General features: G+C 36.5%; 1 protein-coding gene and 1 non-coding gene across 2 annotated transcripts; both read right to left on the reverse strand.

Moving 5' to 3' along the window:
• Positions 1-40,622: 40,622 nt before the first annotated feature.
• Positions 40,623-40,817, reverse strand: LOC129251117 (U2 spliceosomal RNA). The gene has a single exon (XR_008582924.1). It is a non-coding gene; the product is annotated as a U2 spliceosomal RNA (small nuclear RNA).
• A 9,478-nt stretch (positions 40,818-50,295) lies between these two features.
• LOC129250392 (uncharacterized) lies at positions 50,296-59,849 on the reverse strand. Its single transcript, XM_054890022.1, has 3 exons — positions 59,484-59,849; positions 59,267-59,407; positions 50,296-50,369 (listed from the first exon to the last, which is right to left on the reverse strand). Exons 1-3 carry the CDS (start codon positions 59,812-59,814, stop codon positions 50,296-50,298), a joined length of 546 nt encoding a protein of 181 aa, XP_054745997.1. The 5' UTR covers positions 59,815-59,849.
• Between the last annotated feature and the right edge of the window lie 12,240 nt (positions 59,850-72,089).

The following is a 72,089-nucleotide window of genomic DNA, read 5'->3' on the forward strand; positions in this document are numbered from 1 at the left end:
TTTTTGTTTTGTGTCATCCTTTTCAATGTTTTAAAAAGGTCCCGGGTGCGATTAGTTGCAACAGCTGCTTCAGCTTCTCGACAGAGATTTTCTGTATACTTACGCTTATCACTCCGTGCACTGCATTTTACCTCACGATCAATTTGACTATAGGACTTTTTTCGCGCCGCCTTAGATCTTAAATCTCTTAATCTCATCGCATCAGTACTCTCCTCCTTTTCACACATTCTATTTCAATTATCGTCCTAATTTTCTCTCCACCAAAAATCATTTAACGTGATTCAGCACGAAGTAGGTATGCCGGGCTCTCTTGCGAAGCTTTCTTTCACAACACTGCGACTATTTTCGGAATCTACAAAAAAAAATTGTCATTAACCCATTTATTTTAATTTGTTTTACATTCACGCTTAAGCTGGTTTCTACCGACTCGGCGCTATAATTAAATTCTTTCACTGTATTATTCGATTTTTCTGGACAATTATCAGTCACATGATTAGTGCGTTGACTTTTTTCTTCTGCGGTTCTGGGCATTTAATCGAATAGTGCCCCATTATTAAACAATTGTAGCACTTCACACTTTGGTTTGATTTTATGTATGTATTTCGCGGAACGGACGTAGAGTTTGTTTGTGGCATTGTTTTTGGCTTATATTGTGGAACACGCATCAGTTCGTTAAAACTATTATAATTGTTCATATCACATGGCAAGTTACTGTAATGTGAGAGTAATCGTTAGATTTTTTTTTTCAAATCATCATCATTAATACATACTGTTCACGATGTGAATAACAATATCGTTTTAGAAATATTTCTTTTCATACCGTGAGCTGTTCAATTGTGATATTTTTAAATGCAAGTCAGCAATGCTTTGCAAGCATGGAAAATCACTGATCAACCGATTTGAAAACTCGAACCATGAAGTGTATACTACTTGCAGTGAATCGATCAACTTTTTAGCTGTTACTTACTCTTTTGCTGCGCCGCACCTAGAAAAACCCTATGATAAATGCAGTGTGCATTTTGTACGATTTCGAGACGTTGTATGAAATGAATTGCGTTTAATGAAACTGGGGTAGACTGAATATGTGGCATTTGGTTTTTAATGGAACCAACCCCAATTGTCTGCATTGGCACTGGCGCCTGAAATTCGTGACCCCAGCGATTGCATCGTGTGCAAGTTTGTCGGTACAGGCACCGTCTACTGGCAAGCAGACAAATTGGGGTACGAAATCACTTCATATTACAAAATAATTTTCTTGTTGCCTATTTCTAAATCGTCTTTTCTAATTTCGCTACGCTTTGTGACAACACTAAACTAGTATTTAAATAACGTTCTTCATTACGTACGTAATGCCCAATAAATACCCAATTCATGTTTCTACCGGTGTGGCAATATTGGCGAATTTTATAAAAAATGCACATTTTCTCACGTTCTCACGAGAAAAAGAGCTTCACATCTAGTCATCTATGGTTCTGACAGCAAAGAAGCAACATAAGCAGTGACTGCGCTGGTAATTTTATATTTATATAATTTAATAATAATATAATTATAATTATATAATAAAATGATTGGAAAAAAAATATTTTATGATTCCAAATGCGTTTGGTAATATGCAGTGGGATATTTTGATAATTTTCAGGGTTTGCGGAGGGATAATTTATTTACTGAAAGGAAAAAGAAAACTCTTTTCTTTAATTAAAAACAGGTTTGAAGACATTAAGGGACTTCCGAATTGCATTGATCTCTTTGATAACCCTTTTACTTGTGATGTTAGCAACTACATATGATTTTAAAATTCAAGTAGAATTACTAATCCAGGAAGCGAAAAACATTTTTATAATGGAAGTAATATTGAATAATTTAGTTCTGGAGGAATTTAGATAACAGTTTGTATCATCAACTCAAAAAATTTTCTTTTTTTACTTCCACGTATTTTGGCGAACAAATTTTTTATGATTAAAAATTTATTTGTTCCAAGCAAAGAATAAATTAAATACAAGCCGTTTAGAATATATACTCTTAGCCAGAAATTTCCCAAAAGTATAAATAGTAATATTGAATAAACTACGTTTTGAAGCATATGGTTTCTTTGTCGTCAATTTAATTTCTTTTAAAGTAAACAAGGATTAATTGCAAAATAAATGGTACGAAGTAATTCAATTGCTTAAATTTTTATTGAACTTTGTTACAAATTCTTTACTTCTTATATTATTATACTCGTACATCTATAATATTCTATTTTATATTTTTAAACGTATGAATTTCATAGTGGAGTAGTACAGTATTCATTTTTCGTTGTTAACACATTTGGTCTTTAAATTATGCTCTGTTCTAAACGTTTTATAAACGCATTTTTATTTTCAGCGCTTGGAAGTCCTGCATTTTTACACATTTGTTTAAGTACGTTTGAGGAACGAAGGATTTCCATTTCTACGTTTTGTTTTGGTTAACAATATGTACCGAGTCGAAGACGGAGATAAATATTTACGCTGAACAAGAGAAAAATTGTAAACGATGTTTCTTGCAATCTTCTTGGAGCACTACACACAATTTTATAATAGCAACGTTTTAGTGGGTTCTCATCAGCTTTTTCGTGCTGAAAGAAATATTTACGATGAACGAGAGAAACGAAGTGAACGATGTTTCTCGAATTTTGCATATAGCAACGAGCACAATTTTAACTATCGATGATCGCAATACTAAAACCTAAATGCAAAGGAGTCTCGATTTTCGATGAGTCAACGGAGTCTCACTCTTTTAAAATGCGGGTTTGATGAATGAATTTCAATTTTTCTTTTTCACTTTAGTTTCAATTAACAGTAAGTATATACCTACATATAGCGTTTTTCAATAGGTGCGCTTCAACTTTTTTCCGATAGGGAGGGCGAACGACGCTATATTTTTTATTTTTCGCTTATCATTTGTAAACTTCATTCATCATGGAACGCTACACACTTGAGCAACGATTGCAAATCGTGCAAATTTTTTATGAAAATAATCGTTCTGTTGCTGCTACTTCAAGAGCAGATTTTCCAGAAAATCATCTTCAGTGATGAAGCTCACTTTTGGCTCAATGGCTTTGTCAACAAGCAAAATATGCGTTACTGAGCAGAAAGCTATCCACACGTGATTCATGAGGCACCGTTGCATCCCGAAAAAATCACTGTTTGGTGCGGTTTACATGCCGGCGGCGTAATTGGCCCATATTTTTTCGTTGACGAGAACGATCGCCACGTTACTGTGAATGGAAATTGATACCGCGACATGATAAACGAATATTTTTGGCCGCAATTGAATGGTATGGACGGGGCCACAAGCCACACAGCACACGCTACAATTGATTTGTGGAAGAGTAAGTTCGATGAGCGCATTATTTCCAGAAATGGACCGGTCGAATGGCAGCCGCGCTCGTGTGATTTGACGCCTCTAGACTATTTTCTTTGGGGTTATGTGAAGTCATTGGTCTACAGTAACAAGCCGGCGACGATTTGTGAGCTCAGAGCCAATATTGAACGCGAAATTGCTGGAATTTCGGCTGACTTATGCAAAAGAGTGGTCGAAAATTGGGTTCAACGATTGGACTTCGTAAAACGTGTACGCGGTGGTCATGCAAAAGAAATCGAATTTCATACTTAAATGTATAAATTATGATTAAAGCACTATGTGCTTATTAAAGAAACGAAAACTGTCCTTAAAGCACTATGTGCTTATTAAAAAGAAACCCGGAGGTTTTTGTTTGTAGCGCGATGCGCTCTTCTTTATTTCGAGTCAAAAACGGAACTGAACTTAACTTATAAATTAAAATCTAACTTGTCCCTATTCTTGGCACAATTATTTTTCTGGCAAATACTTTATTGTTGTTGTTGGTGGAATTCCAATGTTGTTGTTGTAGTTTGCATAGGTAGCTGAATATGGAGTGGTTGTTGTAGTCTGCACTTGCCAGTAAGTATGAATATGATCCCTACCGCTGCAGTTGTGCGAATTTAATTGTAGTTTGCATAGGTAGCTGAATATGGAGTTGTTGTTGTAGTCTGCACTTGTCGGTAAGTATGAATATGATCCCTACCGCTGCAGTTGCGCGAATTTAATTCGTGGGACCATGAAAAGTTTAGCTTTCCCACGCTAATGCAAAGTAGCTAAGTCTGCACATGGTATTCATATGTCACTCATGGGAGTCATGTGTTAACTGCCCCCCTCGTAAATTTAGGCCGTCCTCGGCCGCTTTTATGATCTTTGCTGCTATCTCATCTCTTTCTATCTTATCCTTTTTCACTTTGGTTGCTTTGTATTTTTTGATTACAAATATTATGGCAACAATGATGACTATGATAATTAGTATTGATCCTCCCTGAATTAAACGAGTTTGAATGTCGTCATGTAATTTTTCAATGTATCCAAGATTCTTCAAATTGATTCTGTGTAGGTACGGTAAGCTTAAAATCTCCAAATCTTCCGTCAAATTCACAAACTGGGTTGAAGGAACTCCCGGGTAGAGTGTTGCTATTGCCTTTTCGTTGACAAAAGTCGTACCGTTTACGTGAATTGTTTTATCAAAAGTTATTAAAAAGGTGCCAGATATCGTGACTGATGAATTGTCTGCTTCTTGAACTTCAACAGTTTGGTCATTTATTATAATTACCCCATTGTCTACCTCGGCAACTGGTTCGAGTTTGTTGAATGTAGTTTTACATGTAGCTTTGTGATTGTTAAACAGTTGTTGCACACACGTCGCATCTAATTTTACTCTACAAAATTTAGCTGTTAGTGCCGTCGTGCAATTTGTGACAGGAATGGTTGAGTCTCCACAGTCCGAAACTTTATTAGTTTCTAAAAATATTGTCCTTTGGTTGTGTGCCACTGGAAACACCCTAACTAAACTGCATAATTTTTTTTATTCTTGGAAACTTAATTATAAAGTAAATTAATTCATTATTTTGAAAAATTTTCAACCTAGAATTACTTATAATATCACTTATACTAACATTTGCAGCGATCTCAGTGATTAATATTTTTGAAATTTCTTTTGTGTCAAGAATAATAGGACTTACTATATTTACTTTCCCTAAAACTATAGAATAAATTATATCCTCTAATACAGTTATAACTGCCCTGTTTCTTGCCGTCAATAATCCGAATAAATTCCCTTTTTCTAGGATTATTTGATTCCGAAATGAATTCACTGGGTTTTCAACCGTTGGAATTACTTCCGATAAATATTCTTCGCCATGCATCGTGACGGATGTAGAATCTTCGGAATGTTCTATAGCATTTAAGTGTTGCCGGGACAACGCATCGGCAACAATATTGTCTTTCCCGGGTTTATAAAAAAAATTTGGAGAAAATTCTTCGACAAACGCTCTCCAACGCTTAATTTTTGTATTTGGATTTTTGTCCGATACAGCAAAGGTTAAGGGCTGATGGTCTGTAAAAATATTCAAATGCCTTACTCCATACAAATAATTTCGGAGTTTTTGAAGGGCCCATACAATTGCTAACAGTTCCCTTTCATTGATTGCGTAATTTTCTTCACTGGATGATAATGTCCTGGAAATCATAGTGATTGGTCTACCTCCCTGTGATAAGACTGCTCCAACAGCATGTGCTGACGCATCTGTCGTTAGATCAAAAGGTTTACTATAATTTGGATAAAGAAGAAGCACGTCCTCCGAGGACAAAATCTTCTTTACTTTTTCAAAAGACAACAATGCGTCTTTCGTGATGGGTTTTACTATATTCGTGAGGGGTTTTACTATAGAAGCATAGTCCTTAACAAATCTTCTATAGTAGCCTGATAATCCTAAAAATGATCGTAGACCACGAAGCGTACTAGGAATTTGATAATTGATTATATCATTGACTTTATCAGGACATGTTTTTATGCCTTCTTTTAAAACAATGAAGCCTAAAAATTCAACTTCTTCTCTTACAAATTAGAATTTTTCTGCTGAAACCCGCATATTTGCTTCATAAAGTCTCATAAGGACTCTTTCTATGTATTTATAGTGTTGCTCCTTGCTGCTAGAAAAAATAATCACATCGTCAATGTAGACGTGACAGCATTTTCCTATTTCTGCTCTTAAAATATCATCAATCGCCCTTTGAAAAATTCCTGGAGCATTTTTTAATCCAAAGGGAAGCCTGCAAAACTCGTACTTCCCGTTGTTCACTGAAAATGCGGTTTTTTCCCTATCCTTTTCTGCAAGCTTGATCTGGTGAAAACCAGATTTCAAGTCAAGAGTTGTAAAAAAAACTGATTTCCCCATATTTGCCAAAATGACAGAAGTGTCCGGAATGGGATATTTATCAGAAATTGTTTTCCCATTCAATTTCCTAAAATCAACTACCATGCGCATTTTCTGTTGTCCATTGTCGTCGAATCCCTTTTTATCGACGACCCAAATAGGGTTATTATAGGGTGATCGAGAGGGACGAATGATTCCATCTCGGAGTAAATTTGAAATTTCTTCATTTATAAATTTTGAAGCTGCCATTGGATATGGATACGACTTGGAATACACCGGTTGGCTATCCACAGTTCTTATTGTGCCAACTACGTTCGTATTAAACGGCAATGCTTCATTCGGGTTCGCAAAAGCCTTTGAGTGTCTTTTTAAAATAAGTGAAATCATATCACTATCATCTGACTTAACTGTAGGATTTCCACTTAATATTACACTATTCACATCCTTACAGTTGTAATATCTTATTTCTTCCTGACCACTTTCGTAATGTAAAATTCCTGCTTTTAGATCCAATTTTGCCTCAATTTCTTTCATAAAATCAAATCCTATTATACCGTCAAATGTTTTTAAATCAGGAAGGGGGTAAAAAACCGAGTTCCTTCCGAAAATATTCACTACACATTTCTCATTTATTTCGGCGGTGCCATGAATTGACTCTACCCTAAACGGTTTATCAATTTTTTTAATCCCTTTTAAATTTTCATCATATTTTATGTAATTCTTCCCCGCTCCTGTATCAATTAAAAACTTTATTGGTCGCCCTGCCAGCTCCCTGCTTACATATGGCAGGAGCGACTTCCTCCTAAAAAATTTATTTCCTCAAAAAACTCGCTTTGTATTTTATTTTCAGAATAATTTCCTTCATCGAGATTCTGGTTTAGATGATTTATCCTCTGAATTTTAGGTAAAAGCGATTGCCTATCGCTTTCACGCTGTCTTTTGTGTGCTTCCCCTCGTAAATTCTGCTGGTTATTACTGGGCAATGGTCTCTGAAACGGTTGACGAGTTCTGGAGGAGTCCTGCGGTGACCTCCAATTTGGGTTGTACCTAGTCCTCTGTCCGAAGTTCGAAATGGAAGGGTCGACCTCCATTGGGGTTGGCCTATTTTGATTTTGCCTTTTAGGTTGCGTATAATGTGGGGAGTATTGCGGCACATATGACCTTCCGTTGTTATGTCCTGACTGAATTTCACCCCTGTTATTGAAAGAATTCGCGAATGAATACCGGGCATGATTTGCCTCCAACTCCTGTGCTAGTGCTAAGGCGCTGGGCATGTCTGCGGGCTGCGATAAAAACATTATATCGCTCATAGGCCTACGCAAACCTGATATAAACACCCTCAGAGCGTCTTGCCTATATTTTTGGCATAGTGACCTAATGAGCTCATTGTTACCCTCGTGTGACATTATTGTTTTATTTATTATCAGCGTTAACTTCTTTTCTACCTCATCATAAAAATCAGCAATAGAAAATTTTCCCTGGCGTAGAGTCGACATTTCCTGTTCAATTAAATAAACTGGCCTTTTGTCCGCATATGTGAAGTCCAGACGTGCTAAAATTGCCTTAAAATTAAGAACGGTATTGAATGACGACAACACTTGATCAGCAGAACCGACAATTTTGTTTCTAATTATCGCTACAGCTTGGTAGTGCTTGGAGCTACCGTCGAAACTTTCAAACAGTTTATGAGCTGCAAATGCTGCTTGCCTCCAGCTAACATACCGCGTCCTGTCGCCATTAAATTCAGGCAGCGACTTTACGATTTCTAGGGACTCTTCACATCGCACAGTTTGATCTATTATTACTGGTTGATATTCTTCAACCCTAGTCGGGGTTTCTAGGATCCTAAGCCTATCGGTTAGTTGTCCTATCGTTGCTTCAAACGAAGCTCTAGTCCTTTCTGTAGCAGCTGAAACTGCGGCTGTCACTATTATTCTCAACTGATCCTCGTTCATTTTAATATTTATCACTGAGCACTTGACAGGGAAATTTATTTTAGAAACGCTCTTAACTTAAAATAATTCTCACAAAAATTTTTAGGGAATCCTTGCTTATGCAAGTTTTAATTTCACAACAATTTCTAAATTATTTTAATTTCACAACAATTTCTAAATTATTTTCGCAATAATTTTTACGGAATCCTTTCTTATCAAAATTTTAATTTCACAACAATTTCGAAATTATTTTCACAATAATTTTTACGGAATCCTTTCTTATCAAAATTTTAATTTCACAACAATTTCTAAATTATTTTCGCAATAATTTTTATGGAATCCTTTCTTATCAAAATTTTAATTTCACAACAATTTCTAAATTATTTTCGCAATAATTTTTACGGAATCCTTTCTTATCAAAATTTTAATTTCACAACAATTTCGAAATTATTTTCACAATAATTTTTACGGAATCCTTTCTTATCAAAATTTTAATTTCACAACAATTTCGAAATTATTTTCACAATAATCTTTACGGAATCCTTTCTTATCAAAATTTTAATTTCACAACAATTTCGAAATTATTTTCAGAATAATTTTTACGGATTCCTTTCTTATCAAAATTTTAATTCACAAATACTCGTTAAATTAATACAAAAATTCTTAACAATAAATATTTACTAATTTTCACTTGATCTGACAAATTTAACTTACATTACAATCATTTCTGCAGCCGTGCAGGTTTCTTTCGTTTCCAAAAAGAGTTGATTGTGTCCTTCGTTGTTAGATTCAGTTGTTCTGCCAGTTGGGTTCAGTTGTCCTGCCAGTTGGGCTCAGTAGTTCTGCCAGTTGGGCGCCAATTATGGTTAAAGCACTATGTGCTTATTAAAAAAACGAAAACTGTCCTTAAAGCACTATGTGCTTATTAAAAAGAAACCCGGAGGTTTTTGTTTGTAGCGCGATGCGCTCTTCTTTATTTCGAGTCAAAAACGGAACTGAACTTAACTTATAAATTAAAATCTAACTTGTCCGTATTCTTGGCACAATTATTTTTCTGGCAAATACTTTATTGTTGTTGTTGGTGGAATTCCAATGTTGTTGTTGTAGATTGCATAGGTAGCTGAATATGGAGTGGTTGTTGTAGTCTGCACTTGCCAGTAAGTATGAATATGATCCCTACCGCTGCAGTTGTGCGAATTTTATTGTAGTTTGCATAGGTAGCTGAATATGGAGTTGTTGTTGTAGTCTGCACTTGTCGGTAAGTATGAATATGATCCCTACCGCTGCAGTTGCGCGAATTTAATTCGTGGGACCATGAAAAGTTTAGCTTTCCCACGCTAATGCAAAGTAGCTAAGTCTGCACATGGTATTCATATGTCACTCATGGGAGTCATGTGTTAACTTATATGTTCAAACTCGATAATAAAAAAAAATTAGTTAAAAAAGTCAAACCGTTTGTGTTCTATTTAAAAAAAAAGTTGAAGCGCTCTTACTGAAAAACGCTTTATTTTCGGTTCGTGACTATCATTCGGAGTACGTAGCCTCGAATCTCCAAGCATGAAACACCAAAATGAAGAAACAAGTTTTTTTCTAATAGCGGTCGCAATGGCAAACCTCCGATTGTATTTCTGCCATGGAAAAGCTCTTTCTAAAAAAATATCTGCTGTTAGGAGTCACCTTAAAACTGTAGGCCTCTCAATTTGTGGAATAACATCAAGACGTTCGCTACTAACAGAAGGAGGAGCTCAGCCAAACACCTAACAGAAATGTACGAGCCGATTATTTATTTTTATATATTTTCATTTAAATTTCAATTTCACTTCTTCTGTCCGCAACCAGCGTTGGAATTCTACTGCCTTCTTTCGAGTCTGATGTTGCACATTGCTCGTAACATGCGCCGCTAAAAAGCGAAACGTTCGTGCAACACCCAAGAAACAACAAAGCACTGTTTCTCGCCCAGCACCTTCTCAAATTTCTCTGATTCTCTAACTATGCTTCTATGCTTCCTGTTGTACTTTGTTTTCATCTGGAAAGTGCGTACAAAGATATGAGTTACTTTACTTTCTAAAGTACTTAAAATTTTGAGTTCGCAAGAAAGTTTCTGGAGAAATTTTAAGATTTAGCTGCGAATAATTATTACTATTATTAATTTTGAATGTAAAATTTGATTTATTACTCTTTTTAATACAGAGAAGTCTCAAAAAAAGGAACGTATACGATTGTGGAGGTACTCGTCCATATACACAGTTTTCGCCATAAAAATACAGAATTGCTTAAAATGAACAGCAGTGGAGCATGGTTCGTATGTAATCCTTCTTCCTGTCATTGATTGGCGCCATAACCACTTACACGATTTTGGCCGATTTTAATAAAGCGCGCCAGTCGTTTCGAAGCCAAGTCCTTCTCCACCTGACCTTCCCAACGCAAAGTCGGATTTCCTCTTCCTCTGCACCCAGCCATCGAAGCTTCTGGATCTTTATTCGCTGCACTGATGTATATGTCGTCGTAAACCTAATACTGCTCAGTGCTCTATCGCCTACGATACTCATCATCGCTAACGTGCAAAGGTCCAAAAATCTTGCAGAGTCTTTCTCTACAATACTCCAAGGGACGCCTCATCAGATGTTGTCATCATCAAATCTTCTGCGCTATACGGTAGGACGGGCATAATGAGAGCCTCATAAAGTGTTAGTTTTGTTCTTCGAGAGATGACTCTACTACTCAATTGCCTACTTAGACCAAAGTAGCACTCGTTTGCAAGAGAGATTCTATGTTGCATGACATTGTCATAGGTGTTTATGATAAACGAAGTCTCTTACAACCTCGAAGTCGTAACTGTCAAGAGTGACGTGGCTGCCAATACGCGAGTGTGCCGACTGTTTGTTTGATGACAGGAGGTCTTTCGTTTTGTCCTCGTTCACCACCGTTTTGCTTCTTTATTCAGTTTCCAAAAGGCAGAACTAGCAGCGCGGTTGTTAAGACCGATGATGTCAATATCATGGGTATACAGCAACAATTGTACGCTATTATAAAAATGAGTGCATGAGCTATTAAGTTCTACCACTCGCACGATCTTTTCCAGCATCAGGTTAAAGAAGTCACACGATAAAGAGTCACCTTGTCACAATAGAGAATCACCAAAAATGGGAACACATAAATGTAAAGTTAATACAATTCGAAAATTCTTCGAGAAAAATTCTTAGGAACGAAGTAAAATGATAGTCCAATCATAAAAAATGCAGGCGAAATGTAAAAGTATATATTAATATTTTGTTGAAAATCCTTGTTGCTTTATTACTGCTGTACATCGCCTTTGCATTGGCATTTTTAAATTTCTACAATGTTCAACAGGAATTAGATTCCCATGCTGCCTTAGCTTTTTCAAATAACTAATCAAAATATTCTATTGGATTTATAGCGGCACTCAAAGATGCCCAATACAGAATAGTGGTCAAGGTGTCTTGGAAAAACTTGTTTACCTCACGAGAAGTGTGCTTCGAATCAATTGCCTTGTTGAAATTTCCAAATCACCAGTAAAGTGAGACGAGCTGGGCATCGAATGCTGCACGTTCTGGCCACCGCACGTATTTCTTACCATCTGAAAAAATTCTATTTATTTTCATTTCATCGCTGAATGAAATACATATAAAGCCACTGATTTTGAGACCAGAGAATCGCAACTTTTCGTTATTAGCTTTTCTTCTTTTTCATCGTTTATTTAGGATTTGATCCTGTTTACAATAACAGTTATGGGTTATTTTATATTTTATTATGTATGCATATATATTTCATTGTTTTGTATGTTTAGTTTTGCGTATCAGCAGATCCCGACTTCCAACACTCATGCCTGTGTCTTGGCGGTCTGTAGCGATTAACTTTGCCGTTTATTGCTATTCTTTGGACGTGATCTCTCCATGCTTTTCTTCGAGTTCGGACCCATTTCGTTATTTCGCTATGTTGCAAATTTTTCTTATTTCTTCTTCAACTGTTGCCATGACTTTTTGCGTTGGAGCCGTGTAGGCCTTGTCTGCGCAGCATACGTGAGAATTGCCTTTTCCAGGTGAACAAAAGTTTCTCGATTGATATCAGCAGCAGTCTTTCTGGGATCCTCATTTGCCAATCTAACGATCATCCTATCAATAGTAGTATTTCGCGCTTTCTACTTTCTGGCAACTTTTCTGCTGTTTTATACTCAGAAAAATATTTCAAAGCATTACAAACCATCGTTTTTGAAATGTTTAATTATACACTTTTAGGTTTCTTTAAATTTTTCTATTTAGAAAATCCATATTTTATTCAATGTAACAAAATGTGGATGAAAAAAATTGCTGTGGGCCTTGATTCATTTTGATTTCCTACACATGCCAAAATTTGTGCTGAGCCAATATAAAGGGTGTTTTTTTTTAGAGGTTAGGTTTTCAAGTTGGCACTACTTTTTTCGTAGATGGTCTTTTTGACAGCTGTCACTTGATTTATGCTCAGTTTGGTTTGCCATTTCATAATGAATAGACTTACACCTGAACACCGTTTGCAAATCGTGCAAATTTATTACGAAAATAATGGTTCGGTTCGCGCGACGCACCGAAGAAAATTTTGTTCAGCGATGAAGCTCACTTTTGGTTGAATGGGTATGTCAATAAGCAAAATTGTCGCATTTGGAGTGAACATAATCCACAAGCCATTGCTGAGACGCCGTTACATCCTCAAAAAGTCACTGTTTGGTGTGCTCTATGGGCAGAGGGAATCATTGGTCCATATTTCTTTAAAAATGAAGCCGGCCATAATGTAGCGTTACAGTCAATGGAGAGCGCTATAGAGCCATGATTAATGACTTTTTCGTGCCTGAATTGGACGATGTTGATGTGGACGACCTTTGGTTCCAACAAGACGGCGCTATATGCCATACAGCCAACGCAACAATCGATTTATTGAAGGAAACTTTTGGTGAGCGCATTATCTCGCGCCGTGGACCTGTGGCGTGGCCTCCAAGATCGTGCGATATAACACCGCTGGACTATTTCTTGTGGGGCTATGTGAAGTCGCTTGTCTACGCAGATAAGCCCGAGACGATTGACGTCTTGGAAGAGAATATTCGGCGCGTTATTGCTGACATACGGACCCAATTGCTGCAAAAAGTGGTCGAAAATTGGGCCTCTCGGCTGGAATTTATTCGAGCCAGCCGCGGCGGCCACTTGCGCGAAATCATTTTTAAAACATAATGACAAACCCTTATCTTTATAATAAAGCTAAATTCTTGGCCATAACATTAAATTATATACGTTTTATTTCATCTTAAAAACCTAACCTCTAAAAAAAACACCCCTTACTTAGAGAGAATTCACTACAATCAGCCCGCTATCGAGCTGGGCGGGATGATCATTATAATTTAATAGAACTAATAACACTGTGGTACAAAAAAAAAAGTTGCAAAAAAACTTTGGATCGGACATGATGAGGGTTGTAGCTTATGAAAAACTGAAAATAATGGTATAGTTGAAATTTCCAATACACCCCCAAAATCTCATTTTATGGCCATAAAACCGTTTTTCAGTAGGTTGATATGAACAATCACTCCTAACTTCGCCAATTTCCATCCGATTTCGAATTTGCTTTTTTAGTTCGAAAGAACAAAAACAAGCCTTTTTGACAGTGTGTTAACATTTTTTCTGAAATGACAACTGACGAGACTGTAGACGGAAGTATTTGGAATTTTTTTATTTTTTCTCTATTTTTTCGACTTTGACATAATTTTTACGATATTATCCGATATTGAGGATTTTTTTTAGTACACTACTGTTATAGTAAATTTAATTTTGCGTCAAATGAGCTATATTTGACTGTAATTGAATTAAAATTAGTAGAGTTGTGCGAGTTTTAAGATTTTTTGTTTTTTTTTTACTAATTTGGAATGTTGGTATAGCTTACGCTAAATGGGAATAAGGACGTGTTTTGATGCGTTATTATAGATACGTAATATTTATTGGAGTATATATGAATACATAAGAGTACACTGTACTGCATACAACAGAACTGGTTAGAACTTACGAAAATATCTGACATATTATAGCACATTTTTTTCAATAGAAATATGGAAAAGCTCCCAAGTGTGCCAAAGTTCACACTGTACATTGGTTAACAAAAGAAGTTTGTTATTATAATTTAACCTTATTAAAACGTCAAAGTTTTATTGTTTGTTTCATTGAAATTCAAAAGATATAAATCAAAACGTTGCCAGAAAAGTCAAATTTCTCAATATTCTCCGATGATATGGCATCATCAGCCTTATCATAAACCTGATGATTGTTATTTTTGTAAAACGGACGTAAACGGTCATCATTATAAAACTCGAAAGCACATAAAGTATGCTGATGTTGCAACTGTTAAGAACCCCGTAGTCTTGGACGATATGATTGACTCAACTGCAGGTCATGAACTGAAGGAAGTTCAACTCATTGCTGATGATGATCAAACTGATAACAATAAACCTGATGATGAAGAGTACTTTCCGTCTGGTTCTAAGTTTTCAGAACGAGACATTGTATCAAATTCAGATTTTCAGGATCTTTCTCGTGATTTACATACTTCTATCGGGAAGACAATCTGAAACGCTCGCTTCTCGATTTAAACAATGGAATTTAGTTGATGACGACTTCAGATGAATGATGATGATCGAATTTCTTACAGAGAAGTATTCAAAACTGATGAAGAAATGACAAATGTACCGTACCATACTAAACTCCAAAGGGCCGTTTCCAATGCATTTTTAAGTTTGGGACCAGTGCCGTTGTGTACTGCACCGTACCATACCGTACAGTGCTGCACTGCACAATACTCCAATAAATATTATGCGTTTATAATGACACTTGTTATTATTTTCATGCTTCGAAACGCATACCAAATCTCGTAGTAAAAAAAGAAAAAATCTTAAAACCCACACAACTCTATTAATTTTAATTCAATTACAGTCAAATATAGCTCATTCAACGCAAAATTAAATTTACTATAACAGTAGTGTACTAAAAAAAATCCTCAATATCGGATAATATCGTAAAAATTATGTAAAAGTCGAAAAAATAGAGAAAAAATAAAAAAATTCCAAATACTTCCGTCTACAGTCTCGTCAGTTGTCATTTCAGAAAAAATGTTAACACACTGTCAAAAAGGCTTGTTTTTGTTCTTTCGAACTAAAAAAGCAAATTCGAAATCGGATGGAAATTGGCGAAGTTAGGAGTGATTGTTCATATCAACCTACTGAAAAACGGTTTTATGGCCATAAAATGAGATTTTGGGGGTGTATTGGAAATTTCAACTATACCATTATTTTCAGTTTTTCATAAGCTACAACCCTCACCATGTCCGATCCAAAGTTTTTTTGCAACTTTTTTTTTTGTACCACAGTGTAATATAATAATATCCTCATTCGACTACGGCTGCTTACTTACATATTTATTAGGGTGTCCGTTATTTACCAATTTGTTTATAGTTTTTGTGTTTGTTTTTAGTTTTCCGTCTAAGAAAAATTATCAGATCAAAATCAGCTCTTAATATTCAGAATAAACCTTGCCCCAAACACATTATATTTCCCATTTACATAACATGGGATTTTGCTGCAAAAAAGATCTCGTACAATTTTTCGATAAATTGACTCCTTTAAAAGTTAATCGAAGTTAAAGTTGAACTGTGTGTAAATTTCAGACTTTTTCACTTTTGTAGCAAAATTATTATTGTTGTAGTAAACTTCTCACGTTTATATAAAAATATAATCACTGGACCAGAGCCAAGTAAAAATTATTCAAACATTTTTCCATTTACAGTATCTAATCAACTAATATTTCTGAAAAAATTCATCAATTTTTGTCCATTGCTATGAAATGTCTTTTTCAATTATTTTTACAAGCATTACTGCCAACATATGGTTTGGTTTTTTCTTGCACATTAGGGTGTCCGCCATTTACCGATTTGATTATTTTTCTTGCGACGCTCCCAAAGTCAGTGGCCTTCTATTGACAAAAACAACTATAAATCTATACAAAGAAATAAATTGAAAAAAGTCTTAAAAGAAAAAATTCCAGAAATAAATTCGAAAATTGATGAATACTTGAATACTATGCTTCCTCGTGATGATTATCGAGAATTATTAGAGCTAAGTAAAATATTTTTAGGCACAATGAATGCCAAAGAAATCAAATTTTATAAACCGGGGGCATTCCATCACCCTCGATGGATGTCCAAAGCACTTGATTGCTTAAAAATGTATATTTTCGAGACAGTTTCAAGTTAAGCGCAGCAGATGAACAAAGTTTTCAGGACATAGCATTGTTCGTCGTTTTTATGTATGTTCCATTTTGGTACTCTGCACCGCTAGCTGCAGCTGCACCGAATCAAGACCTTGATTTCATCAAATCTGTTTACCAATATAGAACGATCGATAGAAATCTGTCCGATGCAGTTTTCAGAAAATTTCGGAATCATCTATGGTACTTAAGTCCTGAAACAGGGGCTCTAGCATTTTCGATAAAAGTTTATCTTATAGTTTAAAGCAAAAAATGGTAGAAGCATTAAAATTGAGCGATGACGATCAGTTTGATGCTCCTAAACGCTTCATATTTAATTCCGATGATTTCAAATGGTTCATAAATATAGACATTGATTACTTTATAAACGAAATTTCTTTAAAATTTTTTGAAAGATTTGATATTAATACCAGCTTTCTTCAATTAGACAGCAGTAAGTGGTTAGAAGATCCTGGATATTTGAGAGGTTTAGAAATTGTAAGAAATTTAAGAGTAGTCAATGACAATGCGGAAAGAGCTGTAAAATTGTCGGAAGAATATGTTAACGTTTTAGCAAGAAGTGAAAATGACAAACACTATGTAATCCAGATTGTAAGCGAGTACAAAAAAAATTTAACTAAAACATGTTTACTAAAATAAATCGTGCATTCTTAGGTGGTATAAATTTGATTCGACTTATGGATTTTTTCATCTTTCATCTTCATACCATAGAAATTTATCATTTTTTTACATAAACGTGAGAATTTTGCTATAACAGTAATAACTTTGCTGCAAAAGTGAAAAAGACTGAAATTTACACACAGTTCAACTTTAACTTCGATTAACTTTTAAAGGAGTCAATTTATCGAAAAATTATAGGAGATCTTTTTTAAGTAGAGAGTTAAAATTGCCATCAGAATATGTGTTTTTCATAGCTGTAAATTAGCATACTAGAGAAAAAAAAAGTTTATTCCAAAAAGTAGCAAAATCCCATGTTTGGGGTAAGGTTTATTCTGAATGTTAAGAGCTGATTTTGATCTGATACTTTTTCTTAGACGGAAAACTAAAAGTATAGGGGGCGTCGCAAGAAAAATAATCAAATTGGTAAATAACGGACACCCTAATATAGCGTTTTTCAATAGGTGCGCTTCAACTTTTTTCCGATAGGGAGGGCGAACGACGCAATATTTTTTATTTTTCGCTTGTGATTTGTAAACTTCATTAGTATACATTTCATCACGGAACGCTACACACTTGAGCAACGCTTGCAAATCATTGAATTTTATTATAAAAATGCGTGTTCTGTTAAGAAAGTTTAAAGTCGAAAAATCATCTTCAGTGATGAAGCTCACTTTTGGCTCAATGGGTTTGTCAACAAGCAAAATATGCGTTACTGGGCAGAAAGCTATCCACACGTGATTCATGAGGCACCGTTGCATCCCGAAAAAATCACTGTTTGGTGCGGTTTACATGCCGGCGGCGTAATTGGCCCATATTTTTTCGTTGGCGAGAACGACCGCCACGTTACTGTGAATGGAAATCGATACCGCGATATGATAAATGATTATTTTTGGCCGTAATTGAATGGTATGGACTTAGACGACATGTGGTTTCAACAGGACGGGGCCACAAGTCACACAGCACACGCTACAATTGATTTGTTGAAGAGTAAGTTCGATGAGCCCATTATTTCCAGAAATGGACCGGTCGAATGGCAGCCGCGCTCGTGTGATTTGACGCCTCTAGACTATTTTCTTTGGGGTTATGTGAAGTCATTGGTCTACAGTAACAAGCCGGCGACGATTTGTGAGCTCAGAGCCAATATTGAACGCGAAATTGCTGGAATTTCGGCCGACTTATGCAAAAGAGTGGTCGAAAATTGGGTTCAACGATTGGACTTCGTAAAACGTGTACGCGGTGGTCATGCAAAAGAAATCGAATTTCATACTTAAATGTATATGTTCAAACTCGATAATAAAAAAAAAATTAGTTAAAAAAGTCAAACCGTTTGTGTTTTATTCAAAAATAAAGTTGAAGCGCTCTTACTGAAAAACGCTTTATGTATAGTAAACGTTTTATATGCTTCGTTTAAATTTCATAGCTTTTACCAATAATCGCATTATTTTCGATTGCATCTCTAAGACACTGTTTGAGAAATACTTGTTTCGGAGGAATGCTAGAATACAAGATTGAGTCCCCCTAAATGCCATTACGTCAGTACAGAAAATAAAAAAACAAAAAGAAGAAGATGAATAAGCGAAAGTTTGCGGAAAGCCAAAAATTTAGAGTAACTCGTGAACACATACCTTTTCATTGTATCATACAATACATATACATTGCTTATGCCAAACCCTCACCAGCAAATACAGGGAAGCTGAAAGCTGCACCAGTAAAAATTACCTCAATCATTGCGAAGCCGCACAATATATTATATAATATTTTAAGGCAGACATTAGAGAAACAAAATGTTGGCATAGCATTACAGTGCGAACCCCGCAAAGCGAAGTCGGGAAAATTGGGAACACGATGTCAGTGGAAAAGCTGCAATCTCCCGCATACCGAAAAATGATCTCCAAGTCAAGCCTTACAAGATCCAAAAGACGCATGATCTCACACCAAAGCAGCAACAAGTCAGACTTGAAAGAGTGAATGAAGGCCAAGCGAAGAAGGCCAAAGGCGATAAATTTCCGAACGTTGTGTTTTCTGACGAGAATTTTTTTCAAATTCAGCAATTCGTAAATATTCGAAACGATAGGGTTTATTTTACCGACCGTTCATACGAGAATTTGAGTAATCCATTGACCACCAGGAGGCACCACCCGATACGGGAAATAGTTTAGGCCGCTGTAACGGCGCCCATCTGCGGCTTCCATCGAGCCTGGCGTCAAGGTAAATGCGAAATATTATCGGGAGAGTATTCTCTTTGGGCCATTTTCGAGAGCAAGTTCCGAACTAAAAGATTCACCAGTCTCGCATCGCTGAAAAAAGTCATTGTGAGCGACTGGGAGAAAATACCTGCAAGTCGCATTCGGGCAGCTTGCGATTCGTTTCGGGACCATATCAAGGCAATAGTCAAGATTGATTATTAATTTTGTATTATTTTCACACATGTTTACTTTGAATTGAATAAAAGTAATTTTCCAAACTATTTTTTTCTAAACTATGGCCTTTTCAATTGGTTACACTTCGAGTGCCAGACCCTGTATATCTACAACTGCTACATACCGACAAGTACACCCATAGGCGAATTTGAGGTGATCGTTCAGAAAATCGTTTTGGATGCTAATACCAGACAGTATTTTATCATCGCAGGCGATTTTAACACCAGAGCCGTAAAGTAGGGTTCACAGCGAACTTGTCCAAAGAGTATGGTGATCCTGGAAGCTCTGACATGTCTACAAGTGGCTTTGCTTAATACCGGAGAAGAATACACCTCCAATAGAAATGGTTTCGGGTCAATCATAGGCATTACATTTGTCAGCCCAAATGTATTCATGCTCTCCAGATGGCAGCTGAGCAAATGTTACACTCACGGCAATCGTTTGTGACATCTACTTCGCACAAAATAATAACGTCAGAAACGCCGTGGATGGTAAATTAGCACCTTGGACGTTGACCTATTCAATCAAATGATACGACCAACCGTTTACACAAGATCTGAGAATGCAATGGCATCCAAGCTAATGTTTGACCCTCGAGCAGCTTGCAGAGAACGTTAAATATAGAGAAGTCTCACGAGCTACGAATGGTGTGAATTGTCAAAAATGAAGTCTAACCGCGGCCGTGGTTTAACAGAGCTGAACTCTAACCGCGGCCGGGGTTTAACAGAGCTGATTGCAGTGAATTCTCTCTTCCTACATTGGCTCTGCACACAGAGAACGTTCTCTGTATATCATAACGTTCTCTGCTTTTGCTTCTGTAGAAAATCAAATTGACGATTAGCCGACGGCATTTTGCAAAGAATTTGCTTGTTCATTTCTACATATGTTCCCTTGATGAATGAAAATTTATTCAACTAAATGATTATTGATGAATAATTTGAATATTTATTATATGCGCCAACATTTCAAATCAAAGTAACTTTAATATTTTGATTTAATTTAAAAAAATGCACTATAAAACGACCTCTCACATCTTGGTATGTGCATTTTAGTAAATTGAAAACTATACAAATTTGATGAAAATTTTTACATACAAGTGCTTTGGTATTTTGACATATGTATGTAAATATATGTATATCAATATATACATACATATGTATATGTATTATGTTAGCTATGTTTGTGCAAAAGTTCAATTGGATCTTCAATTCTTATAGTGTTACATATGTGTGTATATATCATATTTACATTTGAATATGCATTCATTTGTTCCTTTGCAAACGAAATTTTTTTCAATTTAGATTTATTACATGGAATAATATATGTATGCATTTTATAGATAGTATAAAACTTTGAAATTTAAAATAAATAAAAGAAAACTTCAAAGAAACGTATGTATTTGCATATACATATATATTTGTTATTTTTGGACAAAAAGAAATTGGGCATTGTTATACATACATACATTTGTTTGAAATAAAATTGACCGACAGCATTTTGCAAGGCATTTGAGGCATTACGTTTTTATTTCTGTTCTGTAATTTTTCATCCACATCCTATTGCAGGAGGTATACAAGCATGGTTTGTATACAAGTTTTGATATTCAAAATAAATAAAAGAATAATTTTAACAAACCCAAGATATCCTCCATATTTACATATTTTATAGGATAAAAAAGCATATTCGTATGTTACCGTAAGTATGTATATTTGGATTAGTAACAAAATCTGTTTAAACTGTTTCTTACTACAAACATATGTATGTACATGTATGCATACACATGTAAGAAACAATTAAGCAAAAGTTCAATGTACTGAAGCAACCATGACCTACCTCACGTATTGGCATATTGATGCCCTATTGTATGTATGTCCGTACATACATATACATACATTCTCGACTCCCAGCAAAACTATGCTTATTAGTATATACATACATATGTATGTACATTAGGGTGTCCCAAAAAAATTAAAGTGTTTTTTTTTAACGCACACCCTCTTATTTTGTTCGAATGGTCTCAAAACATCTAAAAATAAAGTTTCGTCTATTTAGAATCACGGCAACCCGTGCCGAGTTGCGCGGAAACCTAACGGTACTTGTAACGTACGGCGCGCGCGAACTGTCGGATTGATTGCGTGTAATTACTTGTTTGTTTTATTAGTAATCGCGGGTTTTTCGTGTAGTCAACATGTCGGTGGAGTTACGAAGTTCCAAAAAGGAGATATTTTTAATAGGGGACGTAAAACATCAAATTACCGGTTCTAAACTTCCCTCTAACGGGCAAGTACTGGCAGTTTTGTTCTATAATATTCGTGAAGTGAACTTGAGTGTCAATGAAAGTGCAAATCTCACAATTCGTGAGTGTATTATTTATTGGGAAAAGGCACGTATACCGACCAGATCAATATCTCACTGTGTTAAGAAACTAGTTAACTTATACCAAGTTTGGAGAGAATTGCAAAAAAATGCGAAAAAAACTCAAGAAGTGTTTGAACAGCGTCGACAGGAGTTTGTTTCAAACTTAAACAATTTGTTTGACATCGCACATGCCAATGCTCTTCAATCGATTAAAATAAATGAAGATAAGATCTTCTTGCAGCGCCAAAGAGAACCAGGTCGGCTCGGTCACTTAGCCGGAGTGGACAAAAAACTAACAAAAAAAGAGGAAAGGACGCGCCTTAGAATCATCAAGGAGGAAAAGCGACGTGCTAAAAATTTTTCATCCTTAGCACCATCAACATTATCTTGCGAACCACCACTAGAAAAGTCATCTTCTGACTCTGAAATAATAGAATTAGAAGAAAATAGGCCCAGCGCAAGAGAAGCCTCCTCTCAGCCCGATAAAACTTCTATGCGGAAAAATATTATAACTCCCAAGTTAGTTGCCGCATTAGACAGGTGTCAATTAAGTGTGAGGGATTCTGTCTTTATAATTGAAGCTACTATTGAGGCTCTGGGTCACAATACGGATGAATTCCCTATAAGCAAGTCCTCCATCCATAGAGTTCGTACGGAAATGCGAAAAGAACGGGCTGAAGCTATAAAAATTGATTTTCAAAACAAGGTCCCGGACACGGTAACTGTCCACTGGGACGGAAAACTGTTGCCAGCTCTAGATTCACGTAAAAGTAAAGAAGAACGCCTACCGGTAGTTATTACGTACGATTATAAAGAACAAATTATTGCTGTTCCTAAATTGGATAGCTCGACAGGAAGAGGGCAGGCAGACGCAGTTTGGGATGCTATTACGAACTGGAACCTTGAAGACAAAGCGCAGATTCTCTGTTGTGATACCACTGCTTCTAACATAGGCCGCATAAATGGAGCATGTGTGCTTCTCGAACAAAAACTGGGTAGAGAAGTGCTTATTTTTCTTCCCGTCATCACGTTTACGAATTAGTACTTAAAGGCGTGTTTGAAGCGAAAATCAGTCAAATAACTACAAGCCCAGACATCCCATTATTCAAGAAATTCCGAGAAAACTGGAAAAATATCGATCCTGAGAAAAAACAAAGCTGTACAGAAAAGCTATCTTGTTTTAATGTTTCGGAAATTGACAAGCTGCTAGAATTCTACAAAACTGAATTAACCAAAGAAATCGTTAGAGATGACTATCGCGAATTAATTCAGCTTTCAATTATATTTCTTGGCGGAGATTCAGAAAAGAAATATAAGATTCGGCCTCCAGGTGCTATGCACCAGGCTCGATGGATGGCGAGAGCCATTTATTCAATTAAAATATCGTTACTTAGCTCTCAATTCAGAATTTCAAACAAGGATAAGGCAGCTCTGTTGGACGTATGTCTGTTCATCGTGACATCCTACGTAAAACCCTGGCTCCAATGTATTTTAGCAGTAAAGGCGCCGTATCAGGATTTGTGTTTTTTGAAGGCCATGAAAAATTACGAAACAATAGACAAAAGCATTTCAAAAACAGCTTTGCAGAAGTTTTGCCAGCATTTGTGGTATTTGACAGATGAAGTATCTATTCTGGCTTTATTTGATGATGATGTCGATCTAGAAACTAAAGTAAGAATGATTGCTAACTTAACTAGAGAAAACCCAACAGCCCACAATAAAGGCTACATTGCATCCAAAGAAGAACTCTGTGGCCCACTTTTTGGTACGTTAATTAAGGTTTGATTTTGTTCTATGACTAAGTTTGCTAATAGGTATAATTGATAACTGATCTATCTGTTTTAATTTCAGAGAGAAACATTGATGACTTCGTCTCTGTCAAAAGCAAGTTCCTGTTTAATCGACTCCAGATTGACGACAGTTTTCTGAACAAGTGCCCCTCTTCGTGGTCAAATGATGATTCGTTTCTACAGGCTAAAAAGAAGCTGCTAGGACTGAAAGCAGTTAATGATACGGCAGAAAGAGCGGTTAAGTTAATGCAAGACTTCCATGGTTTGATCACTGTTCAAGAGGAGCAAAAGCAATTTTTATTACGTTGCGTACAAGAACACCGACAGGTATATCCCGACTGTAAAAAGCAAACTTTGAAAAGAAAATTCGATGTTTTATAATAAAAAGAAAATAAATACGAAATATGTGTTTTATATTTATTTATTTAATTAATCTAAAAATTCAATTAATTCTTTCTCTATTGTGAGCCTATAGCTTTCATACTAACTTTTAAACTCAAAGTTTAACATCAAGTCGGCACGGGTTAATGACATCCGATCTCAATAATATTTTATATTTAAGTTTTTAGAGTCAAATGGAAAAAAAATAAAGGGTGTGCGTATTGAAATTCCGAAAAAAAAAATTCCCCCTTGTAACCTGGGACACCCTAATGTACATACAACAGCACACACAAAGCACTGGCTTTATGCCTCTGCACGCGTATGTTTCCAAAGCTAAAATTATAAGCCGAGCGACTGCAAGAACAAAATACATTCATAGGCGCAGTCGCAGCGGTCAGATTTTTTTAGTCGCAACGACGCTGAAAAATCCAAAATATTCTATAACACTAAGTTCGAGCTCATATGCCCATATGCCAATTTTCTCGCCAATTCGAAAATAGTCAATATTGTAATATTTCGCGTTGAATTATTTGCCAATATTTGGTAAATCTTCAATTTTTGTGAAGTCGAGTGGCCGCGGCTCCGTACATATGTATGCATCAATATATGTATGTAAATATGTGTTCTAAATTCTCGACAGCAATAGCAAATCGAAATATTCTGTCGCAAGTGCTCGCAGCCTCATATGTATGTATGGCTATGGCAGTTTATATGCATGTATTTATGTACTATATATGAGTGTTTTGCTTTTGCACGTCCATAGGAACAATTTTTCATATGCAGATATTTATTTTATTGAGCTGAACGAATATGTGTATTGATATTCTAATGAAATCCTGTCGAATTGTATTATTGGTATATGTTTCTTTAAGATCCACTTACCAAATAAATATTATTACCTTAAGAAAATGAAATACTAGTTTTTTTAATTTTAATTTTTTATTTTTATTCACAGAAATTTATGTATATGTATATATATTACAATGGTCTAAATAATAGGTAATTACATTTCCTGAAATGAAAAAAAAAAATATAATTATTTTTATTCACAAGTAATTTAAGTATTCTTATATGTATATGTATATATATTACAATGCTATAAATAATAGGTATTTACATTTCCTGAAATGAAAAAAAAAATATAAAATTTTGAAAGCACGAATTACGAAATTGTTCTCATACTATAACAATTTCTCACACGACTTCGATATTGACATCGATTAAGTCATTGCGATTTACCTGATTTTTAAAACACTACTCTCAATCCATCATGATTAAGAAAAAATTGTAGTGCTTTAAAAATCTAGGCTCGGGTGCTAGCTGAAAGAGAAGAAAAAATAAAAAAGAAACCTGTAAAATAGACTAAAAAATAGAAAAAACCTGAAACGGGAAAATACCTGTAAAATATATAAATAAAAAAAACCTAAAATATAGAAAAGTGGAAAACCCTGAAATAAAAGAATAGGTATCATCATATGCAAAAGATAGCTAATATATTATTAATTACCTGTGTGAACGGCGAATCTCTTTTCGTGGGGCCCTGGCTTACAACCTACTTATAACCTACAGCTTTTTTAATTTATTTTGTAGTTTTCTTTCTTTGACTTTATTAACCTCATTTCGCAAGAGCCACTTTGCATTCTTGAATAAAAGGACAGTTAAGAGAAAATCTAATAGCTTCTCGCGATGATCTCTCACTCGCCAGATCCTACAAACCAGTCGGGAAACACTTTTTGTGTTTTTTCTTTTAGAGCGGACAACATTAAACACCTAAGACCTGCAATGTGGGCATATTTTGCGAAGAGCTGACGGTACCACACCATTTGGAGTCGACACACTTCGAAAACCCTGTCTTCAGGATTGATAAGCCTTAAATCGCTGTCATCCGTGAAGTTTTTTGATCTTATCAGGGCTTCTGAATGCAACTTCAGCTCCCCTTTTGTTTTCGTCATGGCGTTCGTGCACTTTTCACATTTTAACTTGCACAGCATTTTCTGGTAAATACCATAGCCTGTGAAGTAACGCTGCACTTGTTCCTCAGCTTCATTACTTTCTTCAGCAAAATGTATGTCTTCCACATCAATCTCTTCTAAAACGAGATCCTCATTTCGCTGGTCTCCTACCTCTGTCTCAAGATGACGATCCTCGGGGCCTATATACCAATCTAAATTTAAATCGTCATCATCTGTACAATTAGAACCTTTCTTCTCAAATCTCTGGCGTAAAATTTTCATTGAGATCAGTCGCGCAACTATGTATTGAATTTCGTGAGCTGAGGGATGGGTATTCATACCCTGACTAGCTCGTATGCGATAGAAAAAGTTTTCTAACGCATCTTGATTCATTTTCCCGGTGAAAATAAATTTGAGGGAGCTGTGCTCAATGAAAAGTTCCTCGCATAACATTTGCATCGCTGAAATCGTTATGCGGAAACCTTCGATGCACTGCACGCGTGCGTTTTCCGGCAACTGGAATGACCGCAAAAAATCTAGATGTTCATTCAATCTATCAATTTTTTTGCTGTCACCCCGCCTAATCGGACATTTTGAAGGATTTTTCGACTGGAATCTTTTTGCATCCAATTCATCGAACAGATCATTCATTTTTTTAACGAACATCTGTGTGGGCTTAGCGCATTTTATCACGTACTCGTCACTGCCTAATAAATTTTAGGACAAGGCCATGTCGATACCAGAGGCTACCGAATTGCTCAGGACCTGAGTCGCGCGTGAAACGCTCATTTTATCCATAAAATTGGGATATATATGGGCCTCCGTTAGTTTCGGACAAATTTTAAAATGGGGATTCATTTGATCTATATCAAACAATTTTTCAATCACCTTGAAGCTTGTCACTCCATCTGATGTTAAGATGTCATATTTCATCAAGGTATTTCGGACGGACTTTATCAAGTGACAGTAATCGAACATGCAAAAAATTTTTGTGCCTTCGTGCACGTAAAAGGGGCTATCCTCATAAATCCCCAAAGATTTAAAGATACTACTGTTGGAGGGCCCTTGATCGCAAACTATACCTTTCAAATTTAACCCCATTTTTTTTAGTTGTGCGACATTTTTGTCCAAAATGGACATCAATGTCTCCGTACGTATACCACCACTGGAGATATAATACGAAAACACGTATTTCCATTTGGAGCACAATCCCTTAACCATAAAAAATAAACATTTATTCCAAATTTTGTTTTCGCGTTGACCTTCCCCATGGTCTACAAACCCATCGATAACATCTCTAGCTTTATTATAGCTCAAGTCCGACTTGATGATAATTTCATCGAATAATAGAACGCTTATGCGTTCGGTGTCGGACATATTTGAAACAATTTTTTCTAAATTATCACAGACATTGGCATCGAACCCCGAAACAACATATTTGATGGGGCGCCAACGCGAAAGGGATGATTTATGGGGCAAAGCAAAACCTAGATCGTCACGCATAAACGTATATGCTTTGGAGGACATATAATTGATGTTTTGGGCCAATGTCTTTTCCTCCTCGCTATAACGATTTTTTTGGCCACTGACGATCATTCTTGCGAAAGTTACAGCATCACTGCTTGAAGTTTCTTCCGCAAGAACTGCACGAGTACACAAATATTTATATTTTTGCAGTAGCTTCTCATTTTCTGCTTCTAACTCTTGAATTCTTTTTTTTAATTTTATTTCATTGCTCCGATAATAACGAGCAGCCTGAGCAAATCGTTCGCTACTGCTTGTGATTTCTAAGTCCTCACAGATGTTTTTGTTTTTGGGTACCTGCCTTGTTTCCTCTAGCATAGAATATTTTTCGAATTCTTCTAACGTGAGATCATTTGCTACACCTACACCTACTGTACGATTTACGTACACTTTAGTAACGGGCGGGCAAACCCAATCAGAGCCAGTACTAGGTGAGCGACTTCTAGTAACTGGCTCTAATCTTAAAGATGGAACAGCCCCATCTAAAACTTTATAACGAGTTACTTGCTCTGGACTAAAGTGGCGCTTACAAACATATAGCTTGTCAGAATCTGCTGGTTGCACGTTGCAAGACAGGGCCCAACTAATTCGAGCCTCTCCTCGTCGAGGAAATTCATACAACGTATGACCCTTTTCCACCACGCATCCTACCACGCAACAGCTCCGTTGCTTTTTTGGAATTGTACAGCTGTATGTAGGGTCATCGTCGTGCCCTATTAAGAAAATTTATTTTATAATATAATATAAACGTATAATAATTCAAAGAAGGTTATAGGCATGTTTTTATGATGGAACTCCCTTCCCACAGCCCCAGGCCGCGCCACCACTCTCATTCATCACTAATAATCGAATATTGCTGAATGTACTTTAAATCTCTTCCTATTAGTCCCTACTCCTACTACTACTATTTTTACCTTACTTTCCTTTTAATACTTTATCTTTACTACTATTTTAATTTTAATTTTGATTTTACTGTTTATCTTTTTATGTAAACTATTCTTAAGGTCAATCATTGTAAAAATAACCTATGGTTGTATGTTTTGACTTAGTAATAATAAATAATAATAAATAAATAATATTTGCTTAAATTTAATCTAAAAACTCTTAGTTTTCCCTATTTCCCACTATTTATAGCACACTCTAGACTTCACAATCCGCATAAGCTGTTCAAATGCAAAGTTCAAAAACGGTTTGAGATAGAAAATCAATAAAAATAATTTTGCTTGATATTTTTCTGATTGGTTGTTTTGATTTTATTCAATAAGGCATAGTAACGGATGCCGGGTATTGTAATATTATGGTTATTAATAAAAAATTATTTTCTATGAAATATATGCACATACACATTCAAAAATAATTTAAATTTCTTAACTTCCTCCACTTTCCTGCCTCAAAACTCTAATGCTACCAGTTAGCAAACCTCACCCTCAATAAAACCTATCCACCCTAATATTATATCAAATGTATGCAATAAAACCTATCCACCCTAATATTATATCAAATGAATGCAATACATCAGTAGGTATGTGTGTTTGATATTATTGTAGGTTCGCTTTAGCGAAATATAAAAACACACATACCTACTTATGTATTGCGCAAAAACTTACCTAAACGAAGGGTGGGGATGGCACCCTTTTTCAAACATTGTCCCCCCACAACACATGCCTCAAAGTGTTTTACACATACAAATGAGTTGTGGGGTGGAAGATGTTCCGTCCTGGCAATATGCAAATTCTGCCTCCATTTGTCTGCTAATATGGGGTCCTGTGGGAAAGAAAATAATTTCACTTCACTGTTTTTTAAATAACACCCGCGCACACGACACGTTCTGCTCATTTTTAAATCGAAAAAGTTTAAAAAAATTCGGAAAATCGAAAGCGTTTGAAAATTGCGCGACGTCAATCAAAAGTTTTTCTCAAACTAAAGTTCATTAGACTCTTTTGGTTTGACATGGAAATTTTGGCGCAAATTACGCAAAATCAATTCAAATTCAAAAATGAATTTTCATGCAAATAAAGAGACAAAAAGCACCTGTAACCTAACTTTGGCACAAAACGGAAAGTTTCCAAAAAACAAGCTCTTAATTCTCAAAAGCTGTTAAATTTCTGCAGTTGAGCATATTTCTGTTAACGTTCTGTGAAAAATGTCGCTCAGATGTCGCTGTTGTGTACCACGCGCGCAAAACGAGTACCCCTGAAAAGTGCTGCCATTTAAGTCATTGAGACTTCTCTATATTTAACGTTCTCTGCAGCTTGTGATACGTCAATAGGTATTCAAATTTGAGGAAAGTACAAAGGCAAATACACCCAACTGTTACTCTTGTTCTACTGCTGCTACCGTATTGAAGTGCTTTGCTATATGTGTATTTATTGAATAGCCCCAATAAACGTAGAGATTTCTTTGTTTCGGCTTTATTATTTTTTGCACTGTTTATACAATTAAAATTTTAAATTTCTTGTATAATTATATATATATATATAATTTGTGAGATTTCGGTGTTGAATTTTTGTTTTCATCTTCGTTTTTAACACACTTTTATTAGGTCGGGTTGTATGTATGTATGTATGTAACGGAATCTTTGAGCTTAATTTTCACTGACTTCTAAAAATCTGATCGACTTGAAATTTTGCATACCTATCAAGGACCGATGACAATGCAATAATTTGACAAAAGTTTTCCATTATCCTTATTAGGATTGCCAGGATTAATATTTTTTTTTTTTTACTGTGGGCAAAAGGTAAGGTGAGTTTTGTTGTAAAATGAAAAATCTTTATTTATTCTTGTAAATCAGTTTCTCAGGCTCCCTCCACGAAATAAGTTCTTCATCCCGATTACTTCTTTATCACGGCCAACAACTCATAGCTTTAGACTCACAGTCGATAAGAAAGGAATTAAATATAACACGAATATATCGAATCATTTATTCACTGACTGCAATGATAACAATAATTTTCATTCATAATAAAAAAAAATAGTTTAAAGAAACTAAAAAATAAGCTTTTTTTCTAATCGAACTAAAATGTAGAAAATAAAAAATAGTTTAAAAAAAATTAAAAAACCCGCTTTTATTGCTAATCGAACTAAAAAGTAGAAAATAAATTTTAATGACAAAGAGGCCTAAAATGAAGTAATAGCAAATCGAACGATCAGTCATAGTCAACTACCTCAGAACAAAATTATAACAAAAATTAAGATACAAATATTATAGAATAATTAACACACTTTTATTAGCTCGGGTTGTATGTATGTAACGGAATCTTTGAGCTTAATTTTCACTGGCTTCTAAGAATCTGATCGACTCGGAACACACAACATAGATGACTAGATGGGAAACTCTTTTTCTCGTAAGAGCGCTGAAAAATGTGCATTTTTTATAACATTTGCCACACCGGTAGAAACATGAATTGGAGATTTTTTTAAACAAAAATTGGGAATTTTTAGTTTCCACACCACCATTGAGGTTAGTATTTAGTGTGCGGTTGTGTAATAGTATATTACTCGTAAACACCTACATATACTAAAACTAAAAAAATAGTTAAAAAAAAACTAAAAAACACGTTTTTTTGCTAATCGAACTAAAAAGTAGAAAATAAAAAATAGTTTAAAAAAACTAAAAAACACGCTTTTATTGCTAATCGAACTAAAAAGTAGAAAATAAATTTTAATGACAAAGGGACCTATAATGAAGTAATAGCAAATCGAACGATCAGTCATAGTCAACTACCTCAGAACAGAATTATAACAAAAATTAAGATACAAATAGAGTAATTCAAATAAGAGTTAAAAGCGTGGGATGCTTGATATAGTAAATATTACAATCATTCTATTGGCAACTACCTATGTACAGAAGTTATGAAAGTGAAGCAAAATGCGTTAACCTTGGCTATCTCCGATTGTAGTTTTAATAATATAGATCGACTACGGGTTCTGTAACAACAACAGCGCTGTAGTGTTCCTGGGTATCAGTGGAGGTGGATTGAGATTGCTTTGGTCATCGTCCTCTTTAGCGTACTGCACGAGCATCCTGGTCCTCCTCTGTCTAGTCGCGGGGCGGGCTGGGATCAAGGCTACGTCAAATTAGTCACCTGTAACAACGAAAGATCCATAAAAAACCACCTTGTATGGCTATGGAAAAGGTAGGTGAGGTATATCCAGGCTCAAATCTTGATGCTGTAGACTTCGAAAACATCCCGTATCAGCCAAGAGCTCGTGACTGGGTCTCCAGCTTGAAAGATAGGGAAAGTTGGAAAACCAGAGGCGATTTCTAAGCAAGTGATGGTGAGAATCAGCACTGAATCCTTGGATACGCTAGAAAAGGCAGAAGGGGTAATCAATTGCTGCTTTACTAAAGTCAATCTGCGCTTTTATCGCATAGATGTGCCCGCTGTCACACAGGGACCGTCTACTATATATGTATGCTAATTCCTTCAAAAAGGCATGTTGGAGGATTACTACTCCTCTGATACGGAGAGCCTGGCAGGGGTCAAAGATCTCTAAGAAGAGCTCGACGAGCTCGACTCCGGTGAGGACGAAATCGATATTACGATGGTGGATATGGAGACGGCAAAGCCTGATGGGCACTAAATGTTTGCAGATTAATTTCCATAATTCTGATGGATCCGCTTATGGAGATGATGTTATTCTCATCCATGAGTCCTGGGTTCGTGCTAATAGGGTTTGCGGATTGAGTACGCCAGGCTATAAGTTGTTGGTATTTAGTTCTGACGGCGTTCCTGTATTTTAGTAAAAGCTACGATGTATACATTTATTTCATCGAATCTTAGTGATAGCGATCTGGTGGTAGCTAGTCTTTAGCTCAACAATTCAAGTTATTGGTCGGCGTGTACATATCTCTCTCATGATCATTTTGATTTACAGCGACAAATTTTGAGGCAAACGATACAAGAAACTAGTAAATTTAAAGTTGGGCTGATTGTGGGATGCAATGCCAACGCTCACCGCTCCGTGTGGGGAAGTAGCGATATATATGGAAGGAATGAATTACTTGCAGAATTGATCCTGTGCACTAGGTTACTCATTTTTATTAAAGGGGAGAAATTGACTTTTGTCACTAGAGAAAGGAAAGAGGTTCTAGATATCACATTTGCCTCAGATGTTTTTTCTACGTATATAGATTGCTGGAGCGGTAATAACGAGAATTCGTTCTCAGATCATAGGGATATTGAGTTTGGTATTTTATTTCCAATTTTTCGATTTCGTAGGAATATTAGGAAGACCAATTGGGTCTTGTACTGTATTGGGTATAGTATTGTATAGTAGTATACTAATAGCTCCAACAAGGCGCTTAGTGTGGCCTTCCTTGGTGGTCGCATGAACTAAATACGCTTAAAAAAGTATGTAACAGATGTTTAACCGGGATAAAGCCACTGGTCTGATAAACGATTGGGTATATCTTAAAGATGGCCGCAGAATCTATAGGAGTGCTTTTAAAAGAGCAAAACGTAGTTCGGGGCGAAATTTTTGTAGTTCAGTTGATGGGTGCACGGAAGTCTCCAGACTAAGGAAGGTATTGTCCTCGAGACGCATGTCCCAGGTATTGTAAAAGGACCGGACGGTCTAGATCTCCTTTTAGATACTCACTTTCCAGGCGGTTCAGGCATCCATAATGGATATGCCACCCAGGGATTTTATCATAACGAACACTATAATAGAAACCTTTACGAAATCATCTCTGAAACCAAGATTCGATGGGCGGTTAATAGTTTCAGACCTTATAAATTACCTGGTACTCACGGTATCGCTCCAGTAGAGCTTCAACGAATGCCTCATCCGGCGATACCGTGGTCGTTTTTAAAAATTGCTGAATATACGACAGATTCCCGATAAGGGGAGAGAAACCAATGTGGTATTTATTCCTAAAGTACTGAAGATTTCGCAAATCCTTCCGAAGGAGTTCAGACCAACCACCTTGTTCCTTTTGAAAGCTCTGGAACGTTTGATCGATTATCACATAAGAGGTTGTTTGAACTCCTCGGCATATCAACATGCTTACACTAAGCGTATGTCAACAGATACTGCCCTGCACTCACTTGTGGGTACTATTGAGAAATCTTTTCCGGTTAAAGAATATACTCTAGCAGCCTTCCTATACATTGAATGCGCATCTAATAATAACTCTCCAGAAAAAATACTCTCGGCCCTTTGTAAGGTTGGAGCTGATATGTCCATTAGACAACTACAACGTAACCTGATAGTTAGTTGGAAAATATTTTCCAATTTAGGTGCTTCTTGCAGCGCTCGCACATTTTGTAGAGGAACTCCTCAAGGAGGCGTCCTTTCTCTTATTCTGTGGAACCTAACCGTCGACGATGTTTTGATACTCGAAAGTCAGGACTGTAAACTAATTGCTTATGCAGAAAACATAGTTATTGCCACATGTGGCAAATATCTTTCAACTCTAAGCCATCTAATGCAGACCGCTCTTAATAAGCTGTCTAGATGGTAGCGGTTTGAATGTGAATCTTCAGAAAACGTGCTGTTTTCAAGGAAACACAAAACTCCACAATTTGTGAAGCTAACATTAAATGGTGTAAAGCGAGAAATAGGAGATAGCGCCAAATATTTAGGTGCAATTCCCGACAAGAAAATAAATTGGAACATAAATGTAGAGGAAAGAGTACCGAAACCTACTTTAGCTCTATTCTCACACAAAAAGGCAATAGGACGCAGGTAGAGTCTTTCTCCGAAGAACACTCACTGGCTGTATATGATCATTATCAGGCCTTTAAGGGATTAAAGTCTGGCCTGAGAAGTTGACTGGTCTCCCATCGGGCGCGTCCGAGATGGTGGATAGGGAAGACCCGACATCACACGAGTGGGCTTCTCTGATGGGGTTAGTTCAACAATCGTGTGATGACTGAAAGTTGGAATAGAATCAGGGTGCCATCCGCGAACTAAACTGGCTATGGAGGAGTCCCAAATAAAAACCATCCCTGGTAATGGACAACATAGAGCATAATACTCCAAGTGGGATCCGCAAAAGTGGCAATTCACCCGCTTCGGCGGTAGAGGCATGGATTCTGGAGGCCCCAACCATTATCCAAGTCTCCCAGCTTCTCTTCTTCAGAGTCTGAAAATCGTTTCCCTGTTTCGAAGGGCCTGAGTTGTGAGGTTTCTTCGGTGGCGGCACGAGCCCCCAAAGAAGCCGGGAAATCGAAGAGCGCAGCAGGGAGGGAGAGAAGAAAGCAGCGAGCTAGGCTCATGCGGGAGAAACCCTCATGTGGCTCTGCCGGCCCTTCTGCGTCAGTAGAGGATGGGGAGCTGGACCTTCGCAAAAGCACATCAAAGGGGGCGGCCAAGCTATCCTATAGCGAGAAGGGTGCTAGCCTACTACCTGTAATTCACTCGCTTCGTGGTCTACAACGAAGAAAGTGTACCCCTCAGGAAGGTCATCTGCTGGATTCTGGATCCAGACCTGTCTACGGTGGATGTCTTGTCCTGCCTACGTGCCTAGAATCCGTCCGTCAGCACGAGACTTTGGTGAGTCCTTTCGCACACCAAGAGTAGCAACCGGGAAGGATAGGAAGGGGCTGTTCTTGTCGCGCGAGCGGATAAGGCCAGTGCTGATGTCATGGACACACGGTTCTGGAACCGTCTGATTTTCTTCTTTGGGACGGTCAGTTTCCACGTCTTTCCCAAATGATTGGCTCGGACGGTTCCTGTAGCTACAGCCCCTTGACGGTGATACAGATGAACTTGCAGCACTCCAAAGCCGCTACTGCACTACTAAGTAGAAGGCTTACCCAGATGCACACATTACCCCACACAACAACAGTGCAAGAGCCCTGGGTCTTTAGGGGCCGCCTGTGTGACTTAAACTCCTTGAAAGGGGCCACGTTATTTTATGACAGGTGTTCGAGTAGACCTAGGACCGGTCTTATAGTATCATCCCATCTCACTGGTACCGGCTGAGGTCTCTTATAGAGGTAGAGGAGGATGTTCAAAGTTTGTGATTGCATCTGCTTATTTTCCTTACGATGCTTTACAAGGGCCACCACCTGGGAAGGCCACTAGTCTCGTGAGGTTCTGTGAGTGGCGCAATATGGGCCTTATCCTATGATGCGATGCTAATGCCCAGCATACAATCTGGGGCAGCAGCAAGTGCAAAGGAATTTTTGAGGCTATTTGAATTTTTCGCGTCCTCTAGCATAGACATATACAATAAGTTCACACAGCTTACGTTTGTAACTGCTAGAATGTAGAAGGTGATTGATCTCACCCTATCAAACTCAAAACTAGGGTGGTCAATCAAGATCTGGAGAGTCCTTGCCGAAGATTCGTGAGTCGAGAAAACTTCTAAACCGGGCCCTCAAGACTAACTTTGCTGAGGACTGGGAGCGGTACCGTGATATTCAGAAGAACTACTCGAGCCTTATTCGGGAATCGAAAAGAGCCTCATATAGGGAATTCTACAGCGGTATTGAATCTCAGACTGATACGCCGAAATTGGCTACGATTTTGAAAAGGGACCCAACTGCAAAGCTTAGGTAACTTAGGAAATCTGATGGCTCCTTCACGGAGCGGCAAAGTGAGACACTCAGCCGGCTGATGGAATCTCACTTTCCTGGTTATCAGCTAAGCGTCAGTCGGTAACAGCCCTTATTGATAGAGAGGGGTTGTGAGAGCTGCTACACCTTCTCGGCATGACTGGTACGTTACCAGATCTGTAGTGAATGAGGCCGCCATTCGATTTGCCATCAAATCTTTTGGCGGCTAAGTCACCCGGACAGGATGGCGTATATCCAGCCATGCTGAAGGAAGGCGCAGAGTCCGTGAAAGTAGCCCTGAAGAAAATCTTCTCTGTATGCGTGGCACTGGCCTATATGCCACGCTCTTGGAAGATGGTGAGGATTGCCTTCATCCCAAAGGTTGGAAAAGACGACTACTCCAGCCTCAAAAGTTTTAGACCCATCAGCATGACTTCCTTCATGCTGTCTCCATTTCATCATACCTATCAAACTGGAAAATCCTGCGAGTCGGCACTGCAAACCTTGTTGCTAGGGTAGCGCTGGCCATCGACAGGAGGGACTACCAGGACTGGTATTGTCCTCTTCACCAAAAGGAGGAAGCTTGATGGACTCGTTCTGCCTAAGCTAAAAGAGGTCACAATCCAGGTATCCAAAGAAATCAAATATCTTGGAGTAATCCTCAATAGTAAACTTCTATGGAAGTCACACGTTGAAACAAAGACATCCAAAGCACTAACAGTTTTCTGGCAGGGCAAATGTGTCTTTGGGAAAACGTGGGATCTTTCTCCTAGCAAGGTCTTATGGATCTAAACGGCTATGATAAGACTTATTATCCCCTATGTATCAGTGGTCGTGATAAGTAGAAGGCATGGTCTTCGATCCAACTACTTTCTCCATGCCACTTGACTCCATACCATTAAGAGTCGGACTTGAAAAGAGATACAGTGTAGTGCTGCCAGAGGCTCAGTTGTGGTAAAACTTTTCGTATTTTCACGGATGGCTCGATGACCGAGCACGGCTCTGGCTCTGGGTTCTACGTGGAAATCAGCTGAACAAAACTGCACTTTTCTCTTAGAATGCATGCATCTGTGTTTGAAGCACAGGTGTATGCAGTTCAAGAAGCGCTGAACTTTGTTGTGTAGAACAGATGGAGAGGCAGATCTATATGTGTCTGCAGCGACAGCCAAGCTGCGCTCATGGCCTTAGACAGCCCCCCAACCACTCCAAGGGTAGTCGAGTCCTGTAAATCCAGGCTGAACTACCGACATAGTAGCCTGATGCTAACATTGGTCACGGGACACGTTGGTATCGTGGGTAACGGGTCCTCTGGCTCCTTATCTAAGATGGGCTCTGAGGCCAACTTCTTTGGCCCAGAGCCCGTTTTGCCACTCCCTTCTGCGGCCATCAAGGCCACGGTTAGCAAATGAGTTACTACAACCTACAAGCGAGCTTGGCAGGCTGAGAGGGGCTGCAGATGGACTAAACTGATGTTACCTGTCATGTCCGATCAACTGTCGCAAACCCTCCTGTCATTAACCAGAAGGGAGTGCAGGCAGCTGGTTGGACTGATGACGGGCCCCTTTCTGTGGGCAAAGCGCATGGAAAGGGTGGGCATCTCAGAGAGTGTACTCTGTCCAGCTTGTGAAGTGCAGGATGAGACGCGGACTACTTTCTGTGCATCTGCCCCGCCTTCGCTCGAATCAGGGTTCAGGTCTTTGGCACTAATGTGTTAAGAAGCGAGGAGGCTAGACCTTGGCACCACAAGATCTACTCAGATTTTTTCGGAGATCGGGTAGATTTAAAGAAAATAAAAAAGGGAATCCAAGTGTAGTACAATGGACTCTATGAATGTCTGAGTGCTGCACTTGCTAGTTGTCCCGACAAAAAAAAAAACAAAAATTGTCTGATTGATGGCTCTCGATAAGATAACGATTAGAAACAGGCTTGAGAGGGTTCAACGTATGGCACTTATATGAATCAGCGGCGCTCTTAGAACTATACCCTCTGAATACACTTTGCTTCTTACCTCCCCTAGAAGTAGTTAGTAAACAGAATGCAGGTAACACTGCTGCTCAGCTTGTCGCAACAAATCAATGGCGCAATTGGGCCCAAGCAACCTTGTTGACTATTGTTTGAATGAACCATACCTTAAAAAATTATTTAGTACTAGAATTCTAACAAGATGTGAGTGGATTTACAATATATATATATATATATATACATACGAGTATAATTAGGAAAAACTTTTTTCTTCATTTTCCTGTTTCACGGAGATTCGAATCAACGTACTCCGAATCCCGAATGGCGGTCTCGCGCAAAAGAAAAAATTTAAAAGGAACTTTTACAATAAAAATGTTGTTAACAAATGTTTGTTGCGAAATGTATGAAAACCTTTTAAATGATATTTACTACCACCTTCTCAATTAAGTGCTTAATCAGTTAATAGGTATAAAGTGATTTATTAATGTCTGGTCAGCGAATATACGAGTATGTCACTGAACTTCTGATAAACTTTATCTTTAATTAACTGCTGGGTAGCAGATAATCAAAACTAAAACTGGCAGCCTATAGCAGGAAAAACACTAAATACAATTTTCTAATCGTTTTACAAGTTTATAAAGATATTTCGATTCAGTAATGCAGGTACTCCTATATATGGTAAGTCGGGAGAGTAATCAGACACAATTAAGTCCATTGTACTGCACTCTGGTTCCCTTCTTAATTTTCTTTGAATCTACTCGTCATCCCAAGAAATCTGAGTAGATCTTGTGGTGGCAAGGAGCCAAGGTGGTCACTTCTTAACACATCTGTGCCTCAAGCCTGATTCGAGCGAAGGCAGGGTAAACGCACAGAAAGTGGTCCGCCGTCTCATCCTCCTCTCCACATACTGGGCAGAGTGCGCTGTCTGACCACGGTCCTGGTCCACTCGAAGTTGGCCCGAGACGTGCGCATCACCATTATGGTGCCGTCCTTTGTCTCATAGCCCTTCGCGTTGGCTTCAAGACCGGAGGCAATAACTTTGCAGTATGTGATTTCTGCATCCACAGGTCGTGGGTCAGAACCCTTCCCGCAATAGGATGGCTTGGCCGCACCCTCGGATGTGCTTGGGCGAAGGTCCAGCTCGCCATCCCTCACTGACGACAATTTCGCCGGGCAGACAGCTGGGTTGGACTTTTTGTCGAGGCGCCGATCAGGACGTAGCTTAGCAGAACCTTTTCCCACCACATTGACTGGCGCTAAGACCGCGCTCGTAACTTGAGGGTTCGTGGATCGGCCATTAACGGCAGCTGCAGAGCAGGGACATGTACATCTTTCAGCCACAGGCCTTCTCCGCTTACCTCGAGAGCGAGACAGTTTAGGAGCGCCCGTGCCACCGAGGACTCGGTAGCTTCCGTTGGTGTCACTTTCGCCGATTGAGGTCTTTTGGAAGACACAGACATTAATCTCAATATTACGAAACCGTTTACTGACTTTTCACAAACATCCAAGTTCTCTTCCTTTTGTTTGTTGCGTTTGTTAGTTTTGTGGTGTTAAGGGGCCTGGCGTTAGACTTACAAAATCGCGAAAAATAAAGTACCTTTTTTATTTTTATTTAGAATTATTGTATTTCAAAGTATTTGTAAAAAGTTTAGCTCAAGGATTTATCTTTCGAATAAGATTTCGTTCGTTCCGCTTGCACACGCCTTCCCAAAAAGAAGTGGTAGGGGAGGAATAAGCGTAAGTGATCGAAAAGCCAAAACATTGCACAAGCATGGAGACTTGTTCATTTTCTGCAATCCTTGTTAAGTTTAGTAGGTTGAATGAAGGTCTGACGCCGAAAACGTCTGATAGCTCGGTCGCTCCAAGTTGCCAGTCAAAACTCATAAATTTTTGAATGGCACCATTGAATAAGTAATAACATAGTTAAAATCTCGAACGAAAATTATTTTGCCAGTACTGGTACCACATTTCCACTCAAATATATTGTTCAGCTACTTTTTGTAAAGTAAGAAGAGAAAGAAAAGAACAGGATAGACAAATCATCTTGTCGAGTTATAAAGGCGACCAAGGGTGGCTTCGCTCGCTCATGCCCCGAAAAGAATTGACATCAGATCACAGAAAAATTGTTTTCTGCATGCATAAAGATATAAAAGGAGGAGTAAAGCAACAGTGCTAAAGGTAATACAAGGATTCCAAAATTATCAAGAGAACAATAGAAAAAAAATACCAGTCTACGGTTAGACGGGATAGAAGTGAAACCTTCCGTAAGACAAACTGAGAGAGAATAAGACGAAAGCAGCATTAGGAGCGGGATAATTATAGGTTCATTATAATATTGCTCTAAAGTTCATATTTTATTTTCTTCATTTTATTTTATTCATCCTCAATGTTTTCAATTTCAACAAATGATACGAGTGGCTTATGATAGATAAAATATGATACAAATGCTTTGGTTTCGATGTTGTCAAAAAAAATACCCAAACGGACCGAAGAAACAGACTTACAAATTTCTTCCATTTTCGTCTACTTGTATTCATATAAAAATTTATGTCTCTTCCCACCAAAGCTAAATGTATATTAGTATATTTCTTCTTGTATTTATTCAAGGTCGAAATCTCGGCGGTACTGCAATACCGCGCCAACCCGTGGCAGAGGTGGAGAGCAAGCCCCTAAAACACTCCGCCCATTTCCAAAAATCAGTTTAATATTTGTTGTCCTCCGATGGAGGATCTATCAGATGTTAAGCTGATAAGAACAGATATCACACTACCTAGTCAATAGATTTTAAATAATAAACCTAATAAATCTTTTGAGAATTACACGCTCACAAAAATTATTTATATCAACATATAATATAACGCTTCGTAACTAAATAACTTTTAGGCCAGCAACGACAGCATGGAGCAGTAGCCGAGCCACTAGCAATGTGAGCTTCCGATCCAAAATCCTTGGTTCGAATCACAAGAAAAAATAAAATTTATTTTTATTTAGTTCGTCGCTACGTTTATATCAACATATAATATAACGCTTCGTAGCCAAGTTGGTCGCTTTTTTCGTTTCACTTTTCCTCAAATCACTCCCAACGATTCTAAAGAAGTTTTCACTTCAAAAATTCTTTTGCAAGTGCTCCGGATGTAGCTACTGTATTGCAAACATCTCTAAACCCCATTGTTTTATCGGTTACAGTGCGAAGGTCAATAAAAAAAAATGGATGTAAGGCATGTATTGCTAGAAAAAGAGATCGTTCCCATATATATAATTGACACGTACACCCTTTTTGGGTGTTGGCCGAGCTCCTCCTCCCATTTGTGGCGTGCGTCTTGATGTTGGTGCAAATGGAGGGACCTACAGTTTCAAACCGACTCCGAACGGTGGATATTTTTATGAGGAGCTTTTTTATGGCAGAAATACACTCGGAGGTTTGCCATTACCTGCCGAGGGGCGACCGATATTAGAAAAATGTTTTTCTTAATTTTGGTGTTTCACAGAGATTCGAATCTACGTTCTCTCTGTGAATTCCGAATGGTAGTCACGCACCAACCCATTCGGCTACTGCGGCTGACAGTGATACTAATAGAAATAAAAAGCTCGAACTTGCCGGAACTTAATAACTCAAAGAATTTGACTTCTGGAGCAAGGCAAAGCTCGGACAAACACCCAAAAAGGGTGTACGCGCCAATTATATATATATATATAATCCTCCCCTCGGGGAGACTATAACCCCTAGAGGGCGCGTCCCCAGGTGGTGGATAGGGGAATGCTTCCCAGATATGGGTGGTAGGAGGGAAATGAAATACCTCTTGCGGACCAACAGTCAACAGCGTCTGTCCTCATATTGGGCTGCTGTAAACAACCTGATCTGCAAGTGGAGCGGTTTAAAAAGTAAGAAAGAGAACTTTAAACCCTTTAGAAGGCAATGAAAACCACTGAAGTATGCTTTCCTTGAAAATCATGAATACAAGTCTTAATATTATAAGGGCCTTCAGTCTCTGGCACAAAGAGGGTGCTAAGAATCCTCGGAGGTAACACCAACGATGAACATAAATTAAAATTAGGTACGTGAAATGTGCGAAGCCTATATGAAGCAAGAAAGCTGGCGAATACTATTCAAGAAATGAAGAGGTAGAAAATTGACATTTTGGGCATATCTGAGTAGTGGTAGGCAAACTATGATGAATTTAAATCGAATGACACAACCGTTTATTATTCTGGAAACCAAAATAAAAACCATAGAAATGGAGTAGGAATGATTGTTCGCAAAGATATTGCTAAATGTTTAATTGGATGGATTCCACAACTGATAAAACGCTCTTATTAAAAATCAGTGCCAAACCGCCTAATATTAACATAATTTAGGCCTAGGCTCCCACAGCTGATAAGAGCGAAGAAGAAATTGAAGAATTTCATGCAGAAAACGAAGAATTGTTGAAATATACTCAATCTCATGAAATCAATATCATACAAGAAGATTTTCATGCTAAAGTAAGTCAAAGAAAAGAAGATGGAATTGTGTGAAATTTTGGACTGGGAGAAAGGAATGAAAGAGGTGACATGCTGATACAGTTCTGCCAGAAGCATCGGATGAAAATTACAATTACATGCTTCTGTCTCCCACCTAGAAGAGTTTACACTTGGAAATGTCCTATGAATAATAGCCAAAACATTATAAGAAATCAAATAGATTACATTATTTTAAACAAACGCTTTGCTTCAACTATATGCAGAGTTTCTACATTTCCAGGAGCAGACGTCAGAGAACGTTTATGTATAGAGAAGTCTCAATGACAGGAACGTATGGAATTTCGAGGGGTACTCATTTTGCGCGCGGAGCTCACCACAGACATATTTTCCACCACAAGTTAACAGAAATATACTGAACTGGTCAAATTAAACAGCAGCAAATACATACATATGCTAAGTTCAATAGAGACAAAACTATCCAAAAATATATACATACTAGCTTTAACCCGCGGCCCCGCTCGCGTAGGAGTAGTTTCGAGGGATTTAGGATATGTATATAAAAGAATTACAAACAATAATTTCATAGAAAATAATTTTTTATTAATGTTGACAAATGATATTTAAAGTTTGTAATTATTGGAATTGATACTATTTAGTACAACTCTGCTTGTGAACCAAAGTTGCGCACTCATTCTTCTTCGTATTCCTTTTATTTCTATTTTTCATTTGCATTTGTAAGAATAACGTTAAGTCAAGGAAAAAAGGGTGTAAAACTGCGAATAAACCATTCATTGCCATATGCGTTTAAATCAAACCCTTTCAACCCAGCGCCGAGTCGTAGCCGCGACAATTAATAACCATAACATTACTATACCCGGCATCCGTTGCTATGCCTCGTTGAATAAAATCCAAACAACCAATCAGAAAAATATCAAGCAAATTTATTTTTATTAATTTTCTATCCCAAACCGTTTTTGAACTTTGCGTTTGGGTCATAGTTGAACAGCTTATGCGGATTATGAAGTGTACAGTGTTCTATAAATAGTGGGAAATAGGAAAAACTAAGATTTAACCCGCGGCCCCGCTCGCGTAGGAGTAGTTTTGAGGGATTTAGGATATGTATGTAGGATATGTATAAGAATTACAAACAATAATTTCATAGAAAATAATTTTTTATTAATAACCATAATATTACAATACCCGGCATCCGTTGCTATGCCTCGTTGAATAAAATCAAAACAACCAATCAGAAAATTATCAAGCAAAACTATTTTTATCAATTTTCTATCTCAAACCGTTTTTGAACTTTGCATTTGGGTCATAGTTGAACAGCTTATGCCGATTATGAAGTCTAGAGTGTGCTATAAATAGTGGGAAATAGGAATAACTTAGATTTTTTAGATTAAATTTAAGCAAATATTCGATTATTAGTGACGAATGAGAGTGGTGGCGCGGCCTGGAGGCTGTGGATAGGTAGTTCCATCATAAAAACAATCCTCTAACCTTCATTGGGTGAAAATATGAATGTATAAAAATTTTTACGTCATTTGGTGTTGTCGTTTCGTAGTGATGCGCGGACAACGTACAGACATTCACCTTTATAGTATAGATATTATGTCTGTCTGTTATAACTTTGTTCAACTCCCTTCAACCAAATCAAAATCCTCTATAGAAAACTCTTCATTACCAGGCACACAGGAAGATGGCATATGCAAATGTAAATATGTGAATTTATATACATACATATATGTGCATATATATATGATGTGTATACATATGTTGACTTGCCACAGCAAAACAAATTTCGGTAAAACTTCTGAAGAAATCCAGCGCGCATTAATAGGCACAGCGCACATGCATAGACACAGCATTGTATGGACAGTTACCTTCAAATACTCTGATTTCAGAATAAGTTTGTAATCTTGCAGATGTATTCCTAAGTTTTGTGCTCTTTTTATCAATTGAAGAACTACATACGTAAATTAATATACTAATTAGCTATTTGCCTACTATCAGTTAACATAAAATAATTGTTTCGAAATGTTAGTCCTAGTATTGAAATGTCCAACACAGAACTTTTTTATAAGCCTCTTATGTAGTTTTCTGCAACTTACTGTATGCTCATGCACGCACTTCACCCACAGCAGCTGCGGTTGTCGAGCATTTAGAAAGACATATTTACATACATACCTATATTATATTGATGCATACTTAACAAAAATTCAAGGTTTACCAAATATTGGCAAATAATTCAACGCGAAATATTCCAATATTGACTATTTTCGTACTTTGCTCGTAGAAATATGAGCTCGAATTTATCAATGAATTTTTTGATGATGAGTTTTTGTTGAAACTGTTCTAAGTTCTTCCCTAGCCACGTTTGAATCTGGTAGTAGACACGATTGATATGTTGACGGGCTGCTACACTTGTTGGTGGAAGTGTTGACAATTGTACAGGTTTATTTAATTTGGTTAATTTGATGAATTGCGTGTAGCGGAAATAATCAAGGTTGTCCTCAGATTTTGGGCAGTTTTCTTGTTGAAATACTTCCACCAGTTTCTCCAAATTGGTAATTTTCTCCAATGCTCTAGTAACAGTTTTTTTTCCTTTTTTAAATAGCGCAGAAGTCATGTTAAAGCCACTAAATGCGTGTAAAAATAAAATGTGTTTTTTAATACGAGGATATTGGTCAAAACTTTTGGAAGAGTATATTTGTGTCTTAACATTGCCTTTGCCAACTTTTTTAAAATAAATTTCCTGTTGATGTGATTGAGTACGTCCAATTAAACTAACGAGCAAATCAATATCTTCTCCTATTATGACGACAGTGTTTTGTTGGTCTGATAAGGCAATAGCTGTGTTGATGATGAGAACATCAGCATTATCTGTGACTTGTTTTGATGTGATATTAACAGTTTTTCATTTTTCAGCAAGCATGTCGATCATTTTTTTTTAATCGACTTATTTAATAAAAATTTTGCTTGGCTGATTGGCACAATCATTGTTTCGTCAAAACAAACTTCATATGATTTTGAAAGTGCTGCAGTTCTTCTTTGTTGTTCCATTGCTTTAATATTTTTACTATAGTCCGAATATCCGTCAAATACAACAACGATTTTCGAGCCATAATGTGTTTGTAAATACTTAATGTATTTATCTAAAATAATGGAGAAAGTATCGTCTTCGCTCCACACGACGCGATGCAGAAGAAATCCACCATCGACAACGTATGTTACATTTTTTTCATCAAGATCGATATCGACAGGTATCATATTGTCATATAATGTCGCTTTTGTGGTTTTTCTCATGCCATTACTATCAAATAAAGATGTCGGATACGGGCTTAGTTCATATTGAAGAAGCGATCAAATCATACTCGTAAAGTATACGTTCCTTTATTAGTTCTCCAAAGGAATCGTTTCGTTCTTCTGCTTTCTTAATTACGTTGTCTTTGAATGCAAGACTACTTACATTACTTATTGTCCGTCTATACTTATGTCTTTTTTTCCTTTCTGCTGCTTCATTAGCCTCATGGCTACACAATAAGCACAAATTTTTAAAATCAAACGGTTCATTTCTGTTTTTACGAGGTGCACTTGACGTTGAAGGTTCCCCCACTTCTGTGCGCCGTTTCGATGCAGCAATAACATTTTTGCTAGTGTACACTTTTCGACACTCGGAATGCTCATTTACAGAACTTAAAGTATTTAAATAGTTTATATGTCCATCATTCCTTTCAATACTTGCAGTTCTTAAAGTTTGTAAACCACGTACGACATTCACAGAAACACCTTCTGAAAGTGACTTATCACATACAAAACAGAAATCAGCAATAGCTCTTAAAACCGTACGTCCGTCGTTGTGAAAATACAATTTCAAACTAACGAATAATCTAGACTATACTAAACACAATAATAGCTGCTTTCAACCTCATAACCTATAGCTGCTTTATTTATTTAACCTCTTTTGTGCCCTTCCCCTCCTTCATCTTCCTGATGGTTAACACTTGAGCGGGAATATTATTCCATTTATTGTTCTATATATATATATACGAGGTGTGTTCAAAAAGTATTGCGAATTTTGCGTTTTTTTCAAAAATTATTTATTTATTCATTAATATCTATTTGTCGCTTCAAAGTAATCCCCAGATATTATGCACTTGTGTCAACGATTTTTATAATCTTCGAAGCACTTCAAAAAATCATTTTTTTTATTTTGTTCAGCTCCTCCTTCGATGCCATCTTTATCTCGTCAATCGTAGCGTCCTTTTATGGTTTGCCATATGGGCCTCTTCAGTTTCGGATGTGGCATCATTAGTTTGTTGTTTGGAAACAAAGAGAAGGCGAAAGTGAACACAAGTGCGAAAGTGAAACAAAAAAGTGTGTCGCCGAAATTTATTTACTTTAATAAGTTTTTTGCTGGTAATTAATTGTTCGGTTGAAATTAAAGGTGAGGCACACGCTAAGCGGGCTGCAGCCACAAATATAACCATAACAAGGCCACTCGATTGAGCTTTAAGAACGAAAGAAACTGCTGATAATTGCGGCAGAAGAACAACACTACAGGGCGGCAACTTCTTTCTCCAAAGGCTCCAACGTAAGTTTTGGCGTATAACTAATCTTATCTACGAAGGCCAAATCTGCTGTGCACACGTATATTTGACAAGTGCAACCAACCTGACGAGGAAACGAGAGGTGGGAGAGAACTAAATCTTGTTCCGGCAGCTTGAGAACTCGGTGCTGTGGACATAAGCTCCCAACGAGAAACAGCATTCACAAAAGAAAAATAGCAATAAAATTAAGAATCAAAAGCAACTTAGCAGCCTGGAAGTATGCAAGGAACACCACCACTTAATACTAATAGCAGAAATGTCCCCCGGCAATCCAAGAGAATGCTGATAGAAATCGCACCGGATGCAGAAAAGAGGTCGGTTTGAAACTTGGATGTAGTGGAGTTAATGCGGCTTATGAAAGATTTGCTAGAAGAAAATTTACAAAATTTAGCCACGAAAAACAATCTACTAATAGTATCCGCAAATGTTGAAGAAAACAAAGCGTTGGTTTCTGAAGTCAACTTGCTAAAGCCAAAATGAAAAGCGAGAAGACTGAAGTAAAGCGATTAATTCTTGATAACAATAGAAAGAACCTCGTATTCAAAGGAATATAAAAACAAACGTTTCCGGAAAAAACCGCAAAACAGATCTGCGAAGAAACACTGGGCGTGGAAGCAAACACAATTCGAGGCGTTAAACTTCTATATGAACGAGGCAATAAGAGGGCAGTTAAGTTGGAATTCTCAACAAAAGCAGCGGTTGGAGCAATCTTTAGGAATATCAAAAAGCTGGCTGGCGGGCTCTGCTATTTCCGTTGAGAACGACCTACGCGTAGACAAGCGAGAGGTAAAACAGAGACTACTTTAATTTAAAAGAGAAATTCGTAACATGGATGCAACGCGTAAAATTCAAGTATTGGGGAACAGGATGAAAATAGAAAATAAATGGCTTAAATGGGATAAACACAAAATATTGGTGAGTGGCGAAGAGAATGCAACAAAAGTATTGAATAATATCTATGGTATTAAATTTGACGATATAAACCTTAGATTTAATAATTTAGTATTGAAACTGAAAGAACATAAAATAAACTCAAAAAACTAAGAAATTGTGCAACACAAAATTTAAATAATCAAACCAGAATTACTTGTGAAAACAAACACAAATGTAAAGGCCTAATTAATGAAAAATATACCAAAAAAAGTGAAGAGCTCAAGACTAATCTATAGGTATATACTCTCTTATAACGTACATGGTTTAGAAAACAAATCATTGCAACCTGAATTTGTTCAATATGTCAAGTCCTTTGTATTTTCATATTACTCGAAACACACATAAGTGCAGATAAAACTCAAAAGTTTTGATACATTTTGGAAACCTTCGAGTCGCATTAGTCTTTTTGGAAGAGGTATAGGAGGAGTAGTTAGCGGCCGCCGTAGCCGAATGGGTTGGTGCGTGACTACCATTCGGAATTCACAGAGAGAACGTTGGTTCGCATCTTGGTGAAAACACCAAAGTTAAGAAAAAAAGTTTCTAATAGCTGTCGCCCCTCGGCAGGCAATGGCAAACCTCCGAGTGTATTTCTGCCATAAAAAAGCTCCTCATAAAAATATCCACCGTTCGGAGTCGGCTTAAAACTGTAGGTCCCTCCATTTGTGGAAAACATCAAGACGCACACCACAAATAGGAGAAGGAGCTCAGCCAAACACCCAAAAAGGGTGTACGCGCCAATTATAAATATATTATATATATTATATATAGAAGGAGTAGTATGCGGTGTAAAATCAGACTTAAAAACGCTTAAATATCAATGGTTTTTTAAAACCCTGTTTGGTGTAGATGTATTAGTAATTAAAAACGAAGCTGAGGAATTTACACTGATTCCCACATATATAAGATGAGCTGCGTGGCGGAAAGAAATAAATAATATTATTACACTTTTTCTAGAAGATGATATTATTAATCCCATTTTAATTGGTGATATGAATGCGCGAATTGGGGAACAACAACAACAACAACTCCAAGACTTGGTAGGGGGCGATACATGGTTCGAAATAAGAAATTCAAAGGATAAGGTAGAGAATGGTAGAGGTAAGATCTTGCTTGATTTTTGTAATGATTTCTGATTAATTGTTTTAAATGGTAGAACAAAAGGGGATCTCGGAGGAAATTTCACATTCATCAGTCGAGTGGATTACTGTATAGTCAACAAAGATGTATTACAAAGATCAATTTTAGACTTTGAAGTTGATTTTAAAAGTTGGTCGGACCATTTGCCAATTAAATTGAAGTTGGGTGAAAGAGCCTGCAAAATGTCAATATGTTGCTTATTGCCAAAGTTGAATTGGAATGTCCAAAAAATGGAGAAGTATCAAGAAAACTAAAATAAGAATATAGGAATTATAAGTAGAGTAAAAGATATTAATATTCAAGATCTCCAAGAAGCAATAGAACAGTCATCGATAAGGTACCAAAGGAAATCAAAAAGGTTAGGCAAGAATGAGTGGTTTAACAAAGAATGTGCAGTGCAAGCATCTCTTCATTTCAAAGTTTAAGTGCCCTTAGATATAAATTGTGATACTTAAAAGCAAATAAATATTTTAAAAAAGTATGTAAAAGGAATAGAGAAGAGTGGTATAAAAGGCTTATAAAATATATTAACAACATTAAAAATAGCGCTAGCTGGTGGAAATTTGTTAAGAAAATAAAGGATGAAGCTTTGAAAATAAGTTCCGCCATATCAACACATAAATTTAAGGTTTATTTTGAAAACCTGCTGAGCCCTACTGCTAATGACAAGAAAATTGTTTATGCTCATAACTCCCACGCTGACGATCTGCTTGGGGCACTTTTTTCACCAGACAAAGTTAGACCTGTGCTAAACAAAGTTAAATTAAACAAAGCTCCAGGGATTGATAGAATTCTTTACGAGTTCTTAAAAAATGTTCCCCATACTTTCATTGCGGCTGTGGCAAGCGCTTACACAAATCTTTACGAAAAATGCAAAGTAGACGAGGCTTTTAGAACAGGCGTAGTTTTTCCTGTCTTCAAAAAAGGGGATGAATTGCATTGCTAAATTTATGATGGGCATAATTAACGAAAGAATAACTTCTTGGACTGAAAGGAAAAGTATCTTAAACCAGTATCAAGCCGGCTTCAGAAAGAATTACTCCACAGTCGACAATATATTAAATTTAGCCGCTATTGTCCATTTAAAATTCGAAGAAAAGAAGAAAGTTTACGCTATTTTGTCGATTTTAAAGCGGCTTTTGATAGAGTATCAAGAAACGCCTTGATATATAAACTCCGCCATATTGGTCTTGCAACGAAACTAGTGAGGTTCATAGAGAATATATACAGCGATACAAAGACAGTTGTATGGAATGGCTCAAAAATTTCAGATACATTCTAAACAAACTCAAGCGTCAAACAGGGATGCCTATTGTCGCCAATACTATTTGCTCTTTACATAAACGACTTACATGAAAGTTTAGAAGGAGGATTAAGCATAGAAGGGAAAAATATTAGACTTCTAATGTATGCGGATGATATCACTTTGTTAGCGGATCACCCAGGCAAACTACAAGTGATGATTAATAACCTTGAAAGTTACTGCAACCTGTGGAATTTTAAAGTAAACCGCTCAAAGTTTCAAATAATGGTGCTCAGAAAAGGTGGGAAACTTAGTAAAGAGGAGAAATGGTATTATAGTATTATAAGAAAGAAATACAGACTATGTCTCGATATATAGGGTGGGCCATATAGCGTTTGCTTTTTGAACCACCTATTTTTTTGAGAATGGTAACACAAATGACATATCAAATGTGTTCATAACTTACTTAAAGATTTGACATTTACGAAATGGGACGCTATACGCTTGAACAATGGGCAGAAAATCGTTTGACCGAAGATGAGCATTTTTACCGAAAAATCACCTTTTCTGATGAAGCTCATTTTCACATCGGTGGCTACGTCAATAAGCAAAATTGTCGGATTTGGGGCTCAGAAAATCCACAAGTTATTGTAGAGAAGCAAATGCATCCACAACGAATCACTGTTTGGTGCGGTTTTTGGTCTGGCGGCATCATCGGGCCATTTTTTTTCGAAAATGATCGAGGAGCCGCGGTTAGTGGAGAGCGTTACCGTGACATGCTCAACGAGTTTTTGTTTCCAAAAATTGAAGAGGATGACATGGACGACATTTGGTTTCAACAGGACGGTGCAACTTGTCCCACTGCCAAAGTTACACTCGAACTTTTGGTTACCGTTTTTGAAAACCGAATAATCAGCCGAAATTCCGATATCAATTGGCCGCCTCGGAGCTGTGATTTAAGCCCGTTGGACTATTTTTTGTGGGGAGCCGGAGGACAAACGCTATGCGAACCAGAGACGATTGATGCTTTAAAACACAAAATCGAAGTTTCCATTCATGAAATTGGAGCCCAAACACTCGAAAATGTGCTTAAAAATTGGGTTGATCGAATGGCCTACTGTAAAGCCAGTCGTGGCAGTCATTTGAACGATATTATTTTTTATTCATAAATGACAATGTTCAATCTTCAAAATAAAAAAAAATTTTGAAAAAATATTGATTAGTTTTTTTTTTATAGCAGATTCAAAAAGCAAATTTTACATAGGCCCACCCTATACTTACTTAGGAGTGGAAATAACTCCTCAAATGAATTTTAAAAAACATGTTGAAAACAGAACAGCTGCAGCGAAGAATGGTATTAACGCTTCGGGGACTTGATATATTGCAAAAGTATTTTGTAAAGCAAATTCTGAAGCTACCATCACATATGCCTACATCCATACTTTTTTTGGAAACCGACATGCAAGAAAATCATTTGTTCACTTTCGAACTGTTCCTTAAGTATATGCACAGAATCGGCTGCCACATTATCTGTCCAAAATTGTTGTAAAGAAAGAAGTCTTCTGGCTTAGAGATCTAAAGAACTTGTTTAGTAAAAACGATGTCATTTAGCGTACAGATAACATACAATCAGAAAGCTGGATAGAAAATGCAAAATTGCTTTTAACAAACCACAACCAGGCTAGGATGAATATGTTCATACAAAAAGCTTTAAGTATACTACTAGTAGGATATATTTATAAGGAATTACATTGGTCAAAAGGTCTGGTTTATTTAAAAAATATGATATAGAATCAAGCATGTGGATAATGAAGGCTAGAAGTGACATGGTAATTTTAAATAAAAACAGATTTGACACAGAAAATAAAACTTGGTCAATGTGTAATTTAGGCGAGCTTGAAAACATAGTACTTTTCCTGGCGCGCTGCCCAATATTAAGAGCATACAGAAAAGTCTTTTTCGGAAAATTTACCTTAAATGATTCACAGCTGATTGAGATTCTCAATGGGGAAAATGGTCATTGCGATAAACTTTTGCGTTTCAATAAATATGCCCCTAGATACAGAGATTACTTAATAAAAGAGTTTAACTGGTTTTAAAAACCGTAAACCGTATAATTTTTTTGTACGAAAAATAAATCGACAGACGGCTCATGCCATTGGTGTTAAGTTATTGCAAGTGTTTATTTTTTTTTTCTTAACTTCAAATTTTGTATATTTGCAGGACTGACTTAGGTCAACATTTATTACTCTTCCAAATAGAATCATGCGAAACAATGCAGCGAATATAGACTTATAAGTCTCACTAGCCATTCTCTAAAAATACTTCTGAAAGTGATTCATAATAGAATATATCAAACTTGTGAGGAAGTAATGGAAGTCATGTGCTAGTCATTTGATAATGTGCAGCATGAAAAGCTCTTCAACATTTTGAGGTCATTAAATCTTGAAGGCAAGGATATACAAGTACTGCAAAAATTATATTCGAATCAATCATTATACATTTTTATTGACGGCGAAAAACTAATGATGTACCCATTTTTAAAGGTGTATGACAAGGATATATTCTTTCTCCACTTCTATGTAACATCTATTCAGAAGAAATTTTCCAAAAGGCCTTAGAAAATACTGAGGACGGTATTAAAGTTAATAGCGTACTTATGAACAACATAAGATACGCCAATGACACAACTTTAATATCGGACAGCATGGATAGACTCCAACGATTAGTCGATACTGTGATAAAACAAAAGTAAACAAATCGTTTAAATATCAGTGTCTTACATTGAGAAGTAATAACATGGCGATTGAACGAATTAATAAATTTAAGCACATTAGCCGATTCAATCGAAATTAAATACCGCATAGAAATGGCTAGAGCTGCTTTTTATAAATACAGCTGTGTTTTAAGAAACCATTATTTTAATGTAAATCTGAAAATACGCTTTGTGACATGTTTTGTTTTGTCAGTTTTGTTGTATGGCATGGAAACTTGGACGATGAAAGTTTCTGATATGAATCGCATTGAAGCATTCGAGATGTGGATACTAAGAAGACTACTGAAAATTCTGTGGACCGGCCGTGTCTCCGACTCTGAAGTACTTCGAAGAGTAAATAGCGATATAGAGCTTCTACGGTGCAATAAATGCAGAAAACCAGCCTACCTAGGTCATATATGCCGAAATTATAAGTATAATCTCCTGCAACTTATACTTCAGTGGATCGGAGTCCAAAATATCGGTCATCTTTTGGAGTTAGCCCGAAACAGAGAGATACGTATGAATTTATATATTTTTTGTAAGCATATTTTTAATCATTATTGTATTCATTTTATTTTTATGCATTGAATTTCATACATTATATTTTATGCATGATCGGTTACATTCGGTAACGACTCGCATATACGAGGGGTGCATTTTATATTTCGGGATTTAACAACCCTGGTGTTGCAATCTGGCAACTGACAACTGTATCGCAAAGTTTGACATTTTTGGCTTTTACGTACTCAGATCGTTTTGAAATACCAGCGCTATTTGTGTTGTTTACAGTAACTTAAAAGATTCATCTCGGTCCAAAAATGGAATTAAATCGTGAACATGTTGGTGCGATTATTTTTTACAACTTTCGACGTGGATTAACTCAGCAACATTGCATGGATTAACTTAATAAACATTCCAGTGTTTATCGATGGTATGATGAATTCAATCGTGGTCGTAGTTCTCCCCAAGACGAATTTCGTGAAGGTCGTCCAAAATCAGTTGTTGTTCCGAAAACCATTGATGCTGTGCGCGAACTGATATTGCAAGATCGTCATGTGACCTATCGTAAGATTGAGACAATCTTAGGCATTAGTGGGACTAGCATACATTCAATATTGCATAAACATTTGACTGTCAAAAAAATTTGTTCGCGGTGGATCCCACACAATTTGTCAATCGCTCAAAAAAAGGCTCAAGTCGATTGGTCGAAGGAACTGCTCAAATGAATCATGGATTTACGCGTATGAGCCCGAAAGTAAACAGCAGTCAACTGTATGGGGGTTTCAAGATGAGCCAAATCCAACAAAAGTGGACATGTCGCAACCGTACCACTAAAACAACGCAGAACAGTAAATTCTGAGTGGTACACAACCATTTGTTTGCCAGTTGTCTTCCAAGAAATTAGGAAAACCAATCGCCAAAGACGGATCACTCTTCACCAGGACAATGCGAGCTCTCACACATCGGCTCAAACAACTGCATTTTTGAGCACCCAAAATATCGAATTAATGGGTCATCCGCCATATAGTCCTGACTTGGCACCGAATGACTTCTTTTTATTCCCGTACGTAAAAAACAAACTGAGAGGTCAACGTTTTTCGACACCTGAAGAAGCGGTTGCGGCATTCAGAATGCATGTTTTGGAGGTACCTCATTCAGAGTGGCAAAAGTGCTTCGACAATTGGTTCGAACGCATGCAAAAGTGTATAGATCTTCATGGAGAATATTTTGATAAAATAAACTGATTTTCGATGATTAAAATTTGTTTTTGCTCTCTAATCCCGAAATATAAAAGGCACCCCTCGTATTGGAAACCTATATATATAAAAATTCAGCCGTTTTTCGCGTTGTAATGAACTTTACGGAGAATGGCTCAACCGATTTTAACCAAACTCTGCCACATTGAAGAGACACATGTGGAGAAGGTTTGTAACTATGTTTTGTTAAAATCTCCTTTACTTCTTCGTCAACACACAGTATACACGAGGCAGCGTTCTTTTTACGCGTGTGGTTGTTATTGGAAACGGTTGCATGGAGCGTACATTTTACTCACATATGTACAAGTTAACGCAGCAGTATTTATGCCTAAATTTTCATTCCATTACATACATTTCAATGGAATGCAAACATACATATACATTAGGGTGTCCCAGGCTACAAGGGAGAATTTTTTTTCGGAATTTCATTACGCATACCCTTTATTTTTTTCCATTTGACTCTAAAACCGTAAATATAAAATATTATTGAGATCGGATGTCATTAACCCGTGCCGACTTGATGTCAAACTTTAAGTTTAAAAGTTAGTATGAAAGCTATAGGCTCACAATAGAGAAAAGTTTAATTGAATTTTTAGATTAATTAAATAAAAAAAATAAAAAAAATATTTCGTATTTATTTTCTTTTTATTATAAAAGGGACATCAATCATCAAATTTTGTTTTAAAAATTTGTTTTTTACAGTCGGGATATACCTGTCTGTGTTCTTGTACGGAACGTAATAAAAATTGTTTTTGCTCCTCTTGAACAGTGATCAAACCATGGAAGTCTTGCATTAACTTAACCGCTCTTTCTGCCGTATCATTAACTGATTTCAGTCCTAGCAGCTTATTTTTAGCCTGTAGAAACGAACCATCATTTGACAACGAAGAGGGGCACTTGTTCAGAAAACTGTCGTCAATCTGGAGTCGATTAAACAGGAACTTGCTTTTGACTAAGACGAAGTCATCAATGTTTTTCTCTGAAATTAAAACAGATAGATCAGTTATCAATTATACCTATCAGCAAACTTAGTAAAAGAACAAAATCAAGGCTTAATTAACGTACCAAAAAGTGGGCCACAGAGGTCTTCTTTGGATGTAACGTTTATTGTGAGCTGTTGGGTTTTCTCTAGTTAAGTTAGCAATCATTTTTACTTTAGTTTCTAGATTGACATAAAGCCAGAATAGATACTTCATCTGTGAAATACCAAAAATGCTGGCAAAACTTCTGCAAAGCTGCTTTTGAAAAGCTTTTGCCTATTGTTTCGTAATTTTTCATGGCCTTCAAAAAACACAAATCCTGATACGGCGCCTTTACTGCTAAAATACATTGGAGCCAGGGTTTTACGTAGGATGTCACGATGAACAGACATACGTCCAACGGAGCTGCCTTATCCTTGTTTGAAATCTGAATTGAGAGCTAAGTAACGATATTTTTAACGAATAAATGGCTCTCGCCATCCATCGAGCCTGGTGCATAGCACCTGGTGCCGAATCTTAAATTTCTTCTCTGAATCTCCGCCAAGAAATATAATTGAAAGCTCAATTAATTCGCGATACTCATCTCTAACGATTTCTTTGGTTAATTCAGTTTTGTAGAATTCTAGCAGTTTGTCAATTTTCGAAACATTAAAACAAGATAGCTTTTCTGTACAGCTTTGTTTTTTCTCGGGATCGATATTTTTCCAGTTTTCTCGGAATTTCTTGAATAATGGGATGTCTGGGCTTGTAGTTACTTGACTGATTTTCGCTTCAAACACACCTTTAAGTACTAATTCGTAAACGTGATGACGGGAAGAAAAATAAGCACTTCTCTACCCAGTTTTTGTTCGAGAAGCACACATGCTCCATTTATGCGGCCTGTGTTAGAAGCAGTAGTATCACAACAGAGAATCTGCACATTGTCTTCACGGTTCTAGTTCGTAATAGCATCCCAAACTGCGTCTGTCTGTTCCCTTCCTGTCGAGCTATCCAATTTAGGAACAGCAATAATTTGCTCTTTATTATCGTATGTAATAATTACCGGTAGGTGTTCTTCTTTACTTTTACGTGAATCTAGAGCTGGCAACAGTTTTCCGTCCCAGTGGACAGTTATCGTGTCCGGGACCTTGTTTTGAAAATCAATTTTTATAGCTTCATTTCCGTACGAACTCTATGGATGGAGGACCTGCTTATAGGGAATTCATCCGTATTGTGCCCCAGAGCCTCAATAGTAGCTTCAATTATAAAGACAGAATCCCTCACACTTAACTGGCACCTGTGTAATGCGGCAACTAACTTGGGAGTTATGATATTTTTCCGCATAGAAGTTTTATCGAGCTGAGAGGAGGCTTCTCTTGCGCTGGGCCTATTTTCTTCTAATTCTATTATTTCACAATCAGAAGAGGACTTTTCTAGTGGTGGTTCGCAAGATGATGTTGATGGGGCTAAGGATGAAAAATTTTTAGCACGTCGCTTTTCCTCCTCGATGATTCTAAGGCGCGTCCTTTCCTCTTTGTTTGTCAGTTTTTTGTCCACTCCGGCTAAGTGACCGGGCCGACCTGGTTCTCTTTGGGGCTGCAAGAAGATCTTATCTTCATTTATTGTAATCGATTGAAGAGCATCGGCATGTGCAATGTCAAACAAATTCTTTAAGTTTGAAACAAACTCCTTTCGACGCTGTTCAAACACTTCTTGAGTTTTTTCGCATTTTTTTGCAATGCACTCCAAACTTAGTATAGTTAACTAGTTTCTTAACACATTTAGATATTGATCTGGTCGGTATACGTGCCTTTTCCCAATAAATAATACACTCACAAATTGTGAGATTTGCACTTTCATTGACACTTCAGTTCACTTCACGAATAATAAAGAACAAAACTGCCAGTACTTGCCCGTTAGAGGGAAGTTTAGAACCGGTGATTTGATGTTTTACGTCCCCTATTAGAAATATCTCCTTTTTGGAACTTCGTAACTCCACTGACATGTTGACTACACGAAAAAAACGCAATTACTAATAAAATAAACAAGTAATTACATGCAATCAATTCGACAGTTCGCGCGCGCCGTACTATACAAGTACCGACAGGTTTCCGCGCAACTCGGCACGGGTTGCCGTGATTCTATAATAAATAGACGAAACTTTATTTTTGGATGTTTTGAGACCATTCAAACAAAATAAGAGGGTATGCGTTAAAAAAAACACTTTAATTTTTTTGGGACACTCTAATATACATATATTCATACAGCAGTGGCTGCACGCCTGCATTCGCATTGAATAGGAACATACAAATTAGCAGGCACAGCTATAGCTGACCGCCTGCAATAATTAATCGTAACACAGGGCTGCTGTGACTAACTTAACACTTTGCTTAAATACTTCTTCTTTACACCCACACTTCGGAATAACCGAAGCAAAACCATTAGCTCAACGAACCTGAACAGGTCGTCGCTAAAAAAGTACTTACTTAAGCAAGGCCGTTTTCTTAGAAGATTACCAAAGGTTATCAGTAATAGTGCATAGTGAAAGTAAGTGTTAAAACTAACAAGAAAGGGTTTTATTTGGTAAAGTGTGCAAGTGAAGCAGTTTCCAGGCATCAACCAAAGAGATAAAAAAAGTGCGTCAGAAATATTTAAGAGAAGAGATTGTTTTCACATTTTCCAACGATATTTTCACGAAAAATTTACAAAATATATATTAATTTTGCAAATGATTGATAACAAGTGAAACAGTGAATAAATGGTGTGAAAAATACACACAACAGAAATCGGCAAAAATAATTAATATTTTAGAAGTTTTTACTTAAGATATTTAAGAAAAGAGATTGTTTTCACACTTTTCGTAGATATTTTCAAGAAAAATTTCAAAAATATATATTACTAGCATTACCCAGTGGGCTTCGCACCACCATACATAAAATGTTTTTTTTATATCGCAAGAAATTTTTCATATTAAGTTTTCTTTATAGAACTCGTAAAATGTTTAAACAATTTAATTAGTTGATTTTTTTCATTCAACATACTTTCTAAAGATGTCACAATAGCGTTTTCTGTACTTTTTAAAATTTGATTGTGGTGGTCACGTATATACAGGTAAGGTGAAAGAGCCGATAAAAACTTGTAATTAAACTTTGATTCTTTAATTTCCATTTCAATTTTTTACGCTAAATAAATTATGCTAAAATAAATAAAGTTAAAAATGTTTTTCCAGTTCCTCCTGGAGAATTCAATTTTTTATTATATTTTCGTCCAAAATGACTTGCAATTCGATAAATGCATCATTGGTTATTGCGTCACGCAAATGTATGTATTCCTCTGATCTCAATCGGGCTTGACTGTGACGGATGAAATTGAATCGCTCACTTTCAATTTTGGCGTACATATCGACGATATATTGATGTGAAAGTTGATTGCATCGCAAAATAAAATTGTTTTCTTGAGGGCGAATCATCAATCGATACGAATAAAAATTCATCACACTGACGGTTTTCGTTGATTTTTGACCTGCAATGCAAAAATTACCTAGTGTATGAAAATTATTTAAAAATCATATTTAAACAAAAATAAAATGTGTATGTACCAGTTGTTGGATTTATCATTGGTATGTTGATATGATAGCCATCGTCCCCTCTCCAAAACAAAATGGGGTATTGCAATGCATCATAACAGCGATGGAGTTCTGAAATACGTTGTAATTGCTCATTTCTACGATACAAAACAATATCTCGTGGCCGAAACTGTTCACCAACCACAACAATGGCTACTTCATCAATCGTTGGTACATTGAATCGTCTGGCGTGCTCCCCAATTGGTGTTTTATCGGCTTTTATTATGATTTTGTGGCCATCGGCGGGCATCAGATCGAGTGCCACTTTGAACAATTTCACCAATTCATTGTGTTGATGGAACATTGTTTGCAATTCATTCACGATTGATCTTCTCGTATTCGTCGAAATTGTACAGCGCTGATCTAATTCACGATTCTCATCACCAACATAATACACTTACAACCACAACAGTACAACAGAAACGCTCATAAGCATAAAATGTCATAACTCAGGAACGGCTGCACCGATTTCAATCAAACTTCACACAAACCACCTCCTCAAAGATAGAAAAGAACTCGTAAAATTTTTGTGTCAATCGGTTCGGCGGCTCTTAAGGGGGGATTCTACTGTAAAAATCAAATTTTTATGGATTTTGTTTTCATACTTGTATTAATTTATTTAGTAAAAAAAAGTTTAGGGTTACATAAACACAGGTCTTGAGTGTACAAAAAAATTTTTTTAATTTATTTTCATTTCAAAATGGCAGCTGTACAGCCGCTCCCCCGAAACGCCTTTTGAAATCTGCCCACACTGTCGCGCATTTAAAAAAAATCTGAAATGAAAAAAACCAAATTTTTTTTATTATATATCATTATTTTTAGTTGTTAAGCCTATTACTTGCAAAAAAAAAATTTTTTTGTAAAATTTTTGAAGTTTTTTAAAAAATCGACATTTTTTTGTTGTCATTTTGTTATTAAAAAAGGGGTTATAAATAATAAATTTTTTCCCACCATAGCTTTAAAAACTAGTAAATATTGTTAAAAATATACTATCAAAGTTTGAGCTTGATATGTTAATTTTTCACGGAGCTGTGATGTGGGCAATTTTGAAAACGTGGTTTCGAGAAAAACACGCATATGACCGTAAACCGCTCGAGCGCTCAGTTTATACCTGCTTTGCTAACATTTTTATAACTTGAAAACTATTCAAGATTTCTTTTTAAGATTTTCATGGAACATTCTGGAGTTGTTTCTGAGTATGTTTCAACAAAAAGTAAAAAATCGATTTTTTTTAAGTTTTACAGTAGAGTCCCCCCTTAAGTTATAAGATTACCAAGGAAATGTAACTTCTTTTTATATATATATATTTTTGCTGATCATTTCCCATTTCTGTTCTGTGTAATTTTCATTTCAAGGCGTGCTCACAGTTCAATTATATTTTTAAAAGATGGCGCTAACAGTATGTTAATTTGAATTCCAGTTTAAAAACAAGAAAAGTAGCAATCAAGAGCTCAGAGTGACATAAAGAAGACCACTTTGATTCGGTAAAAGAAATGCCAAGATGTAGAAGACATGCTAACATCGGACGTAATACACGTCACAATAGAAATGTGCAAAATCACAGACAAAATGAAAGTGAGGAAAATGATGCTGATAGATTAAGTCAACAAAGAGATCGTACTAGGTCACGTTCTCAAAATCGGCCAATAAATATCAATTCTGTAAATTTGAATGGTATGACAATATAATCCACAACTTGATTATTCATCTCACAAATACGTTGTCATTGGAAGTATGGATAAAATTCGCGGATTTTGTCAAATTCAAAACTGAAACACCAGGCATGTGTTGCGCTGCAGGAAAAGTCCGTTTACCAGACAAACAATATCCGCCCGAACCATTAGCTACATTATTATCGGGAACATCACTCGATTCCAAATATTTTCTTGAACAAATTTCCACATATAATTCATGTTTTCGAATGACATCTTTTGGTGCTGGAAAAATTATAACCGATAACTTCATGCCAACGTTCAAGGTAATACATAAACTTCAACGTTCAACAACATTCGCTGACACATATAATGAATCATTAGATTTTATGGACACAAATTATGGCTTTTTTCAGATTCAAGCGCAAGCATATCACTTAATAGGTTCATTGCTATCACTACCCGATCAAGAGTCAAAATTTTTGCAAATTTATTTCATTAATGACAACGATGATTAACTTGAAGCACGGTGTGCATTTTCCAGAAATATAAACAGTCATTATGAGAGAGTTACAAAATTTATTATACATACACAATGTTTTGGTGCAAAGTTTTAAAACAACAATCGAAAGATTGTCATCTGATAATCATAAAATTAAAATTGATGCAAATAAAACGCCTGCCGGCGAACATCGTGGAAGATACAATCAACCAACTTCAAACAACGAGGTTGCAATTGTTATATCTGGAGATGAATTTCAACCAAGAGATATTGTTTTGCAAAGAAGAAATGATACACTGCAACGTGTTAATGAAACGCATCGAAAATATGATGCATTACAATATCCTCTTATGTTCTGTCGTAGTGAAGATGGTTATTCGATTGATATAAAACAAATAAATCCAGCAAATGGTCAAGAAACAAATAAAACTGTAAGCGCAATGAATTATTATGCATACAGAATCATGATAAGAGAAAATCAAGAGAATCACATTTTAAAATGTCGTAAATTATTTCATCAGTATATTGTTGACATGTATGCGAAAATAGAAACAGAACGATTGAATTACATTAGATTCAACCAAAGAAAATTACGCTGTGACGAATACATACATTTACGAGATGCAATTAACAACGATACCAACGTTAATAACATTGGTCAAATGGTAATATTACCTTCATCGTAGACAAGGCATATGCATGAATACGCCCAAGATGCAATGTGTTATGTCAGAAATTATGGTCGACCCGACTTATTCATAACTTTCACATGCAATCCGAAATGGGATGATATTAAGAATCATTTATATACTGGGCAATCAGCTACTGATAGGCATGACATTACTGCAAGAGTGTTTAGACGAAAGCTACAGTCTCTAATTGATTTCATTGTAAAACATAAAGTTTACGGAGCACACTGGGGATTTAGCGGAAAAAAAGTCAAATTTGCAACATACCATCTACGCAATGTTTAATGGTATTTCTAAATTCCAGAATAGAACCAACAATAAAATCAAAATTAAAAAATTAAATTACTAAACCCCGACTTAGAGTTTTTTTTTAGATATGTCAAAAGTATAATTTTTTTATAGTATTGAACTGACTAAGAAAAAACTTCAAATCCCAAGGTGGTTTTTTTTCCTTTTGCTTGAGCCGAATTCCAATTTTTTATTTTTCATTTAGGGTACGATATTTTTATATATTTTAGCCGGAAGAACAAAGACTGTGAAGCATTTGATTATCTATTTATAATTAATTTTACGAAAAAAAAAATCATATTCCTTCATATTCTTGGATCTGCAAGTTGAGCTACATTTACCTACGGTCAGAAACTAGTATCAACGTGTTGCTTAATAGCGTCTCTTTCAGTTTTAATCAATTGCAGGTGCCACCAGGCGCCACTGATTATTTTTTGGCAATGATAATAACTAAACGCTTTCTAGTGTGTGCATAATGATAACGAAACACTTTTAATTTTGTTTTGACATTTTGAGTGTAATTCAGAATTATGAACTTACATGTATCCTGTGCGTAAATATTTGCTGGCTTATATTAATAAACAAAAAAAACAAAAAAAAAAAAAAAAATTTTTTTAAATAGTTTTTAAACATGTTCTTTTCATACACAAATATATACAACTTCGTTAGTAGTAAAAATGTAAATATTTGGGATGTATACTTTTTTCCGCATCTCTGTACAAAAATCCCCAGTGTGCGGAGATGTACAATGTTTCATGTATTCTGTGGAATGGCAAAAAAGAGGCTTGCCTCATGCGCATATTTTGATTTGGTTAAAACAAAAACTAACCACAGATAAAATTGATCTATTATATGTGCTGAAATTCCAGATATAAATGAAGATCCAGAATTACATACTACTGTAACCAAAAACATGATTCATGGACCGTGTGGTACGTTAAATCAAGATTCTCCATGTATGGTTGATGGAAAATGTTCAAAAAACTACCCAAGGCAATTAATTGCTGAAACAATGACTGGAAATGATGGATATCCATTGTACCGTAGAAGATCACCAGAAGATAATGGAAAAACAGTCACTGTGAAAATAAATAATCAAAATGTAGAGATCGATAACCGTTGGATAGTTCCGTATTCCAAATTATTATCGAAAACATTTAACGCACATATAAATGTTGAATATTGTAACTCCGTAAAATCCATCAAATACATATGCAAATATATCAATAAAGGAAGTGACATGACAGTATTTGGAGTTGTAAATCGAAATGATGAAATTACTAATTACCAAATGGGAAGATACATTAGGAGCAACGAAGCAGTTTGGAGAATATTATCACTTCCCATTCATGATCGCCATCCAGCTGTTATTCATTTGTCAGTCCATTTAGAAAATTTATTTCACTGAAAATACTGTTTATTTCACTGAAAATACTGCTCAACAAATGGCCGAACGACCACCAGCAACAACACTAACTGCATTTTTCAACTTATGTGAAACAGATTCATTTGCAAGAACATTGCTTTATTCAAATGTTCCTAAATATTATACTTGGAATGCATCATCAAGGTCCTGGGTACGAAGGCAACGAGGAATACCTGTAGATGGATATCCAGGTGTTCATTTGGGTGATGCAGTCGGACGACTTTACACTGTGCATCCAAGTCAAGTGGAATGTTTCTATTTACGTTTACTCTTAGTTGATATTCCCGGCCCAAGATCATTCGAAAGTTTGAAATGAGTTAATGGTCATCTTTGTTGTACTTATCAGCAAGCATGCAAAGAATTGAATTTGCTTCAAAATGATAATCAGTGAGATGCAACTCTTATGGATGCATGTGCAACAAGTTCTCCACACCAAATAAGAACACTATTTGCCATCATTATTGCTACATGTTTCCCAGCAAACCCAAAAGAATTGTGGAGTACTTACCAAGAATACATGACTGAAGATATCCTACATCAAGTACGTCGCATTACTGCAAATCCAAATTTGAATTGTACAGATGAATTATATAATGAGGCATTAATTAAAATCGAAGACTTTTGCCTGATGATTGCAAATAAAACTCTAAGTGAGTTAGGTATGATCGCACCAAATCGTCCGATGCATGATGCATACAATGCAGAATTAAGACGTGAAAAAGAATATGATCGAAATGATCTGAACACATTTGTAACAACAAGCCTACCAAAATTAAACACAGAACAAAGGCAGGCATATGACACAATTATAGACAATGTTGCAAATGAAAGAGGAGGAATATTCTTCTTAGATGCACCAGGTGGGACTGGGAAAACGTTTTTGTTGTCGTTAATTTTGGTCACCATTCATTCACAGAATAATATTGCATTGGCTTTGGCATCATCTGGAATAGAGGCAACTTTATTGGACGGCAGTCGCACTGCACATTCTGCATTAAAGTTACCATTAAATATGCAAGTAAATGAAGAACCAACTTGCAACATTTCTAAAATTTCTGGAATGGGAAAGGTTTTACAAACATGTCAAATTATTGTATGGGATGAATGTACGATGGCTCATAAAAAATCACTGGAAGCCTTAAATAGAACACTGAAAGATTTTCGAAATAACACAAACATATTTGGTGGTGCACTAATTCTATTGGCCGGTGATTTTCGACAAACTTTGCCTGTTATTCCCAAATCAACAGCAGCTGATAAATTGAGAGCGTGCCTTAAATCTTCTAATCTGTGGAGATATGTTCAAAAACTCACATTAACTACTAATGTTCGTGTGCAGTTACAGAATGATCCAACAGCTGCTGAATTTTCCGAACATTTGTTGCAAATTGGAAATGGACGAAAGCCAATTGATAAGAATACAGGCATGATCACACTTCCAACTAATTTTTGTACCGTAACAGAATCAAGAGTACAATTAGTGCAAAATGTATTCCCAAATATTGCACAAAACTATCGAAATCAAGATTTGCTAAGCGAGAGAGCTACATAATGTATATTAGCTGCTAAAAATGTCGATGTCAATGAAATCAATGCCAGTATTTTGACTCAAATTCCATGTGAAGTTGTCACCTATAAATCAATTGACTCAATCACTAATCCCGACGATGTAGTGAATTATCCAATTGAATTTTTGAATTCACTTAATTTGCCTGGCTTGCCACCACATCGTTTGCAATTGAAAGTCGGCGCAGTGATCATTATGTTCCGAAATATCAATCAGCCGAAACTATGCAATGGGACAAGATTAGCAGTGAACGGACAATGAACAATGTAATTGAAGCAACAATTTTGAAAGGCAAATTTAAAGGTGAAGATGTTTTGATTCCGCGCATTCCAATGATTTCAACAGATTTGCCTTTTGATTTTAAGCGACTTCAATTTCCCATTCGCCTTGCTTTTGCTATTACAATCAATAAGTCTCAAAGTCAAACACTTCAATTATGTGGAATTGACCTAACTTATGCTTTAGACATGGGCAACTGTATGTAGGATGTTCTCGAGTATGGAAACCATCGTTACTTTATATTTATACACCGCATGAAAATAAAACCAAAAATTTTGTGTATCAGAAGGCTTTAGCATAAGTTGTTAGTTTACAATCATTAGAGTAAGTCACTAAACTAAATAAAACATTGTTATTAGAATAAGTCACAAAATAATAGCCGAGCATGAATTAAATGATGAAACAAGAAAAAAAAACAAAGAACACTTTTCATTTATATTTTTCTTTCACCCAGCGAAGCGGGTGAGGGTCCGCTAGTATTGTATATGTATGCCGACTTATATATATGTACGTACATACTACATATATATTTCTAAGCGGTCCTCATAAATGCGTATATTTTAATAAATAATTTAATAACATCATTAAAAGTAACGTTTATATTTTTATGAAGATTTTTAAAAACATAACTATCAAAAAAATAAAATTCACATAAAAAATACAAAGTGAATATGCGGAGATGCCGGTCTCAGGATTTGAACCTGGTGCCCAGTATCTACGGATCTTGTAAAAGCAATCTTGGAGTAATTAAGTGAATCAATAAAACATCGTAGTCAGAGATGCGTTCCAGAAATCGCAACAAACTTACATATTGATCACACACATCAACTGACCTCTAAAACATATTATATGTTGTATTTTCACCACAACATGCCATATTTTTCAATTTCCTGCTCAGTCCACATTTTTTTTAATCCATTTATTTATTCCAATCTATTTTATAACATTCATGAATATTTGTATTTAAAACTAAAACAATTTATTAAGCATGGATGGAAAGCACCCAGTGGTGCAACCATTTCTAGAATGTTTGCTTATGTATAGGCATAATAAATCCATTGCTGACTTCCTCTTCAGTCTGTTAAAGGAGATGGGATTGAGAGTTATTTCTGTGATTAAAGGGTTTATGTGTGATTAAAGTTTTTTATTATGACATGTTGCTAGCGTTTCCATTTCTTCAGCTATTGTGAGAAATTTGAGATCACGATGTATTTGGGCATTTGTGATGTAGTATGGTGCGTTTGTAATAATTCTTTGGGTTTTTGACTGAAATCTTTGGAGTATTTCGATGTTAGGGTTAGCTGTAGTACCTCAGAGTTATATGCCATAGGTCCATATTGGTTTTAAGATAACTGAGTAGGGTAAGAATTTACTTTTCAGAGAAACATGAGACCTTCGTTAATCAACCAGTATATGTAGGTTTCGAAGTTTAATTCCAAGTGCTTTGCGTTTGGTGAAAGTATGCGTTTTCCATGTAAGTTTGCTGTCAAGGTACAAGCCAAGATATTTTGTAACATTATTTTGGGGAATAATTATATTATTATTGATTTTAACGGGTCAGTAAGTGTTTCGTTTGAGTGTAAAGGTAACTTGAAAAGATTTCGTCTCGTTATTTTCCAGTCTTTCAGTCATTAAGCTATTTTATCAAGCCATTTCTGGAGTTTGAGGGAAGCAAACTCGGGGTGGGAGTCTATAGCGAGTAGGGCGGTGTCATCTGCAAAAGTTCCGACGACAGTTTCTTCTGTGATTGGTAAATCTTGTGAGTAAAGCAAGTAACGCATTGGGCCTATTATACTGCCTTGGGGTACGCCAGCTTAACTTTCATAGAGTTCAGACTGTTCTTCGTTTGTTTAACAAAGAAGTGTCGATATTTGAGGTAGGACTGGATAAAAGTATAATAATTAATGGGTAGAGTGAGTTTTATTTTGCAGAGTAAGCCATCATGCCAGACGGGGTCGAAGGCTTCAAAATGTCGAGAAATGCGTCCGTGCAATACTTCTTCTGCTCAAAAGCTTTGTGAATATGATTTACGAGTCTGTGTACTTGTTCGATGGTACCGTGTGTTTTTCTAAAGTCGAATTGGAGATTTGGGATTAATTTTCGGTCTACAGTTATAGGCATCATTCTTTTGAGAAAAAGAGATTTTATAACTTTAGAGGCAATGTTCAATAAGCTGATAAGACGATAAGACTCCACTTTTTCTGCGCTTTTTCCTGTTTTAAGGACCACTTTTATTTGTGCGACTTTCCATAGGGGGGAACAAAACCAGTTAGTGCGATAGTTATGCTATATAAGTGAGAAAAGAGATTCCTTTATCGGGAAGTTGTTTCAGTAGTTCTCCAGTAATGATATCAAATCTGGGAGCTTTCTTTGTTTTGAGCTTTTTATTGCTACTTTTACCTCGATTTTCGAAAAAAAATTTATGGGCGGGTCCATCTGGTGGATAAGTTCCAGGGTGTATTTTACTTTTTGGGCAATGCTTAGCGAGGGTTCGACTTATGTGGCGTTGAGTTCCAAGCTGCTTGCTGAAGGCAATTAGTGAAATGTTCAACTGCAATTGAACATGTGGAACTTGTGTGGTAGCACCAGGTTAATTGTTTAAGAAATTAAAGTTCGGAAATACTACCAATTAGTTTTATTGCTGTGAAGAATACAGGGGGTAAGAGATTCCGCTATTTATCAGCTTTATTTAAATTGATCATTACTGGAGAGTTATCAGAGGTTAACTTCACTTTCTGGAATACTTTTCGCAACGCAAAACTCAATGAGATCGGAGACTTTGTTTATGTCACTAGACCAAGGCTAAGAGTTGCCGACCTTTTGGGCTAGAGAGATGGGATCCCCACTGAATGTATTTCGCATTATAGTCGCCTCCAGCTAGAAATCTATTTCCAAGAGTTTTAAAGACTTTTTCGTATTCCTCCGCTTTCATAGAATGCTTGGGTCGGCTGTATACAAATGAGATTGTAACCGTGGGACCGTGTAAATTCTCAACAATTATGCTTATGGTTTGTATAGCTTCCTTTGAGTTAAAACCGTTATTTCCATTTTTTATTAAAATAGCGGAACCAGCATGTGCTTTCTGATCGAGGTGCATTGTGTGATAAAGTTTGTAATTCGCTATTCCAAAATAGCCTTTATTAGGTGAAATGAGTTTCAGATATAAGAAGAATATCTATGTCATGGGATTTGAGTAACGTTTTTATTTCCAATATGTGTTTTGAGAGCCCATTGGCACTCCACAGGAGAATATTCATGGGTTTGAAGGGTTGAATTTTTAGTCGTGAGAGTTATGAGCAGATTCATCATTGATGAGACGTGTAGCAAGACTTGCTTGAAAAGCGCGATCATTTCTCGCATTTCACTTGAGGACTCTGATGTTGTTTCTTTGGGTGAAAGGTGAGTTTGAGGTGTGTTTGGGTGGTTGAGTGGCAGGGATGAACCTGGATGAGTCCTGTGGTTGGGTGACAGGAGCGGATATTTCGCTATTTCTTCTTAGTAGCGGATTTTTAAGTTTCTGCAAATTTTTATACACCATTCGCCTTTGTAATTTGCATGGTGAATGCCTTCGCACAAAGCGCACTTAACAGTGCCACTTTTAATCTTACGTGAATAGTTTACAGATAAATGAGCTTCAGCGCCTTTTATGCAGACTGGTGTTTTGTGGCAATAAGATTTAGTGTGTCCATATTGCTGGCAGTTAGCGCATTGAGGGATATCATATCGTTATTATTTTGACTTTGTTTTAATTTAATAATGAATGTTAAAAGTGTTTAGTGTTTCTGTATTTCATATTATATATATTTATTGCTTTGTGACCGAGATTTGCAAGTACGAGAGAGATGTGTTCTGTGCTAATGGAGTGATGCATATTTGTTAAAATAAGTTTAAAGTTCCTTTCCTATTTGGGCTTGTATGCATAAATTTCTGTTTGCTTTTCTTCTTGAGGGTAACTAAAGTTTTGTATGCGTCGGGGTTGAGCGGTTGTATTTTAATCTGCTCATTATTTATGAGTTTTAAGGTATACAATGATGGAGCTTTTTCTGTTAGTAGCTTCATCAGTGTAGTGATATTGTTAACTTTGTCAACGAATATTGGTGGAGGTTTTGCCACTTTTTCCTGGGGTTTGGGGTTTTCATCTACCTCCTCGATTTCCAAAGGAGCCTAGCCAGTACTGATCAATTTTGGCTTGGCTTTGGTATATTTTGAGCTTACCTGGGCTATCACGGGTTCGTTTTATAATTTCTACGGATTGCCAATCACTACCTGTAGACTTTCTGGGTGAAAGCTGTACGAGAGACTCCTGTTGTTGATAAAGCAGATGCAGTTGCAGCTGGAGCTGCTGTATATGTTGCTTTATATAGAGTTTTGGCTATTTGGTACTGAGGTTAAAAATTCCTTTGGCAACTCTTAACAGAAACCAAAAAATCACTATACATATGTTTAGGCCGAACTTATTTTCCGCTGGTTGAGTTGAGCTGACAGCTTTTTTTTGTCATATAAGGGACAACCTAATGTATAGCCGCAAAGTTAGAAAATTTCACTGAAACACGAGTGCGACTTATTGGATGTTACTGTACATATAATACATTCAGCCTTCGGATGAAGCCTAAAGTGCCAAATATTTAATATTGAAGAAATCATCTGTGAGATGTGTTCAGAACTGTTCATAACAACAGAGACCAAATCCGCAAATCATTAAACTAAAATTTTTCAGTCAATATCCAGTTTTTATTTCTAAAATTTAATACATACTTTACCCTTTAAATATTAAAATTCATATATATATCGAAAGATAATGTATTATTTTATAGTAAAGACCTCCCAAGTTGTTTAAGTAAATTGTGAAACAATTTTGTTGACGCCTCCTAATTCATAATTTTCGACACAGCGCTATGCCTATGAATGTGCGTTGGATTCCTTGAGAAGTTTAGCGAATCATAATATTTCTCTATGAAGGAATTAAGTTGATTTGGTTGAAGGGATTTAATATAATTGTAACGAAAGTTTTAACTAATTTTGGATGATTTGCTATTTCTATTACTGCTACTAATAGCACTATTGAATTTAGAATACTTGTTTTTTAACGATATTTTTATATTTTACTGAATAAGTAACCAAGTGTGAAATAATTCAAAAAGGAAGATTTGCAAATGAAATTTAAAGTAAATAAAAAAAAAACACCAGTCTAACGGTTAGACGCGATAGAAGTGAAACCTTCCGTAAAACAAACTGAGAGAGAATAAGACGAAAGCAGCATTAGGAGCAAGATAATTATAGGTTCATTATAATATTGCTATAAAGTTCATATTTTATTTTCTTCATTTTATTATTATTCATCCTCAATGTTTTCAATTTCAACAAATGATACGAGTGGCTTATGATAGATAAAATATGATACAAATGCTTTGGTTTCGATGTTGTCAACATATCTTTGAAATACCGCGTCAATGGTTGTTTTTGATCGTGTTGTCGATTCAGTGCGATTGTTACACATTTTTAAATTGAATGTTGTATTGAGAACGTCAATTAAAGGAACCGCTGTGTCCAATGCAAAATTTACGTTAAAATCGCCACTTAAAATCATTGGAACTTTATTGTAATCTTTTCTAAGTATCCGCGATACTTCTGGTGTATACTTTATTAAATTTTCGTGAATGAATTCCGTGATGCTATTAATTGATTTTTTTTTCTGTCGATACTCACGACACTTTTCTGTATTATTTTTCGGCATAATTGCGGTAAATATTTAAAAATGAAAATATTTACGAATATAAAAATACACACGCGGTTGCTATTATGAGCGTCCCCAGCAAAACCTGCGTGACCGAAACTCTAACACAATTACATTTTTTTGAATGTTACAAACACATATGCACGCAGGTTTTGCTGGGGCGTGACCGAAACTCTAACACAATTACACATATGCACTCGTATTTGTTTGAAAATCGACTTTTTTTTTTGGTTCTCCGTCACCTTTGGAAAATGTGTAAACAGTAAGCAAGCTTTATTCAAATATTTTCCCTCATTTTTGCATCAGTAAAATTAAACAAACGCCGTAGCCGAATGGGTTGGTGCGTGACTACTATTCAGAATTCACAGAGAGAACGTCAGTTCGAATCTCGGTGAAAACACCAAAATTAAGGAAAACTATTTTTCTAATAGCGCTCACCCCT

This window comes from Anastrepha obliqua, chromosome 6, assembly GCF_027943255.1.
Source record: "Anastrepha obliqua isolate idAnaObli1 chromosome 6, idAnaObli1_1.0, whole genome shotgun sequence".
In the NCBI taxonomy this organism is placed as follows: Eukaryota; Metazoa; Arthropoda; class Insecta; order Diptera; family Tephritidae; genus Anastrepha; species Anastrepha obliqua.

Coding starts and splice junctions, on each gene's coding strand:
- LOC129250392 (XM_054890022.1), bottom strand. CDS start 59,814: ATGTTCCATCAACACAATGAATTGGTGAAATTGTTCAAAGTGGCACTC. Junction 59,408..59,483: donor AATGATAAATCCAACAACTG/GTACATACACAT, acceptor TTTGCATTGCAG/GTCAAAAATCAACGAAAACC. Junction 50,370..59,266: donor TATGTACGCCAAAATTGAAA/GTGAGCGATTCA, acceptor GAACCTCACTAG/TTTCGTTGCAAGACCAATAT.